General features: G+C 44.3%; 1 protein-coding gene across 1 annotated transcript; it reads left to right on the top strand.

Moving 5' to 3' along the window:
• The first annotated feature begins 22,221 nt into the window (after window positions 1-22,221).
• On the top strand, window positions 22,222-47,509 carry LOC100932365 (vitamin D3 hydroxylase-associated protein-like). Its single transcript, XM_012547488.2, has 15 exons — window positions 22,222-22,603; window positions 35,461-35,574; window positions 35,841-35,990; window positions 36,450-36,583; window positions 37,092-37,298; window positions 39,709-39,749; window positions 39,963-40,087; window positions 41,954-42,079; window positions 42,949-43,046; window positions 43,436-43,535; window positions 43,798-43,841; window positions 44,471-44,510; window positions 44,964-45,072; window positions 46,064-46,209; window positions 47,296-47,509. Exons 1-15 carry the CDS (start codon window positions 22,388-22,390, stop codon window positions 47,422-47,424), a joined length of 1,779 nt encoding a protein of 592 aa, XP_012402942.1. The 5' UTR covers window positions 22,222-22,387; the 3' UTR covers window positions 47,425-47,509.
• Window positions 47,510-71,585: the final 24,076 nt, after the last annotated feature.

Raw genomic sequence — 71,585 nt, 5'->3', positions numbered from 1 at the left:
GCTCAACTGGTTTTAAGATCCCCCAATCTTGCCAAGATCTTTTGGCTTTTGGAGAATAACTCGGTGTCCTCTTTGCTCCTTGGCACATTTTGGGCAGTGTGGGTGGAGCAGCTGCACACCCACATACAGGTCTTAGTGTATCTGTTTGTATCCAGGTACATCTGTTGGAGAAGGGCTGCAAGAAGGCTGCCGCCGTTGCCATGGGCTCAGCCCCAAGTGGTCTTGGTGGAAACAGCTGCAAGACCTTGCATCCTTGATGACTGCTCTGGTCCACCTGGATCTGGAGCTTTTTGTTGGGGAAGCCAAGGTGGGAAAGTATCAGCCGCAGATCACTGTAAAATTAAACAAAGCTCGGGCTGATCACTCTGAGTCTTGGCTACCTCAGCTCATTGATGCTGTGTTCTCATGACATTGGGGACCATTGATGACCAGGGCCTGCTGCCGTTTCTGTGACACACACCACGACCCGACCCGGGGCCTTGGTTGGACCTGGCCAGGTCTGCATAGCTTCAGTGTCAAGGTCTTGGTGGCTGCTCTGGTGCAGCACTCCCTTCCAGATTCCAGATCCTTGGTCATTGTATGCCATATTCTTAATTGCTGCTAATTCTGACAATGTAGCCCACCTGGAACTTCAAAGCATGCACTAGGCCAGGGTGAACTGTTATAAGTGAAGAGGCAGAGTTCTAAACTTCCCAAACCAGGAGGGCAAAGCTGTGATGGCCACTTGGCTTGTTGTGCTTTTAGCCCTATTTTAGAGTTCATTTGTGAGCTTTGCCCTTGGGGGAAGTCTCCTTGGAAAGACATATCTTTGGCCCTTCTCATTCTTTCCCTTTCCCAGCAGATCCTCTGGAGGGAGGCTGGTGGTTTCCTTACCCCGTCCTCTCCAGAGTGCCTGGTGTACAAATGCTGCACTGAAAAAATGCAAACTCCATTAGGGTTTGTCTTGTAGGTATTGCAGATGAGTTGTTAGTGAAATAAAATAAAGGTTATCCATCCAAAGAAATACATAATTTGTATATTCTTCATAAATAATAATAAATAATATATTATGTTTATTCATATAAATATATAGACAAATGCATATAAACGATAAATTTGTATAATCCACTTTCTTGGAAACAGATACTGTGGGTGATATAGAAGGGACTTCTGTTCAGGTGTATAGGGGACTTGCTGGTGAATTATGGATGCCCTTGGAGCTCTATGGTGGGAATGTCAGAGCTCAGAGAAATTTTTGAGGCCATTCTACTATCACATGAGGATCTCCTTCTAAGTCTTTTTCACTAAAGTTACCAACAGTATATCTCCCCCCTCCCTTCTCTCTCTCTCTCTCTCTCTCTCTTTCTCTCTTATTTGAACAGAAGATGAATGTTTATTAAGGTGGGAATGATTTAAAATCTATTATACGTACAATTGATTTGTAATAGCAAATATCAAAAGCAATAAAAGATTTTAATTAAAAATTAAAAATAGAAGAAAGCACAAATAAGTTAAATAACTTTAGCTTGACCTAGTTAGACATAATGGTAACACTGAAAAATTGGAAATGGGCAAAAGAAGGAACATTAGCACTGATTCAATATTTCTTAAGAAAGTTTTTCTGGTCTCATTTCTAAAATATATAAAGAACTGTGTCAAATCTATAAGAATACAAGTCATTCCCCAGTTGATAAATGGTCAAAGGATATGAATAGGCAATTTTCAGATAACGAAATTAAAGCCATCTATAGTCAAATGAAAAAATGTTCTACATCACTATTGATGAGAGAAATGCAAATGAATACAACTCCGAGATACCACCTCACAACCACTCAGATGTCTGAGATGATGGGAAAAGATAATAGTAAATGTTGGAGGGGATGTGGAAAAACTGGGACACTGATACATGGTGGATCTGTGAATGGATCCAACCATTCTGGAGAGCAATTTGGAACTATGCCCAGAGAGTTAACAAAGTGTGCATACCTTTTGATCCAGCATTGTTTCTACTAGGCTTATATCCCAAGGAAATCATAAAGGAGGGAAAAAGACCCACATGTACAAAAATATTTATAGCAGCTCTTTTTGTGGCAGCAAAGAATTGGAAAATGAGTAGATGCCCATCATGTGGGGAATGGCTGAACAAGTTGTGGTATATGAAAGTAATGGAATATTATTGTTCTATAAAAAATGATGAACAAACTGATTTTAGAAAGACCTGGAAAGAGTTACATGAACTGATGCTGAGTGAAACAAGCAGAACCAGGAATACACTGTATACAATAACAGCAAGAATGTGCGAAATGGCGAAGAATCAGCTATGAAAGACTTGATTCTTCTCAGTGGTTTAGTAATTCAAAGCAGTCTATTGACTTTGGACAGAAAAGCCATCTGTATCCAGAAAAAGAACTAAGGAGACTGAATGTAACTCAAGACATGATGTGTTCGCTTCTTTTTTTCTATTTTGTTTTTTAACCTCTCCCATGATTTTTCCCTTTTGTTCTGCTTTTTCTCTCCCAACATGATTCATAAAGCAATGTGCATTAAAATAAATAAAGAAAAGTTTTTCCAATATAATTCAATTTTTATTTTTTCTTAATTTGTAATACTTCAGTTTCCCTGAATTTGGGACTGAGAGAATTGGGGCCTTGAAAGCTCTGGTCATTCTCACATTCCAGAGTCATAAAGCTCCAGATGGCTTAACTCAAAGACTTGGGTAATACTCGGTATCTTTTTGGCCCAGACTTCCTGTCTCCTGCTTGACCACCTTCTTTTCTCCCAATCTGTCAGAATTAAAAAGTTATGGTCCTTCCTGAAATTTGCAATCACCAAGTGCTTCCCCACCCTTGCCTTTTTTCCCCTGATACCTGGAACCTTATAAAAGTCTCTAGAATTACTTGCTGGGTGCTGCATGCTTTGAGACAAGAGTCCCATTCAGCCAGCTGGGGGCCAGACATAGGTTCTGTTCGGTCACTAGTCCAAATTCTCCACTATTAAAATATTAAAAAACCTATTCTCTGTCTTGTCTCAGTTTCTCTGGCATTAAAAATTAGCATTACAATTTAATAATCTCCCCCCCCCCAATTTTGAGTTCTATATTGTCTTTGTCCTTTCCCCCATTGAGAAGATTAACAATTTGACAAAGGTTATACATGTATAGTCACCTAAAACATATTTCCATGTGAGTCATTCTGTGAAAGAAAACAGACCAAAACCAAAAAGCCAAATAAAGAACATAAAGAAAAAGTACCTTTGAACTGTATTCAGGCTTTATTAGTTTAAAGGCATTTTTCTCAATTCTCCCTGTGCGGTTCAGAAATGGTGAGGGGTCACCATTTCATAAAAATAGCTGGAGAGATCTCTAGAAGCAAAGCAAAGTTTATTATTAATTCTCCTGAGAAGAGTGTCTCATTCTTCCAGCAGACTATGGAAGGGAGGAAGCACCATCAAGGGCAGGGTCAACACTTTTAATCCCTAAAGCAAATATCCCCTCCCACCACTGACCCTCATCCTCATTGGCTGAGGATCTTACATTCTAAATGTGGGAACTACCCAAGAAATTGAACTTGACCAATAAGTACATAGTTGCCCATATTTGACTGAAATAGGGAGACACTGATGTCATAGGATGATAGCAGGAAGGGGGACTTAAGAATGCCCTTGACTCAATCTTCAAAGTCCTTTAAGCCTACTCAAACTCTGAAGTAGATGAAGCCTTACTCAATTTTCACAATTGTCTTGAAAGATCTCACCTTTCTTCCAATTTAAGTTGACCCACTTTCTATTAAGATCTGATTAAAAAAATCATCTTTAAAAAAATCATTGATAATTACATTACAATCATTGATAACCAACTTCCACCAAGCCATTTAGATTCTCCATGGCTCTTAGTCAGAGACCCTCCATGAGAATCTTGATTCCATGAAAAGGGCTACACCAAGAATTGGTTTTCCAAATGTGGTTCACCCTACTCTCCACCCAGATAAGCCTACATTAAAATGTAAATAATAGCCTCACAGGTGATACAAGGTAGTGAGTCCCTATTCCCTAAAGGTCACTTTCTTATGGCCAAATCCAATTATCTGTATTCCCCTGACCCCATGCTCATACTCATTTTTATCAGAAACACTGGTTACTATCAATCCCACCCTCCCTCTTCTTTCAAAGGCTCCAAGATCTCCCAGAGCACTGCCCTGGTCTGCATCTTCTACCATTTTGGGGGGCTTGTCCTCTTCTTCCAACATTCTCAAAGTTCTTCCAGTTCTGTCTTTGCCACCAGGTGGTTATAGGCTCTTGGGCAAGTATCTTCCCGGGTCTCACTTTTCCAATTTATTTCTTGTGTTTGTTGGTAAGATGACACAATTTCCCAAATGTGAAGTATCTGGCTTTCCTCCCATGGTGTTTGATTCAAAACACCTGCTAGGTCAGAATGCAAATTATAGCCCCATAGGTGTCTAGGCAAGTCCTGGGCTTTTCCCTCAGGAGATAATTTACAATTTAAAATAAGGATAGGGGAATTAGTGGGGCAGAGTAGGTGGGAAGAGATAAGGAGTAGAAATGGAACTAGATTTGGAGTTGTAGAAATTGGGAAACTCACTGGAAGGAATCTTAGAGGTCACCTAGTTTCAAGCCCTGTCTTCTGTTGTTACTCAAAAACCTTCAGTGAGGGGGGAAATCTAATATCTTCCCCCGCAAGACAGCCTGTTCATTACACCATCAAATTAGGAAAAGCTTAGATTCAACTCTCATCACTGACAGGTAAAATGTGACCACTTGTATTATCAGCTGGGTTTGATGAGATTAATTTGGAGGGCCAAAAAAAAAGATTCAAGTAACACATTCAGAATCATACAAGACTTGGCAGCACATATTAAAAATGAGAGGAGAGGTTAGAATACAACTCTTTAAAAGAAAAAAAAAAGAATAACTTACATTTTTTTTAAAATTTAATAGCCTTTTATTTACAGGTTATATGCATGGATAACTTTACAGCGTTAACAATTGCCAAACCTTTTGTTCCAATTTTTCACCTCTTACCCCCTCACCCCCTCACCTAGATGGCAGGATGACCAGTAGATGTTAAATACATTAAAATATAAATTAGATACGCAATAAGTCTACATGACCAAAACGTTATTTTGCTGTATAAAAAGAATCAGACTCTGAAATATTGTACAATTAGCTTGTGAAGGAAATCAAAAATGCAGGTGGGCATAAATATAGGGATTGGGAGTTCAATGTAATGGTTTTTAGTTATCTCCCAGAGTTCTTTCTCTGGGCATAGTTGGTTCAGTTCATTACTGCTCCATTGGAAATGATTTGGTTGATCTCATTGCTGAGGATGGCCAGGGCCATCAGAACTGGTCATCATATAGTATTGTTGTTGAAGTATATAATGATCTCCTGGTCCTGCTCATTTCACTCAGCATCAGTTCGTGTAAGTTGCTCCAGGCCTTTCTGAAATCATCCTGTTGGTCATTTCTTACGGAACAGTAATATTCCATAATATTCATATACCACAATTTATTCAGCCATTCTCCAACTGATGGACATCCATTCAGTTTCAGTTTTTAGCCACTACAAAAGGGCTGCCACAAACATTCAGTGCATATACAGGTCCCTTTCCCTTCTTTATAATCTCTTTGGGATATAAGCCCAGTAGTAACACTGCTGGATCAAAGGTATGCACAGTTTGATAACTTTGAGCATAGTTCCAAACTACTCTCCAAAATGGTTGGATTCAGTTCACAACTCCACCAACAATGCATCAATGTCCCAGTTTTCCCACTCCTCCAACAATCATCATTATTTTTCCTGTCATCTTAGCCAATCTGACAGGTGTGTATCAGTATCTTAGAGTTGTCTTAATTTGCATTTCTCTGATTAATAATGACTTGGAGCATCTTTTCATATGACTAGAAATAGTTTCAATTTCTTCATCTAAATTGTCTGTTCATATCCTTTGACCATTTTTCAATTGGAGAATGGCTTGATCTTTTATAAATTAGAGTTAATTCTCTATATATTTTGGAAATGAGGCCTTTATCAGAACCTTTGACTGTTTTTTTTTTTTTTATTTTTTTATTTAATAGCCTTTTATTTACAGGATATATACATAGGTAACTTTACAGCATTAACAATTGCCAAACCTCTTGTTCCAATTTTTCACCTCTTACCCCCACCCCTCCTAAATGTCAGGATGACCAGTAGATGTTAAAATATATTAAAATATAACTTAGATACACAATAAGTATACATGACCAAAACATTATTTTGCTGTACAAAAGAATCAGACTCTGAGTTATTGTACAATTAGCTTGTGAAGGAAATCAAAAATGCAGGTGTGCATAACTATAGGGATTGAATTCAATGTAATGGTTTTAGTCATCTCCCAGAGTTCTTTTCTGGGTATAAGCTAGTTCAGTTCATTACTGCTCCATTAGAAATGATTTGGTTGATCTCGTTGCTGAGGATGGCCTGGTCCATCAGAACTGGTCATCATCTAGTATTGTTGTAGAAGTATATAATGATCTCCTGGTCCTGCTCATTTCACTCAGCATCAGTTCGTGTAAGTCTCTCCAGGCCTTTCTGAAATCATCCTGTTGGTCATTTCTTACAGAACAGTAATATTCCATAATATTCATATACCACAATTTATTCAGCCATTCTCCAACTGATGGACATCCATTCAGTTTCCAGTTTCTAGCCACTACAAAAGGGCTGCCACAAACATTCGTGCACATACAGGTCCCTTTCCCTTCTTTATAATCTCTTTGGGATATAATCCCAGTAGTAACACTGCTGGATCAAAGGGTATGCACGTTTGATAACTTTTGAGCATAGATCAAACTACTCTCCAAAATGGTTGGATTCGTTCACAACTCCACCAACAATGAATCAATGTCCCAGTTTTCCCACATCCCCTCCAACAATCATCATTATTTTTTCCTGTCATCTTAGCCAATCTGACAGGTGTGTAGTGGTATCTTAGAGTTGTCTTAATTTGCATTTCTCTGATTAATAATGACTTGGAGCATCTTTTCATATGACTAGAAATAGTTTCAATTTCTTCATCTGAGAATTGTCTGTTCATATCCTTTGACCATTTTTCAATTGGAGAATGGCTTGATTTTTTATAAATTAGAGTTAATTCTCTATATATTTTGGAAATGAGGCCTTTATCAGAACCTTTGACTGTGAAAATATTTTCCCAGTTTATTGCTTCCCTTCTAATCTTGTCTGCATTAGTTTTGTTTGTACAAAAACTTTTCAGTTTGGTATAATCGAAATTTTCTATTTTGTGATCAGTAATGATCTCTAGTTCTGCTTTGGTCACAAAGGAATAACTTACATTTCAAGGCTGAATATAATACTATATGGAAAAAAGTGGATTATTAACGAAAAAAAGGCTTTTCAAATATTCACTATGAAAAGACCCAGAGGTGAGTAGGATTTTCCCCCTGAATTCAATAGTATCTTATTTTTTCAATTACATGTAAAGATTGCTTTCTTCTTCTCTTCCTCCTCCTACTCCTCTTCTTCTTCTTTTTCTTCTTCTTCCTCTTCCTCTTCTTCTTCCTCTTCTTCTTTCTCCTCCTCCTCCTCCTCCTCCTCCTCCTCCTTCTTCCTTTTTATTTACAAAACATATGCATGGGTAATTTTTCAACAATAACCCTTGCAAAACCTTCTGTTCCAAATTATCTCTTCTTTCCCCCACCCCTAGATGGCAGGTAGTCCAATACATATTAAATATGCTAAAATATATGTTAAATTCAACATATGCATAAATATTTATAGTTATCTTGCTACACAAGAAAAATCAGACCTAGAAAGAAAAAAACCTGAGAAGGAAAACAAAATTGCAAGCAAACAATAACAGAAAGAGTGAAAATGCTAGGTTGTGGTCCACACTCATCTCCCATAGTTCTCTCTCTGGGTGTAGATGACTCTCTTCATTACTGAACAATTGGAAGTGGTTTGAATCACCTCATTGTTGAAGAGAGCCACGTCTGTCAGAATTGATCTTCGTATAGTCTTATTGTTACCATCTATAAAGATCTCCTGGTTCTGCTCATTTCACTTAGCTAAAGATGGTTTTCAACATTAATTTTTGTAAGATCTTGAGTTCCAAATTTTTCCTTTCTCCCTTATTTATTTCCTCCCCAAGACATCAAGCAATCATATATATATATATATATATATATATATATATATATATATAATTATTTTAAACATGTCATTTTGTGAAAGAAAAATCAGAACAAAAGGGAAAAACCTGGAAAAAGCAAAAGCAAACAACAACAAAAAGTGAAAATACTTTTTTTTGTTTCACATTCAGTCTCCATAGTTTTCTCTCTGGATGCAGATGGAATTTTCTATCCCAAGTGTATTGGAATTGTCTTGAAGCAATGTATTCCTGAGAAGAGCCAAATTTATCAAAACTGATCATCATACAATCTTGTGTACACTCTTCTCCTGGTTCTGCTCATTTCACTCAGCATTAGTTCATGTAAATCTGTCCAGGCTTTTCTGAAATCAATCTGCTCATCATTTCTTATAGAACAATAACATCTCAGTACCTTCATATATCATAAGTTTTTCAGTCATTCCCCAATTGATGGGCATCTTGAGGAGAAGTTTTGATATACAGACACAAGAGTACAAAGAAATCTAGGAAACGTAAACTGATGTCACACTAACATTTTGAGTGTGGGAAAAGAAACATATAGAGCCTTAGTGTCATCAAAGGATATGAAAGGAGTCAAATAGAAAAAGTTTTCCTAGAGGATGAATCTGTTCTTTTGTGAGAACCCAAATAGGGGAAAGAGAATGCAGAAGAAAAGAAAAAAATGGAGAAAGGAAGAAAAACAGTCTTGCTATTTCCCATAATGGGAGTATATAAAAATACATAAATATGAGGGAAAGCATGGGATAGCAGTGGGCATCAGATGCTTACTCTTATATGAAATGGAGAAAGGAGTATTGAACACAATATAGGGTTTAATATGAAAAAACATAAAATTTAATAAGAAAATAATCAGGGATGAGGAAAGATTAAGAGAGAGGATAATCCAAGGGAAGGAATAACCACAAGCAAAACAGACTTTATAACCCTGAAGGGGAGGAACAAAAGGAGGGAAGAATTAGATTCTAAAAGGATACCTTAGATTGCCCTCTAGACAGTTGGAGGAATTGTGGCATCAGTTATGGCATATGGAGTGCTATTATGCCATAAGCAAGGTAGGTTGACCTACTTCCTAGAAGTCTTGATGTCCTTTCTGCCTTTCTTTCAAATCACTGTTAGATAAACTCCCAGCAACCTGTGTGATTACTCACAATTTGATTTTCCATAATGATGTCAGAAAATTTGGGGTAGTAAGAGTTGTCAAGACAAACAATCTTTGGCTAGAATGAGAGAGAAAGATAATGTGGAATGTTGGAAGGGATGTGGAAAAACAGGGACACTAATACATTGTTGGTGGAATTGTGAATACATCCAACCATTCTGGAGAGCAATCTGGAATGATGCCCAAAAAGTTATCAAACTGTGCATACCCTTTGATCCAGCAGTGTTACTACTGGGCTTATATCCCAAAGAGATCTTAAAGGAGGGAAAGGGACCTGTATGTGCACGAATGTTTGTGGCAGCCCTTTTTGTAGTAGCTAGAAACTGGAAACTGAATGGATGCCCATCAGTTGGAGAATGGCTGAATAAATTGTGGTATATGAATATTATGGAATATTACTGTTCTGTAAGAAATGACCAACAGGATGATTTCAGAAAGGCTTGGAGAGACTTACACAAACTGATGCTGAGTGAAATTAGCAGGACCAGGAGATCATTATATACTTCAACAACAATACTATATGATGACCAGTTCTGATGGACCAGGCCATCCTCAGCAACGAGAGCAACCAAATCAATTCTAATGGAGCAGTAATGAACTGAACCAGCTACGCCCAGAGAAAGAACTCTGGGAGATGACTAAAAACCATTACATTGAATTCCCAATCCCTATATTTATGCACACCTGCATTTTTGATTTCCTTCACAGGCTAATTATACAATATTTCAGAGTCCGATTCTTTCTGTACAGCAAAATAACAGTTTGGTCATGTAGACTTATTGTGTATCTAATTTATATTTTAATACATTTAACATCTACTGGTCATCCTGCCATCTGGGGGAGGGGGTGGGGGGAAAGAGGGGGAAAATTAGAACAAGAGGTTTGGCAATTGTCAATAGCCTGTAAATAAAAAGGCTATTAAATAAATTAAAAAAAAAAAAAAAGACAAACAATCTTGAAAGGTTTGAGAATTCTGTTCAAAGCAATGACCAACCATATACAGCCCCACAGAACCTAAGATAAAGTGTGTCTGTTATGTGTACAAAGGACATCATCTTGTAACTTTGTCTTATTTGACTATGCTTATATGTGAAAAGTATTTCCTTTTTCCTTCTTTCCTCTCTCTCTCCCTTCCTGTTTTCCTTCCTTCCTTTTTTTCTGTTGTCTTTCCTCCATTTCTTTCTTTCTTTCCTTCAGTTTTCAATGGTGATGTGAAGAAGTCAGGGAAGGTTCAAAATAGTGATGGCAAAAATAAGAAGACTTGGTCTTTTTGAATGTACAGGAGAATAGAAGGAAGTTTGAAAAGAGGCATAGAAGAGCAGAGCAGTTTTTAAAAGTAGCATGTATTATTTATTATAACATTTTTTCAAAGAAAAAAGTAAGAATTATGAAGTGATTTATAGTTTCATAAAGAATCCTCTTTTATGTTCTTCTATATGCATGGAAATGCTTTTTGGGAAGATTAATAGAATAAAAATTTTTTAAATTGAAAGGTACTGTATGGGAAATTTTCTCTTTCTTGTTTAGCTTTATTGTAGAACAAGAAATATGCTATAAGGCCCTGAATGGAAAGAGACCTTAAGCCATTCCCACCTGGATCAACATGTGACCTGTGAATATGGGCCTCTGTTTTTTCTGTGAAGTGTTGGAGGTAGCTAAGATCTTGTAGGTAAGTAGGTGACACATGTATGGTGTCAGGCCTGAAGACAGGAAGCCCTGAGTTTAAATCCATCTTCAACAATACACAAGTTAGCTGTGGAACTCTGGGTAAGTCACTTTATCCTGAAGAAATAGCAAAACACTCCCATATCTTCACCAAGAAAATCCCCAAAAGGGGTCATGAAGAATCAGATACAGGGAAAATTAATTGAACAATGACAATGATCTTGTGAGCTTCAAAAGGTTAGAATGACAAATCACTAGAGGGCTAAGAGATAGAGTCTTCGCTAGCTGAGATGCTGAGGAATGAAGTCCTATTTGACCCAATGTAGACATTAAGCAGCCAAGAGGAAGGCACAACAATAGTGTGCAAAAAGTAGTATGCTTTGGTCTGTATTCAGATGCTATCAGTTCCTTCTCTGGAGATGGTTGCCATTTTACAATATGAGTCCTTCAGAATTATCATTGTTTTGATAATACATACATACACACATTTGAGGAATAAGATCTTTATCAGAGATACTTGCTATAAGAAATTTCTCCTAGTTTTTTGCTTTCCTTCTAACACTGGTTGCATCAATTTTTGTTTGTACAAAAGTTTTTAATTTTATATAATCAAAATTATCCATTTTACATTTTGTAATGCTTTTTAATCTTATTTGGTCCTAAATTCTTTCCTTCTCCATAAATCTGACAGGTAAACTATTTCTTGCTCTCCTAATTTGCTTATGGTATCACCCTGTATGCCTAAATCATGTATCTATTTTTACCCTGTCTTGGTGTATAGGGTGAGATATTTGTGTGTGTATATTCTATACCTATTTTTTTCCATACTGTTTTTCAATTTTCCCTGGCATCTTTTTTTTTTTTTGTCATTTAATGGATTTTTGTTCGAAATTCTTGAATCTTTGGGTTCATCAAACACTAAATTACTATAGTTGTTTATTACAATGTATTGTGTACCTAATCTATTTCACTGACCCACCACTCTATTAGTCAATACCAGATTGCTTTGATGATTAACACTTTATAATACAGTTTGAGATCTGGTATGACAAAGCAACCATTTTGTTTTCCATTGATTTCCCTTGATATTCTTGACCTTTTGTTCTTCAAGATGAATTCTGTTATTTTTTTTCCCCAGCTCTATAAGATATTTTTGGTAGTTTGATTAATACGACACTGAATAAATGGATGAATTTTGGTAGGATTGTCATTTTTCTTATACTGGCTCAGCCTACCCATGAGCAATTGATATTTTTCCAATCGTTTAGATTTGACTATTCGTGTGAGAAGTGGTTTTATAATTAAGTTCATATAGTTGCCGAGTTTACCTACTTTGTGTTTTTTTTTCCTCATAAAACCATCTTCTAGTTTTATGTAGTAGTTTGGTGGTTTTATTTTCAATTGTATTAGTTTTTCCTTTGAGTTTCAGGATTTCCAATTTGGTGCTTAATCAGGAATTTTTAATTTATTCTTTTCCCAGTTTCTTTGGTTGCACACTGAAGTCATTGATCTGTCCTTTCTCTATTTTATTGATCTAAACATTTATAGATATACAATTTCCTCTAATTAAGTCTTTGTCCTATCCTAAAAATTTTGGTATGTTGCCTTATTGTTGTTATTCTCTTTAATGAAATTATTGATTGTTTCTATGATTTTTCTTTGATGCATTCATTCTTTAGGATTAAATTATTTAGTGTCCAATTAATTTTAAAACATCTTTCCACTGTCTTTTATTGGCTGTAATTTTTATTTCATTATGATTTGAAAGAAGGCACTTGATATTTCTGGTTTTCTGCATCTGGTTGTAATCTTGTTATGCCCTTCTATATGGTCAATTTTTTTTGGAGGTGCCATGTATGAATGAAGAAAAAGTATATTCCTTTCTATTCCCATTAAGTTTTCTCCTGGGTCTATCATATCTAACTTTTCTAAAATTCTATTCACCTCCTTAGTTTCTTTCTTATTTACTTGGTGGTTAGATTTATCTAAGGGAGGAAAGTTGAAACCCTGCACTTATATAATTTTATTGTCCATTTCTTCCTGTAACTCCTTTAACTTTTCCTTTAAAAATTTAAATGTTATATTATTTTGTGCATATATGTTCAGTATTGTTATTACTTCATCATTCATGGTGTCTTTTAGCAAGAGATGGTTTCCTTCCTTATGTTTTAATTGATCTATTTTTTCTTTTGCTTTATTTGAGAGCATGATTGCTGCTTGTATTTTTTTATTTTTTTAACTTTAGCTGAAACTGAATAGATTCTGCTGCAGCTCTTGCCCTTATTGTATGTGGGTATTTGTGTTTTAAATGTTTTTCTTGTAAATGACATATTGTGTGATTCTGGTTTTTAATCCATTCTATTTCCAGTTATGATATTTATAGTTATGATAACTAATTGTGTATTTTCTTCCATCCTAGTTCCCCCTCTTTAACTTTCTTTCTTTTTTATCTTTCATCCTGTCCCTCTTCACAAGTGTTTTACTCTCCAACCCACTTTTCCTTCTATCTGTCTCCCTGCCCCATCACTTTTCTTGTCCTCATCCCTTTTTATTTCCCTATGAGGTAAGATAGATTTCTATATTCAACTAATGGTGTGTGTTACTCTCTCTTTGAGCCAATTCTAGTGATATTGATATTCAAATGTTATCTTTCCCCCCACTTCTTCCCCTCCACTGTAATAATTCATTTTTGTCTCTTTTATATGAAATAATTTATCTCATTCAGTTCTCCCTTCTCTCTTTTCCCAGTGCAATCTTCTTTTTCAACCTTAATTTTATATTTTTAAAAAATATCATCCTATCATAGTTAATTCACACCCATACCCTCCTTTCAATTGCCCTAATAAACCTACTTTTTAGCTAGCTGTTTTTCAGTTTTCCTAGGAACTTGTCAGAGAGTCAGTTTACTGAATACTGGGTTACAGTTCATTTGCTTCTAAGTCTTGCTTACCTATTTTGCTCCATTGATCTGCTCTAATATTTTCAACCAGTATAGAGAAGTTTTGATGATTATTGTGTAAAAGTGGGATGATTTGATGTACTCAACCCTATCCCACTTAAGTTTCTCCAAATGAGGAGTCTGACATAGCCACAACCACTTGGCTACTATCCAAAGTCTAAGGTGTTTATGGGTAACCTGATTTGGTGGAATATCGTTTTATTACTCGCTGAATGAATGGGATATTCAAGGAGGACTATTACTTCTGGTATGGGGACCTGCTGAGCCCTTTTTAGGACTGCTAAATTATTTTTGGCGTCCATCTGATCCACCAACTTTGAGTCTCCAAGAAGTTGTAACACAGGCAACAGCCACATCCTAGTAAAAACCATTTAAACAGATGAGCTGATTGAGTATAACAGACAGATTTTGAACCCGTTGGTGATTTAGGGGGATGTCTACTCCAAGTGTGTGAAGACTTCCTTCCATTGGTAACAAGCAGATGTGAATAATTTGTTCTAATTGCCACAGAGGTGGGTGAAATGAGTGTCGTAAAGCGTTTAGAGCTCGGTCAGATATGGAAGAGAGCACCCCTGGCCATCGCCGGTCATCCTGACTTTTGTCCTGTATCTGAACTTTGATGAATCTGGAAGAAAAGTGAAGCTGATGCTCGTGTGCAACTCTGCCTCCCTTAAATCCAATTCAAAAGTCAAGACATCACCCTGTGATGTCACTGGTCCTCTTCAAAGAGGAAGGACAAACAACAAAATCCAGATATTTCCAGTAAAGGAATTTAGCCTCTGCCACAAAGAAGTCAGAGATTAATGAGAGAGCTATAAATAAACAGTTAGGTAGGGAAATTAACTTCTGCCTAAATGTTAGGGATTTTCTGAATTAGAGCCCAGAGTAATTATGACTGAATTCAAAACTTTTTATTCTTTATAAACTCCCTAAATGAAAGCTAAGAAAAGAGAACTACTTGGGACTTAGGGATGATTTTGTTACCTCCTAGGCTTAAAACAAGCTATTTATTCTAATATAATTTGTAATGCTAGGTTCTCTTCAAGCCTGCCTTTTGTCATTCTTTCTGTTTAAATTCTAGGTTTTTTGTTAATCCATATGAACTGTTTTTATTTTTTCTAGTATCAAGTGACTCTTTTGTCATTTGATTAGCACAATTATTTATTTTATCTTTTGTAACTAATTACCCAGTCCCTTTAAACTTTTTTTTTTAACATTTAACTGAAAAATAAATCCTAATAACTATCTTTATTTCATTTATAATTTGAAATTAATCTTGTTTATTTTGATTTTGGCAATTTGATTTTTCTTCTTCTCTCCTTCAAAATAGCCAATGTTTTATTGATTTTGCTAGTCTTAAAAATTGATTCTTTGTTCTAATGATTAAGCCCATGCTCTTTTTAAAAAAAAAAAATCTTTTTAGACATTTCTCTTCTAGGTTTCAAGATGTTTTCTTAGTGTGTAAACTTGTTTTGGAGTTGTTAATTTGCTGATTAAAAAAAAAAGTTTATTTAGGTCACTTACCTTTTATTTCTTCTATTTTGTTAATATATGTTGCCTCAGGTAACTCTTTGAATTATAAATGGATTGTGATATGAGTCAATAGAGGGAGTGCCAACATTGGAAGTTTCGACCCTGACAAAATTATAGGTTCCTTGGCGTTTTGATGTATACTTCTAGAGTTATAATTTTTCTTTTGAAAACTGCTTTTAGCCACATTTCATAAATTTGAGTATTTTGCATGTTATTATTTTCTTTAACAACTAATTATTATTTCAGTGACTTGTTTTTTGATCTTTAGATCAAAATTATTTAGAATGTTAATTTTCCACATAGGTCTGCATCATTTGCTTATATTTTCTTTATTAATTACTTTGATTCCAACCTAGCCCATAAGGAACATGTTTAATATTTCTTGCTTTTTACATGTTTTATATTTTTCCCCTGGAACATTATCAATTTTTGTAGACATCACATGATGCTGAGAAATACTTACATTATTTAGTAGTTCTATTCAGAAACTGACTATGTCTTTCAGGTTTAATTTTTCCAATGATCTTTAAGTTCTCTATTTTCTTGTTTATCTTTCCATTATACTAATACAGCTCTGTAATATTAATTATAATTGCTGGAATCACCTGAAACAAAGTACAGTTTATTCTAGTCTCTCATTTTTGTTTTATCTAAACTTTTATATTTCCAAATATTTCTTGAGTACAGCAAATTCCTAGATTTTATTTTCTCATTCATTTTTGTCTTTCTCTTTCATTTCATTGAGTAGTTTAGTCCATTTGTATTTATGGTTATAATTGTTTAAATTTGCAATTTGGAAACTGCCTGGAGAGGAGAACCCTGCAGCTGAGGGAGAGGAAGTGAAAAGATAATTTTTTCTTGTCTATTTACTTCTTTCATGTAGCTTCTCCTCCTTCTTAAGAGTCAGTGCTTAGCCCCTATGATTTGCTTTGCATGTATAAGGGAAGAGGGACGTGATTCAGTTCTTAACTACATTTAATTGATGTAATCATAGAATGTAGGCAAACATGAAGTTTAACGCTCTGTGATTACTTCCTGAGGTTCTAATACCTCTCTGAGTCAAGAAAGAAATAATGTGACTGGCTGAGCAAAGAAATTAACCCTCCCCGCTGGCTAAACTAGCTATAATTTCTCTTTCTAAACCAACCCCACTTCTACCCCCTCATGAGAACATCTCCTTAGTATATATAATGTTTCTCTACCACATACTCCTCTCCTCTCTGATAGATCTTGTTCTTTATAAATAGGAGATACTCATCAAGAGCATAGTCTCAGTGGTCTCTTCTGGTCAAGTCTCAGTGATAACTATCAAGTCAAATTGGCTTCTTTGCACTAGGACCTTTGAGTTTATCTTCCTTCTTATCTGCATATGATACATGCATATCTACTTAATTAACCCTAACCATTTACACTCAGTGCCTCCTGGTCACCTCCTCTCCTTTTCTTCTAGATCCAGTCCAGTTTAGTTTCCAATTTCTTCATTTAATTGATCTGCTCTCTTCAAAGTTGCCCATGAGGTCTTAATTTCTAGATCTAATGACACTTTCTCAGCTCTCACCCTTCTTGAAACCATCAGTCACTTTCTTGTCTTTTCTGGGTTTTTGTGATGCTGTCATTGTTTGTATTTTTTCTCTGTACATTTACTCTGCATATACTTGTGTGTGTCCTTGTTGTTTCCCCTGTTAGAATGTAAACTTCTTGTGAGTGGGGATTGTTTTATTTATTGCTTTTGTATCCCTAGTATCTGGTACATTTGTTGTTCATTTGCGTCTGGCTCTTCATGATCCCATTTGGAGTTTTCTTGGCAAGGACACTGGAGTGATTTTCCTTTTTCTTCTCTTTTCCATTTTACAGATGAGGAACTGAAGCAAACTGGATTAAGTGACTTGTCTAGTAAGTGTCTGAGGCCATATTTGAACTCACCAAGATGAGTCTTGCTGACGCCAGGGGGGATTCTATGCACCTGCACACTTAGCTTCCGGTCGTTCATCTTTGGGTCTCAAAGACGACCAGTGACATTATGGGTGTGATGACTTTGCGACTTGTGAGTGAATTGTATTTAAATGAAGCAGAGCTGTGCAAAGTCATCAGCCTCATTCTCTCCTCCAGATTCATATGGGTCAAGTGGCAAGACAAAAGTCAGGATGACCGAGGATGTAGATCCTTAAGAAATGGCTATTATGATAAATGTGGAAATTTGTTGAGAAGAATTGCCCATGTTTAACTTATATTGGATTACTTGCTCTCTACAGGAGGTGAGGAGGGGGAGGAAGGGAGAAAAATTTGGAACATAAGGTTTTGCCAGGGGAATGTTGAAAACTATCTTTGCGTCCAATTCTTTTTGTACAGCAAAATAACTGTATGGACATGTATACATATATTGTATTTAACTTATACTTTATCATATTTGACATGTATTGGTCAATCTGCCATCTGGGGGAGGGATGGGGGAAGGAAGGGAAAAGTTGGAACAAAAGTTTGGCAACTATCAATGCTGAAAAATTACCCATGCATATAACTTGTAAATAAAAAGCTATATATAAAAAAAAAAAAAACTATCTTTGCATGTATTTGGAAAAATAAAAAGCTATTATTCTTTAAAAAAAGGAAAAAGTTAAAATAAAAAGAAATGGTTTATTAATGGGAGGAGACAACCCTTCCTGATACCCTTTAGTATCTTTAGTACCTTTAGGGTACAAAAGAAATGGCAGAGAGATCACTTTTCAGGAAGTAGATTCTTTTTCCTTTAGACTGCCAGAGGTTATTTTTTTTACCACTGCTTCTTGCCTTAACTGAGCCTCCTTAAAACAAAATGTTGGACTTTTTGTTTTGTTTTGTTTTGCACGTGTCATAGACTTTTTGGGAAATCCAGCAAAGCTTATGGTTTCCTTCTCAGAAAAATGTTTTAAAATTCATGAAGTAAAATACATATTATATCATAAAGGAAAATGTACCTAACTAACTGTACCGAACACAAGCTCCCTGTTTGACAAATAACATTCTTTTCTGAATATTTGAATAATGAACAATTCATTTCCATTATGTCTTGCTTACGAGATGACCTGTTTTCTGCATCTATCCTGTCCAGACCTAATTTTTTAACATATTGTCACCCCTGTTCCAATGGCTTTTCGTGATCCTGCTCTCTCCCTGCTCTCCAGTTTTTCTGATGTCTCCTCTCAGTCTTCTTTGCTGCTTCTTCCCTTTCTACCTCTCCAGTCTTTCCACATATTACTCTCCCCCCTGCAAACCAGCCATACGTGTGACAGACCATCCCTCACTTTTGCCCTATCTGTCCTTTGTTCTTGGAATACTCTTCCTCCTCACATCTCACTCTTTTCCAGTTTTTTCCTTTCCCTAAGAAAATACTGCCTTTCTTGTCAGAATCATCTCATAATAACATAATAGAGACATGTGTAAGGAGCCAGTTGTGAGTATATATTTAAAAGGACACTCATTTGCCAAAATGACTCCTGCCAACCTGGTGGTGAGGCAAGGATTACTCTAAGCCTCGTGTTGACATAGGAACCTTTTACCTTCTTCACCCATGCCTTAACCAAGTAGTCTGTCAAGTGTCCCACAAGTCACTGCTTCTTGCTCTCGCCTGGGTTGGCTTTCCTTTGGGAGAGGGCCCACAAGATTTCAAAAGGCCCAGGAAATGGGATCAGTCCCCGTATTTGTCAACATTAGCACGACATGAACAATGACACAGTGTCCTGTTGCAGCAAAGATCCAGTTCTGTCCTAGCGTAGGCAGCATTTGGAAGACAAATTGGTGCGGTGAATTCTTTGTAGCAAATGATTTAAAGTTCAGCCCCACAATTCCAAGAGACTGAAGTGCTATTGCTGAGGTGGGGATATATTTGTCTTTCTTTCTATATTTGCTCAGCAAATATCCCTTTAAAAATTACTTGAAATAAACTGTGCATCCCTTTTGACCCAGCAGTGTTTCTACTGGGCTTATACCCCAAAGAGATCTTAAAGGAGGGAAAGGAACCCAAAGGTGCAAGAATGTTTGTGGCAGCCCTGCTTGTAGTGGCTAGAAACTAAAAAATGAATAGATGCCCATCAATTGGAGAATGGTTGGGTAAATTGTGGTATATGAATGTTATGGAATATTATTGTTCTGTAAGAAATGACCAGCAGGATAATTTCAGAAAGGCCTGGAGAGACTGAGAGGAACTGATGCTGAGGGAAACGAACAGAACCAGGAGATCAGTGTACACGGTAACAACAAAATTATATGATGATCAATTCTGATGGACGTGGATCTTTCCAACAGTGAAATGATTTAAAGCAGCTCCAATGTTCTTATGATGAAGAAAGCCATCTACACCCAGCGAGAGGACTGTGGGAACTGAGTGGATCACAACACAGCATTTTCACTCTTTTTGTTGTTATTTCCTTGCATTTTGTTTTCTTTCTCATTTTCCCCCTTTTTGATCTGATTTTTCTTGTGCAGCAAGATAATTGTATAAATATGTATACATATATTGGATTTAAACATATATTTTAACATATTTAATGTATATTGATTTACCTGCCATCTAGAGGAGGGAGTGAGGTGAAGGAAGGGAAAATGTGAAACATAAGATCTTGCAAGGGTCAATATTGAAAAGTTATCCCATGCATATGTTTTGAAAATAAAAAGCTTTAATAAAAATTACTTGATATTAATTGATTAAATAATATTGGAGTGGTTGAAAATACTGAGTTGATCAATAACATAAGAGATACTGTTGATCGATATTAGATAAAAGACATTAGAAGGAGGGCTTGAGTTGGTAGCAGTAAAATTAATAATAGTAATAATAGTTAACATTGATTTCTTGTTGTATTCAGTTGTTTAGCCATGTTCAGGCAAACCAGGCTCTTTTGTTCTCTACTCTCTCTGGAAGTTGTCCAAATTCGTGTTTATTGTTTCCATGACACTATCCATCTTATCCTCTACCATCCCCTTCTCCTTTTGCCTTCAATTTCCCCCAACATCAGGATCTTTTCCAATGAGTCCTGTCCACCTTAGGTAGTCAAAATATTTAAGCTTCAGTTTCAATATTTGTCCTTCCAATGAAAAATCTGAATTAATTTTTTCAGTATTGACTGATTTGATCTTCTTGTTGTCCAAGGGACTCAAAAGTGTTCTCCAGCATCACATTTCAAAAGGACTGATTCTCTAGCCCTTAACTTTCCTTATTGTCCAACTTCCACAGCCATAGATTCTACCGGAAAAATCACAGCTTTGACTCGGCAGATCTTTGTCAGCAAGACGATGTTTCTTTTTTTTAATGTGCTGCCCACATTTGCCAGGGCTTTCCTTCCAAGGAGCAAGCGTCTTTTAATTTCATGGCGATAGTCGCGCTCTGAGTGATCTTTGAACCCGAGAATATGAAATCTGACACTGTTCCCACTTCTTCTCCCTCTGTTTGATGGGAAGTGATGGGGACCATTGCCAAGATCTTAGTTTTTTTTTTTTTTTATGTTAAATTTCAGGCCAGCTTTTACATTCTCCTCTTTCACCCTCATGAAGAGGCTTCTTAATTTTCTACTTTCTGCCATCAGCGTGGTATCGTCTGCGTATCTGAGATTTTTCTTGGCCATCTTAACTCTGGCTCTTGTTACATCCAGTTGGGCATCCCATGGTTTCATCCCGTGGGATATACTCTGCATAGAAGTTAAATCAATAAGGTTGAACTCCTTTCTCACCCTTAAGCCAATTGTATTTTATGATTTTCATTTGATGCTCATAACCCTGGGAGGTTAAAGCCACTCTTCCCCACAATTCACAGATGAACAAACTGACGTGGACAGAGGCTAAGTCACTTGTTGAAGATCTCAGCAGCCAGTTAGTGTCTGAGACAAGACTTGAACTCAGAACTCAGGGCTCTTATCTATGGTACCGCCTACTAACCGCTACAGATACCCCCCCTCCCCTTCCTCTATGTGGGGACGGACTTAATTTGCCAGCGAGAATGGGAGATGACCAAAGTTTACATGAATTATAGATGTAAAATCCTGCCCCTAGTGGCTTCCCTCGGGCATTACCATCCCTGTGTTCTATCCCTTATGTACCCGGTCATTTATGTATTCTGTCCCCATGTAGGCTGGGAGCTCCTTGGGGACAGGGGCTGGGTTTGCCTTTGTTCGTACCCCACAGTACCTGGCCCAGTGCTTGTTGACTGACTGACTGACTGACTGACAATCCTTTGGTCCTCAATCTCAGAAGGGTGTTCCTGCCCCTAATCTCTGTATCGGGAACCTGTTCAGTTTTCCATCAATAAGATAGGAGGTGGAAGGACCCATGAGACAGTGACCACCAACTCAGGATAGTCTCCTTCCTACCATCACGCAGCCATCGGGGGTTGGGCTGGGGTCCTCCTGCTCCCTAAAACTCCACCTTCTCCCTGCTGCTGCTGGCTGCTCTCCCGTCTCACTGGGTCTGAACCCTGCCCTGCCTCGCTGCCCGTTGCTCCCTCACCCCTGCCACACTCCCTGCACAAAAGTGACCAGAAGACCACAGTGGGCACCTGGGGCTAGAAGTTACCTCGCTGCTCTCAGAGGAGAGGAGAGAAAGGAGGATGCTCAGTGGCTGCCAGAGGTGGGTCACCTGCGAGCCTCAGGCTAACCTACAGTGGGATCCACCCTTGGTGCGCAGCCCAGGCTGGGTGAGGCTGATTGTGTCACCTGCTGGTGAGACATAAATGGGATGCTCCCAACTCCTTTGGACCTCAGTCCCCAAAGGCCCCGGGACGGAAGTCTTGCTGTCCTCGCCATTGTTTTCCTCCCACAGTCCTGGAGCTCGGTCCCAGAGGGTCCAAATCATCAGAGCTTCGAGGTCACCATCTGGCTTGGGACCCAGGAAGCCCAGCCTAGCTGGCCACGAGCTCTCTCCTCTGACCGATTGCAGGATGTTCTGCCAGGAAGGAGTCTCTGAGGCCCTCCAGAAACTGAGCTGGCTCCTGTTGTCCTTCTTTTTGACCCTGCTGGTCCTTGTGATTGGCGTCCGTCTGATTCGGAAATGGGAGGCTGAAGCCCAGGCCCGGGCCAAGATCAGAGAGGCCCAGAAGAGGCGGGAGGAGTCCTTGAAGAAGATGGAGAAGGCAATAGAACGGCTAAAGCGACAGGTAACCCCCGCTGGCAGTTCTACTCACTCACACCCACACTGCCCTCCTGCCCTGCAACCAGCAGGGGCTCTAGAAGGCAGACTCTTCTTGGTGCAATTCTGTCATCCAAGCACAGGACCCTCCCACTCTCCAGAGGCAGCCTGGGCTGGATGGGGGAATCTTTGTACAAAGGGACCCTCTGAGGAGGACCCGGGCACTGACAGTTCAGCCAGAGCTCCCAAAGACCTTGTAGACTAGTTAGACTATGCCCTTCATTTGACAGAGGGGCCTGCAGCATCTACAGAGAGGAGGGACATAGGAAAATGACCAACTCCCATTTCTCTAGCATTTTATTTTATTTTATTTTATTTTATTTTTTATTTAATAGTCTTTTATTTACAGGTTATATGCATGGGTAACTTTACAGCATTAACAATTGCCAAACCTCTTGTTCCAATTTTTCACCTCTTACCCCCCACCCCCTTCCCTAGATGGCTTCTCTAGCATTTTAACCCCTGATAAAACATTTTCCTCATGATGGTCTCCCTAAAAAGATAGTACGAATCTTGTGCCTGTTTTTACAGAGGCAGAAACTGAGGCTGAGGTAGAAAAGAGATGGTCCAATGTTCCAGTCCCAGGTCTTGTGACTCCAGGCCCCAAAGTCTCTTTATCACACCTTCTCCTCTCTAGACCAAATACGTGCACAGTTTCTGTAAGAATTTAAGAGGTGATTATTGACATCCATTATCTTCATTGGATCTTTTTCCAAAATTTTATTTAGTATTTTATTTTCTCCAAGTTACACGTAAAAACAATTTTAGCGTTCCTTTTTTTCTTTCTTTCATATTTTGATTTCTAAATCCTCTCTCCCTCTCCTCCCATTCCCACTGAGCAGGCAAATAATTTGACATGTTATACATGTAGTCATGAAAAACACATTTCCCATAAGGCCTTTGGTAAAAGAAAATATAGACCAAAAACATCCAAGAAAGTGTCATAAAGAAAGTAAAGAAAAATTTTCTTTGCTCTGCATTCAGGCTCTACCAGTTCTTTCTCTGGAGATGGAGAGCACCTTTTATCATAAGCCCCACAGAATTGTCTGAGATCATTGCACTGCTGAGATTAGCCAAGTTACTCATCCCCTCCTTGATCCTTCACTAAGATTCCCCTTTTCCTGTTTTCCTGTGCCCTGTGTGGCAGAAGGGAGGAGGGAGGGGAAGCAGACCCAGCCCTTCCCTCAAGAGGCTCCAAAAACCAGAGGACTTCTGGAGTTCTGTAATGGTAAGAAAGAAGGAAGGAAGGAAAAAAAAGCTATCGAGCACCTACTATGTGCCAGGCACTGGACGAAGCATATTATAAATATAATATCATTTGATTCTTGCAACAACTCTGGTAGTGTTATTATTGTCATCCTTGTTTACAGGTGAGGAAACTGAGGCAGGCAGAGAATTGACTTGCTCAGCCTCACACAGTTGTGTCAGTTCTGATTTGAATTCAGATCTTCTTGGCCAGCTCTCTCCACAGTGGTGGGAGTGGGGAAAGAGGAAAGTGCTTTGGACCTCAGGGGGAGGTGAACAAGGACTTGGAAGGAGAGTTGTGTGTGAATGTTATGCCTGCAGCTGGACATGGAAAGATTCTGCCTGGCTGGGCAGAGAGTATGTAAGAGGAGGAGTCTGTGAACAAGCAATGTGAGGTGAAGCTGGAGGCAGATGAGGCAGTGGGAGCCAATGAAGATCTTAGAGCAGGGGAGGGTCATATGCAGAGCTTCAACTCCCCATACCTCAATCAATAGACAAGAAGGCTTGTAATCTTAGCTCCACCACTGCTCACCCCCTCAACCCCATCTCAAAGGAGGGAGAGAAACTCTAGGAAATACTCGGCTTGTATGGGGGAAGAGGAAGCATTAACCATAAGATGTCCTTAGGGTCCCAGGTTTTAATCCTGGATTTAGAGCTGGGAGGCACTTTGGAGGCCATGGGTTCAATGCCCTGATTTTATAGAGGAGTATAATGAAACCTGGGGAAGGAAGTGATCTGCCACGGCCACAGCAGTAGAAAGGGGCAAAGTCAGGTTTTGAACTCAAGTCTTCTTACTTCCCACCCAGGTCTCTTTCCACTGCACCTCCCCTGAGCTATCCTTTACTGAAGGCACATGGGCAAATTGAGCTGAACTGGGTTATTGGGATCTCATTCCCAGAGTTCCAGAATCTCAAAGCTAGAAGGAAACTAACGACCTCTGATCTGAGTGAGAATCCCTGCTAAGACATCCCTCAATAAGAACCATCTGGCCTTTGCTTCTCCTTGGAGACCTCCAAAGACGGGGAACTCACCCCTCCTCTCACTGTTGGGAAGTTTCTCCCGATGTCCAGCCTGAATTGGCTTTCTTCCCCCCACCCCATTATTGCTCCCTCCATAGGGAGCTGCTCCATAGGATCGATTATAGCGAGGCCATTGGGACAGCCCTTCAAACAAGTGGGCCCTGTGATCCCTGGTCCTTCTCAATCTGGCCTTCTTTTTCTGCTCTGCAGTCCTGGGGCTTCTGGCCCTTGTTGTTGGGGAGGCCCTCCCTAGGTCTAACTCAGATCCTTCCTGCTGTGGTGAAAGCCCACTGCATAAAAGAGAAAAAAACCCAACAGGGCCCCTGTGTCCAGCAGCACAGGCCTGTGATCATCATTTATAAGCAAGCTCCATGTCCCTGGTGTGGGGAGGAGGGGGGAGTCCCAGAGGGCTCAGGCCCAGACAGACCAGTGAGGAGTCCATGTCTGAGCCAGGCCCAGGGAGCCCCAGGCCAGGAAGGTCAGGCTATTTCCAGCCTCGTGCTGCTGCCCCAGCCGGTAGCGGCACCAGGATGCCAGTGATGGGGAGATTGATTGCAGCCGGGCCTTTCTGTCAGACTCTGACAGCCTGGGAGAAGAATGTGTATTAATATTAATTGGAGCTAATTAGTTGGATAAATCAATCCGCCCGGAGAGACTAGGCTGTTCCCACCAGAATTGGGGCAGGCCAGACAGGTCTAATGAGGTTGTTGTTGGAAGTATGTTTCTGTGTGTGTGTGTGTGTGTGTGTGTGTGATTGAACTCTACTGTGCAAGATTGTGTGTACCAAGTGAGTGTGTTTGATGGTGAACGGCTGCGTCTGGGGGTAGATGGGAAGGGGCATTGTGAGTATTCTTAGCAGAGAAGGTCAGCTCTGCACAGGGGATGGAGTCACAGTAGGGCTGGGGTGCGTGGGGAACCTGGCTGACATTTTGCCTTTGACCCCAAATGCTTGTGACCCTCAGTTGTCTCGTGTGAAAATACAAGATGATAATGGCCAAGACTTGGTAGGATGAAATGAGATTACAAAAATAATCATCAAGGTGCACAGTGAGAGGGATAGCATAGGTAGGTGGGTGTGACTGTGATGGAGTCTGGGGAGCCTGAAGTTTAATTCTCTTTCCCCCTCCAAGCCTTGGATTTCTCATCCACAAAGTGGGAAGAACAATCCTTACACAAACAACCTCCTGAGCCTATTAGGGTGAAAGCTCTTTATCTGACTAGGATCAGAGCTCCTAGTTCTGTCTCCCCCTCACCTTCCAATCCTGCTCCTGCAAAGCCCTGACAACCAGATTCCAAGCCAAAAGTTGAACAGGGTCCCCCAGGGCTTACCTCATTGAGCTTTTTGCTGGATCCCCAACCCGGGTGACTAGCTCTGTGCCAGAAGGAGAGAGGAGCAAGGCGAGGAGTGAGGAGTGTGTCTGGAAACAGAACTTCTTTCCAAGGAACAGTGAGAGCACAATGGTCATTGCACAGAAGAAGCCAAAGAGGTAAAGAGGGCCCTAACTGAGAGATGCAAGCCTTGGATCCCAGGATCACTCACGCAGAGGTTATATTCATGTAGAAGGAACAGAAGAAAGTTGCAGGGTCTGTGTGGTTGTGAACAATCACTTACCTTTCCTGGGCCTCAGTTTCTGCCTCTATTACAGGAAAGGGGTAAGATTGGTTAATTTCTGGGATCCATACCAACTCTATGTTTTGTGAATCTGGGGAGGGAGATGGGGATGAATGAAAATGAGGAGAAAAGGGTTTCTCTCTGCTAGTGTGTCCTGGGGTCAGCTTATCTCCTCAATTCTCTAGAGACCAGTATAGAAATTAAAGTTAAGCAGATCTTTAGAAATCATATATAATCATACATTATTTTTAGAGGTGGAAACAAATTCAGATTGAGGAAGGGCAAAGCCACAGATCCTTTGACTGCCATTCAAGTTCCCTTTCCTCCCATGCTATTATATCTCCTCCCTCCCTCCTTCTCTCTCTCTCTCTCTCTCTCTCTCTCTGTCTCTCTGTCTCTCTCTCTCTTCCCTACAGACTAAAGATGCACTAAACTTTGCTTAATCGTAAGTATTGGCAGATGATATCTGTGATTCAGTTATCAGGGAAAATGCTTTTTTTTTTTCCTGTTAGTTTTTTTTTTAAGACATTGCTTAACAATACAATACCCAGAGTTGTGATGTGAACCAAACATTCTGGAGAGCAATTTGGAACTATGCCCAAAGAACTATCCCACTGTGCGGATTCTTTGCTCTTGCAGTCTCACTATTGGGTTTATATTCCAAAAAAGTCATAAAAGAGGGAAAAGGACTCACAGGTGCAAAAACATTTGAAACAATTTTTTTTTTTGTAGTGGCAAGGAACTGGAAATTAAGTGGATGCCCCTCAGTTGGGGAAATGGCTGAATAAGTAATAATAGTGAAATGGAATATTATTGTTCTATAAGCAATGATGAAGAGGCTGACTTCAGAAAAATCTAGAAAAATTTACATGAAATGATGCTAAGTGAAAGGAGCAGAACCAGGAGAACATTATACACAGTAACAACAAGACTAGGTAATGATCAACTGTGATGGACTTAACTTTTCTCAACAATGCGGTGAATCAAGACAATTCCAATAGATTTGGGGTGGAAAATGTCATTCACATCCAGAGAGAGAACCATGGAGACTGAGTGTGGATCGAAGGATAGTATTAGTATTTGTTATTTGCTTATTTTTTCTTTCTTATGTTTTTTTGGTCTGATTTTTCTTGTACAACATGACAAATATGGAAATATTTACCTATATTTAACCTATATCAGATTGCTTGTTATCTTGGAGAGAGGGAAGATAAGAGAGGGGAAGAGAAAAAATTAGATCACAAAATCTTACAAAAATGAATGCTGCAAACTATCTTTACAGGTATTTGAAAAAATTAAATACTATTAAGAAGTTAAAAAAAAGATAATGCCCAGGACAGAGCAGGATAGCACCTTTTTAAAAAGCAAAATAAAACAACATGTTGGTATAGTAGTTTCTTCCCAGACAGCTGAAATTCACTCTTGTTAATACCCTCAGCAGAGGCAGCTAGGCAGCACAGTGGATAGAGCACTGTACCTGGAATCTGGAAGATATCTTCCTGAATTTGATTCTGACCTGAGACACTTACTAGCTGTGTGACTCTAGACAAGTCACAAATCCTCTCTTTGCCTCAGTTTCTTCATCTGTAAAATGAGCTGAAGAAGGAAGTGGTCAATATCTCCGGTATCTTTGCTAAGAAATCTTCAATTAGGGTCATGAAGAGTCAGACATGACTGAAAAACAACTCAACAAAAACAATACCCTCAGCAGCAGGAAGTAGTAAATGGAGAGGCAACCTTAGGAAGAGAAATACTTGGATTTTTAGTCCTACTTCTGACACGGTATCAATTAGATAGTGCAGTGGATATTGTGTTTCTTAATTTAGAATTTAAAAGACCTGGATTTGAAAACAGCCTTTCCACACTAGCTGTGTGACTCCAGACAATCTCTGTATGACTCAGTTGCCTCAGCTGTAAAAAGAGCTAATAATAGTGCCTATCCCAAAAGGTTGTTGTGAAGGTCAAATGGGATGATATGTTATGTACTTTACAAGCCCCAAAGCACCGTGGATGCAAGCTATTGTTGTTAGACTGGCTCCATAGTAACTACAACTCTCTGAAGAGAACAGCCTTCATTGGGCAAGGGAATTTCCCATTATAAGGAAATGCCAGATCTGGTCCAAGCAAAGCAGAAGAAAAAAAGATCCACCCACCTCATTGTAGATCTCATTGTTGAATTCTAGTTTATTCTAGAATGAAAGATTCACAACTCTATCGAACTCTAAGATCAGTCAATGAATGTTTCTTATTATGTGCCAGACACTGTGCTAAATGCTGGGGATACAAAGAATGCAAAAGATAGTCCCTCCCTCTGGGAACTCACAATCTAATAAAGGAGAAAAACAAGCAAGTAACTAAGTACAAGCAAATTATACAGAAGATAAATATAAAATAATTAAAAGAGGGAAGTTATGATGTAGGAAAAGGTATATGATATGTAAGGAGACTAGAAAAAGTGGAATTAGGGTATGAAGGGCTTTGTATGTCAAGGGATTTTATATTTAATCCTATGAGAGTTACCGACATTTACTAAGTAGGGAGGTGACATGTTCAGACCTGTGATTTAGGGAAATCATATTAGTAGCTGAATGGAGGTGGGACTGGAGTGGGGAGAGGCTTGAGGCTGGCAAGTCCACATAGAGCTATTTCAATAGTCCAGGTCTGAAGTGATGAGGGTACCAAGTGGGGAAGTGTCAGAGGGGAGGAGGGGGCATATTGGAGAGATGCTGCAGAGGTGAAACCGACAAGAGATGCTGCAGAGGTGAAACCGGCAAGAGATGCTGCAGAGGTGAAACCGGCAAGAGATGCTGCAGAGGTGAAACCGGCAAGAGATGCTGCAGAGGTGAAACCGGCAAGAGATGCTGCAGGGGTGGAATGGACAGACCTTGGCAATAGCTGAGAGATAGTGAAGAGTCCAGGATGCCTCCTAGGTTGAGAGCCTACGGAACTGGGACTGGGAGGAAGATTTTGTCCTTGACAATAATAGTACAGTTGAAGAAGGGAGGGTTTAGGAGGAAAGATAATGAGTTCAGTTTTGAATATGTTGAATTTAGCATGTCTACTGGACATCCAATTTAAGGATCCTGAAAGGGAGCAATATTAGAAGGAGGTTGGAGATATGAGATTAGAAGTCATCAGGGAGATTGGGGCAGGACACACATTTTGAGAAGTGTCATTGTAGTTGTTGTTGTGTCCTTCATTCTCAAAAAGGACTGTGATATCCGGCAGGTGATGGTATGACATGCAAATGAAGTGGATTTAAGTGAGGAAGAGCTGTGCAAAACTGGCATAGATATAGTAATTAAATCCATGTAAGCTGAAAAGAATGAATTCAGTTTTGAACATGTTGAGTTTAAGCTATCTTCAGGATATCCAATATATAAAAGGAGAAGGGAAGAGGGCACAGTGCAGAACCCTGTGGTACACTTATGCTAGAGGTCATGATCTGTATAAGGATCCAGAAAAGAAGGTCTAGTAAGAGAAGTAGGAGAAGAATTGGGAAAGAGAAGTAACCCAAAAAACTAGGGGGTGATCAACAATGTCAAAGATTGCAGAGTTGAGGAGAATGAAGATTGAGAAAAGGTCACTTGGATTTGGCAGCTAAGAGATCATTGATAGCTTTGGAGAGAGGAACTCTGATGGAATGACAAGAGCAGAAGCTAAAATGTAAGTAATTTAGAAGGGAATGAAGGAGAAAGTGGAGGCACCTCTTGTAGATGGCCTTTTAAGGAGTTTATTTGCAAAGATAGAGATACAGAAAGATAACTGGAATGGAAGGATCAAATGAGGAGTTTTTCCCTAGATGGAGAAGAAACAGGAAAGTTTGATGACAGAGAGAGAACCAGGAGATGGGAAGAGACTGAAAACAGGTGATAGAATGGGTATGCTTGGGGTACAATCTGCTGGAGGAGATGGGGTGGAACGGAACCATTTATGCTGATAGAAGGGCCAGCCTTGATAAGAAGTAAGGCACTTCTTTATGTGGGACCGAGGTGAAGGAAGAGAATGGCTGAAGACATTTAAATTATATAAAATGAGAAGAGGAAAAGAAGCTTGAAGCACATAATCTCCTTTTTTCTTTTCTTTTCTTTTTTTTTTTTTTATTTACGAAACATATGCTTCCAACATCCATTTCCCCTTGCAAAACCTTTTGTTCCAACTTTTTCCCTCCTTCCCCCCATATTCTCCCCTAGATGGCAGGTAGTCCAATACATGTTAAATATGTTAAAATACACAGTAATCTCTTTTTTTTGGTAAAATATGAGACAAAGTTCTCATCAAAAAGGGTGAGAGAAGGAGCCCTGGGAAGTTTGAGGAGGGATGAAAAGATTTGTAGTGACCTGATATGGGATGTATAGTCTAGCAGCAGTGAGGACCTTTGTTGTATAACATAAATTTATGGTGTACCCAGTCTGAGCACTTGACCTCTGTGTATTTTGGGAATAGAATAGTCTCCCTGTGGAATTATACATTTGTCCAATTAGGTTGTATCAGTCATTGACTTGTTTAAACCTTATAATCATTCCCATCTTCTTTTCCTCCCTCTTTGATTCACAAGTAATTTATTTGTTTGCTCCTTTATTAATCTGTAGCATCATATATTTAACATTAGAGATCACCAAGTCCAATCTCCTAATCTTAAAGATTAAAAAATTGAAGCCTAGAGGGATAGAGGAATAGGGTACTGGATCTGGAATCAAGAAAGGAGGGTTCAGATTCTGCCTCTGATACACACTAGCTACTTGTCCATAGCAACCAATTTTTCCTCTCTGAGCATGTTTCCCCATATATAAAATTAAGAAAATAATAGCTATGGAAAGAATGTAATTCACAGGCCACCCCATTGTAACATTTAATACTTTTGCAAACTTTTAAAGACTACATAAATGTTTGTCATTCTTGTTATCATGACTCAAGGGGTAGTAAGTATCAGAACTCAAATTTGAGCCTAGTACCTATAACTTCAAATTGGTGGTTTTTCCATTTATTCCCTCATTTATTGATTTACTCTCCTTCCTTCCTTTTATTCCTCCACCATTGTGCCTGTGCACAGATAGCCTTCAATTCTGAAATGTTCTTTCTCCACTCTTGGGAATTTCTAATTCCTTTTAATGCTCTGTTCAGATCCTTCTGTAATCCTCTTGATTGTTGCCATTTCTGTCCATCTCCTTAGCTGTGTATCTATTTTGCATTAACTTATATATGTATATATTATGTAGGTGAGTCTTCTAAGAAATGAACCACTAGAGGCTTCCTCAATGACGTATTAATAGAAAGCAGACAGGTTCTCATTAATAACCTCCCAGAAAACATCTTTACCATCATTCAATTAACAGAGACTTAGCGAACACAAGCCTTCACCATAGATCTTTTGGGCAAGGATTTAATTCCACAGAAGAAATGCAACCTTAAAGCCTCTCCTCCAAAAGGAATCTCCTGTCCGTCCATACATTAAAAAAAAAATAAATTCAAGATTCCTTGAAAGACATAATAACATTAGGGGCAGGTAGGTGGCGCAGTGGATGGAACACCAGCCCTGAAGTCAGGAAGACCCGAGTTCAAATTTGATCTCAGACACTTAACACTTGTATGACCCTGAGCAAGTCACTTAACCCCAATTGCCTCAGCTAAAAAAAAAGAAAAAAGAAAAGAAATAATAACAAAATGACATCATTTAACTACCCTCAGATCATAAACATTAGGTAAGGCATACAACAGAGAGATATCTGTTCACCAAAAGTGTTGGCCATTGTAATGGAGGGACATTAAGTCCCTATAGATTCTGAGGTTCTTGAGCTGTTCCTGTTTGGAGATAGTGACGTGTTGACTGTTTCAAGCTCCAGAACAAAGTAGAATCTCCTGGAAGATATGTTACCACCCAAGAGTTTGGCTTGACCATTCGCACAAGAAAAAATAAGTGGATGAAGAATATTTGTTATCCAAATTATGACATACAGCTAGATGTTACTTACAGATATCTATATAGATATATAGATATATATACACAGAGATACATATATAATGAACAAAATTTCATACACACATACATATACATATACATACACACAGGGCATCATAGCACCTATACTATTCTGCTTTCTCTGGTTGCCTTGTTCACTCGATCTCATTCTAACAGGTCGCGAATTCACTTTTAGGGTCCTAAGAGTAATCCTTTATGGGAGGAACCATATGTCTACATATACACCTGTTGCTTCTAACCAATGCTCCCCAAATGTGCTTCTCTTTTATACAAAAGAGTCATAATTACACTATTAACTTCTCACCCTGGAATTTTATTCCATCTCTAGATTTCTCACACTGGAAGTCCCTGTTGCCCCCATTGGTTAGTTGCTTACAGAACCTCCATTTTAAACAGTGTCCAAGACAGCCATGTCTTCACTCCTCTTCAGTCTCCACTCTTGACTCTCTGGACTTTTTATTCCATGTCACACAAGTTTCCTTATCCTAGAAGTTCAGTCCAGCCCTGCATTTCTCTCCCTGGAAATAATATCCTTTATTCTCCCCTTTCCTCTAACCTCTATTTTAAGGAAAATGCCCAAGTTGGCCATGTCTTAGTGTTTTTCTAGGTTCCACTCCTAAATTCCCAGGATTTTTCTACAATTCCTTGATTTGGATACCTCCCCTTTCCCCCCTATCTCCCCAATAGTCAGATTCCTTTTATGTATTGTTTTTCCCTATTAGAATGTAAACCCTTTGAGGGCAGGAACTATCTTCTTTCTGCTGAATTCAACTTCTCCTTCTGAGCCTTTTTGCTCTCGACTCAATAAAGTTGCTTTTCACCTGCTTTAACTCTCCTATTGAACAAAGCTGCTTTTATGCTACTCTTGGATCATCTGAAGCCATGTTGAATTGTTTTAATAAACCAGCAGCATTAAGCCTGGGATCTTCAGGATTACCTGGTTGTCTCTACTTGCTCAGGAATACCGAACTTGTTTTCTTGAATAATGGAATATGCAAAGCAGATGAATTTTTGCTTAAGGTTTTGAGGGTATTTCCCAACTTAAACAATAGGATGAAATTATGTAAGCAAGCCTCGGAGGGGTTTCTTCTCTCACATGCTATAGGTAAGTGCTTAGACGGCAAAGCAGCATCTCCCCTAGGTGGCTCTTCACCCACTGCAGAGAATTCTCTTTCTTTCCAGTTAACTGTTTCAAACAGAGATTTCCTCCAGTCAGATCATCTCCTCTCATGAATGGCTGATCTCAATTTCTAAGCGCTTCTGTTTTCTTTTTCTCTCTCTTCTGCTTTCTGAACTTCTGTAAGCAGTTTCCCTAATGGGCTTCTCAGATCTCTTTCCCGCCCTCAACTTTCTGGGTTATTGAGTCCTGATCTTCAGAATTTGATTCTCATCTGGCTGTTAATGTTTCAAATCAGGGCCTCCTATGTGTAGCGACTCATCTCTAACTTAGGTTAAGAGACCCTAAATCTATATTCCTGGCAGATAGGGTGCAGATGTTTATTCTACAATAGTTCCAAAGCATTTCTTTGACACACTTTCCCAGAAATAACGTGCAAAGTCCTGAAAACAGTCGTATTAAAATTAGCTTCTGGGAAACACTCTAGATAGCTCTACAATTAGTATTTAGTAATTTAGTATTTTTTTTGCTTTCATCCCAATCCTCCCAGAATTGTCTCTGTTTAGGGGTAGGTCTAGTCAGGGTTAGAAGTTAAATGCTAAGGTTTTCTTCATGTGTTTCCTGCCCCTTTCTTTATTAAAATATTTATTTAAGAAATAAGAAGTCTTAACTATCTATTTATTTGTCTATGAAAGAGAGACTCTGGTCTCACTTAAATCATAGCAAGAAGAGTTTCACTGATCCCTCAGAGTTCTAAGGATACCCCTAAGGGGTTAGGAAGGACTTTTCTAGCTTAAGCTTCCATTTTGGTGTGTCCTTACCATTGTTAATCATCAGTGATTAATATCCCAATTCTATTTAACCTTGGAATTAACTCTATTAACACTCCCATTACCTTCAACCAATTAACATCAATTAACTTTTCAAAATGGATATTTACTTTAAGGATATAGCAAGAACAGAAGTCACAAATATTTTCCTCCAACACCTTGGGGCACACTCTCTCCAATACTATATCAGATCCTAAGGAGAGGAGTCTCAGACAACAATGTCCTTACATAGTACATCCTTCCAAATCTATCCTGGTCAATGGATGAAGGAATCTGCATCTCTGCGATGTGGGCAGAGTTTTCCTTCTCGACCATCTGGCTTCTGGCAGATCCAGACATGAACTTCCAGGATTCTTCCCATGACTTTCTCTCATGACCTTTCGACATAGGACATAACCATAGCCAATCACCTTTGCCTTAAAGCAGGAAAAAATAGTCAAAATGGAAACCACAGAAATATGTCCTCATGGGTTATGTTGACCTGAAAGGAGGGGAAAAATAAAGGCTTGAGGCTTCTCATCCCACCAAGGGCTTAGTCCTTGCTTTCTCACTTGAACAAAACCAGCAGAATGAGGATTGAAGAACCTCTCACCTTGATTTTGGTAAGTGCCTTTGAATGCACCTTAGCTCTGACATAGTCGGCCATCTGAGTCTTTATCACATGCTTAGGAGACCAGAAACCAGTTCAGAACGTCTTCATACATTCCAAAATGCAGGTGGGGACCGCATCGGCCAAGCCGGTGAATAGAATCATTGGCCAGTCGATCCCCTGTTACACTTTTTATCCACAGATTTTTATCCACATGCTCATTGAATTGAATTAAGTTGAACTGATCTCTACCCAATATCTGCCCACATGATGGAACTCAAATGATGCTTCTTTTTCCCTGTTCTCTGTCTCTCTGTCTCTGTCTCTGTCTCTGTCTCTCTCTCTCTCCGTCTCTGTCTCTCTTTGTCTTTGTCTCTCTCTGTCTCTCTCTCTGTCTTTCTCATTCTCTCTCTCTCTCATTCTCTCTCTGCAGGCACCTAAAGTGGACTCAGACTCTGTCCTCTCCTTGTCCCTCAAAGAGTTGGCCCACCACTTACGCCAGGGCTCCCTGAGCCCCGAGAGTGTCCTCTGTGTTTACATGGAAAAGGTGAGGGGTCTTCACGTCTGTGAGTGAACTACTAGCCCATCTTGGCAATCCCGCCCTCCCACCGGATAACCAGATAGTCAGATCCCAAACGTATGGGACAGTGTCCACAGCCTCAGATTACATCTTGGGCTGCTGCTGGGGAGTGGGGAGTTACCTCTGTGTCTTGGGCGAGGCCTCCTGAGTCAAAGCTGGGCCCAGCTTTTTGAGGGAAGGCTGGCTCTTGCTCTCCCCCCACTTGACAGCTGCCTCTCCTCCCCTGAACTCAGGCTCTGGCCGTGCATTACGAGCTGAATTGCCTGACAGACTATTTGGAAGATTGTGAAGCTCAATTGGAGGAGCTGAAAAAACAGCCCAAAGACAAATGGGGAGCACTCTATGGGGTCCCCGTGAGCATCAAAGACCCCTATGACTACAAGGTGAGTGCCTGCAGTCAGGAGGAGTATGCTCATAGAGGAGGGAGAGTGGAGGAGAGGGCGTGACGGTCAGTGTGAAACGTCACAGGGAGGTGCTTCCTAAGGGTTTGGGGAAAGAATGGGTCAGAATGGGTGTGAGAGATGTGATTCCCTCAGAGCAGAAGTATGGGGAGGGTGAGAGAGTGTGTGTGAGTGTGTAAGTGTAGGGTGTGTGTGTGTGTGTGTGTGTGAGCTTGAGCATATGTGAGAGTGTGAGCATGTGTATGTGAGGGGAGGGGGCTGTCCTTTGAGACCCTCTGGAGGAAAAGGACTGAGAGCTTGAGGTGTATGTTGTCACAAACACCTCACGTCCTTTGCAAGGGTCCCAGAGTGTATGGGGGGGGGTGAGAAGCCCCTGGATCTGCGGTGGGGATCCAGCGGGCAGCTGGATCTTTGCTGTTTCTTCTCCTCCCTCCTCGGCAGGGCCATGATTCCACCTGCGGCATGGCCTATTACCTGGAGAAGCCCGCCGAGGAGGACGCCGCCATAGTGAAGGTTCTGAAGAGCCACGGAGCCATACCCTTTGTCAAGACCAACATCTCCCAGACCATGCTCAGGTCTGGGACAGGAGGGGAGCAGCCACTGGGGGTGGGGCAGGAGGAGAAGGGGCAGTAGCTGGCCCGGAGGCAGGAGGCCCGCTCCTGACCCTGACAATGGGCCAAAGGGAACAGATAAACGCCACAGTTTCCAAAGTCATTGTTGGCTGTGATAGTCTATCCTAGCGTTCCTTTATGTTCTATTGGCTTAGGTTCTAAGCTCAATTCTGTTTTAATGTTCTCTTTTTTCCATGGGATGTTTCCTCCCTTTCCCTCCTCTTCTTCCCCCTCTCCCAGTCTAGGACCATGTAATAGGTTCTTTTTACTTAATGCACTTTTCTGTTGTGGCTCCTCCTTCGAAGAAGCTAAGTTGGTTCCCTTTATGTAGCCCAGCCTTCATCCTTGGAAGAGACGGGGAATCCCAGCCCATAGAGCCTCAAAGGCCAGAACACTTCTGATTGGGGAATGACTCCAGGTGTGAGGAGACAGCAGATCTGACTCACTTCGGGCTCTCTGCTTTCCTCCGCAGCTTTGATTGCAGCAACCCCATCTTTGGTCAGACCCTGCACCCCCAAAACCGCAAGAAAACCCCAGGAGGCTCCAGTGGGGGAGAGGGGGCCCTGTTGGCTTCTGGAGGCTCCATCATTGGCTTTGGCACGGACACAGGCGGAAGCATCCGGATTCCCTCCGCCTTCTGCGGCGTCTATGGCATTAAGCTCACTAGCTTCCGTGTCAGGTACAACTCCTTGCGGGATATGAGTTTTCCTTCTTCCCCTGAAAGCAGCCCTGGGTCCTGTTGGGGACATTGTGGAGCGAGAGAAAGAGGATACAATTAAAAATCAAGAGACGCGTTCATCGAATTCTCCAAATCCCGAATCTGAGAGTTTCGGAGTGGCAAAGGGCCAACATCTAGTCCAACCTTAGCCGGGAAAAAGAATCCCCTTTAGTTAAGAAGCCTTTCAGTTGTCGCATGAAGACAGACTTCCAGTAGGATCCCACCAAGCCTCTGCATAGCTCATTTTACTTAGTTATGCTTAGATCGTTAGGAGGTTTTCTCCGACTTTCAGTCTCTTTGTATATATATCCCTCCCTTCCCCAACCTCACTGCTTCTAGCCCTTCCTACTGGGACCAAACAAAACAAATCTTTCTTCTTCTCTATGACTGTTCTTTAGCTCCATCCATTTAACCAGTCTGGATGAACCTAGTCTAGTCTATACTTCTCTATTTTCTTATAAGAATACCATGAATTTAAGCTAAGCCTATATAAGCCATATCCCCTATATCCCTTTGATCAACAAGGAAAATCAAGCCAGTAAGAAAGGAAACAGGGTTAATTTGGCTTGGACTATTCTTGCTGAAGTCATGATGACTTTTGGGGATCGCGGCTTCCCTTTCTAAGTGTTCTACAACTAGCCCTTTAGTTATTTAGTCCATATTTTTTTTTTTTTTTTTTTACCATGAATTCAAGCCAAAATTCACCAATGTCACAGCCTGCAGACTCCTTTCCCTGCCTTTTTCTAATATTGGAACACCATTGGCTCTTCTTCAGTCTTATGATGCCTTTCTTTGAGGTTGCAAAAATCACTCAGACAACGATTCTCTCAGTCTCCCCACTTCACTGGGAAAAGGTCATCTGAACTCATCTCTGGCAAGCAAGCGCTCTCTTCCAATCAGTCAATCAGCCAATGCTTATCCAACTCCTCCTAAGTGCCAGAAAGAGAAATGACAATTTTTAGTATAAAATTCTTTGAATTAAGTTTGTAAGGAGTCTTTGTTAGGCACCTTCTGTTCCTAGCCAGGAGCCTATTATTCCTACATTTTAAGTTATGATTCAGAAATCCAAATTCCATTTTCGAGTACCATCTTCTTCAGCTGTTCACTCCCCAAGGTCATCTCTCTTCTTCACTCTTCATCTTCAAAGAAAGCAGTGGTGGAAACAATTCCTGTACCCCTAGGATTTTCCATTTCTTTGCCAACATTTTATAAACTTTAATAATGCTTTTTGTATTCCTCCTGGAAGTGTCTTTGTGTCCACATAAATCATTAAACGCAGGTAATTGACATCAGTTCTGATGAGTCTTTAAGATTCTCTACCATACCCAGAATATGTTTCCTAGAAAAGCAACAACAGACCTCTATGTCATTACTATCAGGATAGCAAATAGCTTCGGAGAAAGGACATGTCAATTATCTCTACTTGTTTCTTTTTCTGATCTTTATTCAATTGCTTATCATTTGATGGTACCCGTAGAACTTTCCTTCTTCTCTTCCTCCTCCTCTCCTCCTCCTCCTTCTTTTTTCTTTCTTTCTTTTTTCTTGTCCTCCACTACCTCTCCTCTTCTTCTTCCTCCTTCTCCTCCTCCTCCTCCTTCTCTTCTTATTCTTCTCCTCCTTCTCCTCCTACTGCTTCTTTCCTCTTTCTTCTTCCTCCTCCTCCGCTTTCTCCTCCTCCGCTTTCTTCTGCTATTGCTGTTGCTGCTACTCCCTCCCAAATCAGTTCACTCAGGAAGTCTTCAAGAGGGGGACAATTGGTTACATGTCAGAGATCACAGAACCACCAATCATCAGAGATAAAAGAGATCTTAGTGGCATTTAGTTCTGAGCCTGAACAAGAACCTTTTCTTCGTCATCTTTGACAAGTGGCTAGCCAGCCTCTACTTGGACACCTCCACAGAGGAGGAATTCACTACCTTCTTTTGGATGAGTCCACTGACTGCATCCTTATGTTTCTTGTTCTCCTGGAGGACAAAAGATTGTGCTGGTGCAGAGTCCAAACATCTTTCTCTGTCCCCCCTCCCACTTCCCTGATCACCGCTCCTGGTTATGGCCTCCTGGGACCAAGGTGGACAAAGCTCCTCTCTCTTACACAGGACAGCTCTTCAAATACTTTATCCCTAGCGCCCCATTTCAGCTTCTCTTCTTCAGATTTATTTGTTCCTCCCACCCTTTCTATATTTGGGGAATTCACTCCATTTTGAAGGCAGGTTGGTTGCATTCATTGCTTTATTCAACCATCCCTAGAACGCAAAGATATTGGGATGGATTCCAGTGGGGAAGGGGCAGCTGTTTGTCCAGGGGAAAGAAACTGGTGTGTAAGTTATTGTTCCACGTTCCTACTTCTAACCTTAAGTGTTCTAATTTATAGTTACAATGGTGTCAACTCATCTATAAAGGGGAAGAAGTCAGGTAAGCCTGTCCAAACTGTGTTCTCCCTGTCTCTTCACCACCCAAACTACCTTTGTCCACCTCCCACCCCGACCTCTGGATTCTAGTTCTGGCCTCCTGGGAAGTCCTCTGGCTGTTTGAACTAATTTCCCCTGCTCTACGTAGTTATTTCTCTCCCAGCGGGAGTAGGGAGCCTTGCTATTCTCTTTCCCCATCTCTCTCCCCCAACCTTAGTGGTCACCATGGCTGGCCCCATGGGTCGAGATGTTGACAGCCTGGTCTTGCTCCTGCGATTGCTGCTGTCTGAACATATGTTCCAGCTGGACCCCACAGTGCCCCCCATGCCCTTCAAGGAGGAGGTGAGCAGGAGTGAAATGGTGGAAAAGGACGAGGTTATGAAGGATGACACTGGGCTGGGGCAGAAGTCTAGGATTCAATTCCCAGCTCTACTGCTGATCCGTTCTGTTACTCAGGCAGTGATTGAATCTCCCTGGGTCCAATTTTCCTAGTGGTCTAATGTATACAGTTCCACAAGACCCACTTCATTCTTCCTTGTCCAGCCTGCTTGATAGAATTTGGGTGAGGAAAGAAGCTGTTTAGGACTAGCTCTTTGAAAAAGTCTCTATACCTCTTAGCATCATCAGGGTCCACCTATTTTTCTTTCTTTCTTTCCTTCTTTCTTTCCTTGCTTCCTTCTTTGCTTCTTTCCTTCCCTTCCTCCATCCTTCCTTTCTTCTTTTCTTCTTTCTTTCTTTCCTTCCTTCATTCCGTTTTTCTTTCCCTTTTTCCTTCCTTCCTTCCCTCCTTCCTTCCTTCCTTTCCTTCCTTCCTTCCTTCTTTGCTTCCTTCCTTCATTCCTTCCTTCCTTCCTTCCTTCTTTCCTTTTTCCCTTCCTTTCTTTCTTTTCTCCCTTCCTCCCTTCACTAATACCTTCTAAATTTCCTCTCCCAGGTTGGGTGGGGCATCTCAGAGGCATCTAGTCTGACCTAAACCATCTTTAGCTGGGAGTTATCCATCCTTTGCCTGAAGACCTATTATGTATAGAGCCTTGAGAGAGGCAGGTGTGGGGAGATGCCGAGTTTAAATAAGATGAGTCCCTTCCCTCAGGGAGCCCTCTATCTAGGGAATAATTAGGACAAATACATAAAGGTTATAGCCCAGATTACACCAAGAAGAGGCAAAGTTAAGGGTGAGATAGGAGGGAGCTATGGAAGACTTGCTGGAGAAGGGGCCTTCAGGTTGGGCCTTATAGGCTACTGAAGAATTCAAGAGCTCAAAAGGGGTGGCTTTGGGAACAATCTGAGCAAAGGCTAGGAGGTGGGAAAGTCCAGGATCTATTTGAAAGACAGAGTTGTGCTGCTTGGCTGAGGTGTAAACTGTATGGAGGGAAGGGAGATGTGACCAGACTGGAAAGGAATGATCATAGAAGGCCTTGAATGCCGACTACAGGAGGCTGGACTCTACTCAATAAGCATTAGGGAGAGATTAGAGATTTCTGAGCAGAGGAGGAGCATGGCCAGATCTTTGTGTACAAAAGATAATTTGGGGAGAAGCCAGCTGCTTTAAAAGTTTTACGAGCAGTATGAGAAGATGCTCATTGTGGGGGAGTCCCTGTTATCTGGGTCTAATTGCTCAGGCCCATGAAGAACCTGGATATAACTACTCTTGATCTTGGCCCTGCCTACGCTGGGCTCCTGGGGCCATGCCCGGATTAACAGTCTTGTAGACCCAAACCGGGGCCTTGTCCCAAACAGAGACTTCGGGTTTGGGCTATTCTTGGCTGTGTGTCCCTTTACCTCTGCAGGCCTCCACTTTATCCTCTGCAAAATGGTGGTGGGAGGGGATGTCTATGACCTCTTCCAACCCAAACAGTTTATGTTCCACATTCTACAGCCATCTCTGGATCAATCGCCTGCCCTCATCTCTAACCACCCAGATCGATCCATCACCTGTCATCACATTTGCTGTCTCTCCTCATCTGTCCTTCCTTATCCATCACCATTGATTGCTCTGTCATCTCTCATTAATTACTCAGCCTATCAATACCTGTCTGTCTATCATCCTGAGAAGGCCTGTAGGATCAATGAAGCTATGGGGGAGTCCCTGAGAAAAAACCTGGGGAGACAGGCAGGAGAGACTGTGAAGGAGAGACTTGAGGAGGAAATCAGGGGAGCCTTGGGGTGGGAGAGGAACGTGGGAGCCTCCAGCTTTCCTCCTTCTCCCAGGTGTACTCCAGCACCCAGCCCCTCCGAATTGGCTACGTGGAGACAGACGGCTATTCTCAGCCATCCCCTAGCATGCTCCGGGCCATCCAAGAGGTCTCAAAGAAGCTCCAAGCAGCTGGACACCAGGTAACTGGCACCGTGTTGGGGAAAGAGGCAGGATGGTACTGTGGGGGGTGAACGAGTCAGGACAGACCAGAAACTACCAGCTATGTGGTGGACACTTCGTTTCTAAGAACCTCGTTTCCTCATCTGTGAAGTGGGGATGATAAGTCTTGTCTTTTGCTTCTGAGCTGTTGTGAGGCTGAACAAGGAAGCACTTTACAAACCTGAAAGCAAAGTAGAAGTGGAAAGAATGGGATAATTCCTAAATGGGGTTGGGTGTCTCTGACAGAAAATGATGCTCCTCCAGTGACTCAGGTGCCAAGAAAGCCGTGTCTGCTCTGGGAGGCTCCTAGGATGGGCAGCTCTCATCTAGGGCTCCCTCCCAGCCAGTCCAGCTGGCCCGCAGCCCTCCACAGGCCTCTGTCTCAGTTCCTTCTATCTGCTCCAAGCAGATCCCAAGTCCCCTTCCATGAGGAGGGCTACAGGGGGCCTAGAGGAAAGAATAATGTGGCTCCTCCCCTCAGGGAACCCTCAGCTCCCCAGCTCCATCACTCATAGAGATAATTGAAGGAGATGGGACAGTGAACAATCCAGCTTTAGATCCCAAGTGGGTGCAGGATCCTGGGGTGAGAGGGAGGAGATTACGAGCAGGAAGGAGAGTGGGAATGACTGGCAGGGTGCTGCAGGTGGACCTGGGAGGTAGCAGGTATTGGAACGGGGCTGGACCAGCCAGTTTGACCCGAGTGTTGTATTTGGGGCAGAAGAGGCCATAGAGGAAGACTAGGTTGGGGAGCTTGGGTACTGCCATGCAAGCCTGAGGCCCTGGGGAAAGATGTGTTGGAACTTCTGGCCTCCATGCCCAAATTGTCCTCCTTCTCTCTCTCTCCAACTAGATCATTCCCTTCTCTATCCCTCGAGTTGACTATATGATGTCAAAGTTACTTGTGTCAGGGATCTTCGCCGATGGTGGTGAAACACTTCTGGAAAAACTGTGAGTTGAATTTCAAAAATGAGGATGTGATGGTGTGAGAATCCAGGGAAGCCCAGGTTCTGGGCCAGAAGCCAAAGGGGAGCTTGGAAAGTCTAAGTGGGGACGGGGGTGCCGGGAAAGCACAGAAATTCACTGTGTGATCTTAGTCAGGTGGTGGGCCCCACCCTCTACCCTACAGGAGATGCCGTGGTCTCCACCTCAAAGTGCATCCTCCCTGATGATCCTCTGGAGTGGGAAGACCTTCCTGGGGCTTAACTGCCAGCCCTCTTACTTCCTCAGATGCCCTTCCAGGCTGTGAAGGGATTTGACTGGGATTGGGAGTGGGAGGATGGGCAAGGAGAGGACCAGCACCAGAGAAATCTTGATGATCCTCTCTTTCCGTTGATCAGATATGGGGACATCATCGACCCCTCCATGTCATCTATTGTCTCCCTTCTCCGGCTCCCGGATTTCGTGAAGTGTTTTCTCTCCAAGACCTTAAGGCCTATGGTAAGCCTTGAGAATGGGGGCCTTAGGGATGGATGGGGTTCAGCATGGGGATGGGGGCTGAGGTTCAGGGAGGGAGATTGAAGCTCAGAATGGGAGTGGGCTCAGTGAGGAGGTGAAGGCTCATGGAAGGGATGGCAGCTTAGCAAGGGGGTGGGGGCTCACAGAAGGAGAGATGGAGATTCAATGAGGGGACGGGACCTCAGAGAGGGCAGTAAGGTCTCAAAGTACAGGTTGATTTTAGATCGATTCTTCTCCTCCACAGGACCCCCGGGCGGCAGAGAATTTGAATGCTTTACAAGGGGTGAAGTGAGTGTCCAGCCCTCCCTACCCTCCACCAAGTATTCCCTGGGGTCCTGGGGAGAGAGGATACCCATTGGGGAGAGTGCTGGAGTTAGGACTAGGATTCCGATAAGGATGTGGATTGGGGTGAATCCTGAGATTTGATTGGGATTAGAATAGAAGATTCAAAATGGCTTGTAGTTAGGATTCATTTATTAACAAAGGGGCTCTTTATAAAGCCTTGGACAAAGCATGGGAGCATACAGAGCGGGGAGAAGGGTAGCCTTAGAATGTGCGTTCCCATTCTAGAAGAGGGATGTGATGCTGTGCAGAATTCCCTGATCACACTATCCCGGGTGGGAACTCAATTCTCTTTAAGGCTGCCATACACAGATAGCACCTGAAGGGACTCTGGTGGACGCCTTGGGGGAAGGGAAGGCACCCGAGGCTGGCCCGGATATTTCAGAGGGGACAGATAAAAAGGGAAATCTAGATCATTCTGAAGAGTAAAGGGGCCTTTGGGGACTCTGGATTTGAGAGGGGCCCTGCAAGACCTCCTTGAAGGACCAGGGAACCTTTATTCTGGGTTGGTAGGGCAGGGGGAAGGTGTAGGAGGCACCATGTGATCTCAGACCCTGGCTCTTACTCTTTCCCAGGACACCCAAGAATCTCTGGAAGCAACATGTGAATGTGGAGGTAGTTGAATTGGGGCCGACCCCAGGGAGGCTTCAAGGGTTAGGAGAAGGAGGGGGACCTCAATCCCATCTGCACCCCCTTCCCACAAACATACTCATCTCTGACTCATAGGGGAGTCATGTTCCCAGCCCCTGGTGTGAGGGAATATTCAGCCATGCCCTTGGGAATGCTCTGGTACATGAAGGGAGGGAGCCTGGAAGTCCCAGTGAGGGGGCAGTCTTAGGGCCTCCATCTCACTTTTACACAGGACCTGGAGACCCAGTCTTGGCTGAGCCCCTACCACCAGGCTAAGGATTTTCCATGCCAGAGGCATGGATTCTTCATCCTCTGAGAGACCCCCCCTCCCTCCCAGTTATGCTGACCCAAGAGCTCCGGGCTGGGAAGTTCCTTCTAGGGTCTGACTCGAATCAGCGAGCCTCATTCCCCTGAGCTGCTGTCTTTCCATATCCCCAGGACTATCAGAAGGAGGTTATGGCCAACTGGAGAGCTCACAATCTGGATGTGCTGCTGTACCCGGCTCTCTGCCCTGCTTTTGACATAGGTTCACCCAGCAAAGCAGGAGGTGGGAAGGCTGAGAATTTGATGAGCCCACTTGCATTATGAGGGGTGATGGAGGCAATATTAATCTGAACCGTTGGTCAAGACTCTTGGACTTTTGTGTCTTATCCCATTGGATAATCCCTAACCTCAAAGACCCACAGCCACCTCAGGACTAGGCTGAACCCCATCTGTGGCTGTGGCCAAACCCCAAACCCAACCTTATTCCCAACTCTGCCTTCAACCAAACCCAGTCCTAACTCTAACCCCAATCCTAAACTGCCCTTCCTCGTGTGAATTAGAAGACATTGAGGGAAGTTGCAAAGAGAAAAATTGAGCTCCATAAAGAGCTATCTACCCATGAGAACTGTCAAAAGTAGCCTTGGAAAGCAGCATGTTACCCCTTCCCAGAGGACTCCAAGTAAAGGTTGGGATCCTGTGGGGAATAAGTGGGAGATTCTTATTCTCCTGGGGATTGGGCTGGCTAGGTTTTAAGTCTCTGACTATATTCTCTTGTCTCTTGACACATTCGCCATCTTTGCTCATTCTCATCAAAGAAACATTTAAAACCCTAAACCAATGGGTGCTCCTCCTCCCCTCACCCTGAATATACAACCGAAAGACAGGAAACTTGGAGGAACAGAGGTGGGAGCAGCACTCTCCTTAGGCTGGTGCTTCTCATTGCTCTCCCAAATGATCTTCCTCTCACTGTTCTTTGCAACACAGACCATGGGAAGACCGACTCATTTCTTCCAAGTCAAATCTTTACTGAGCAAAATCTACTCCAGAACATCTAGAGCCCTGTCCAGTCCAAGACAAAGTCCTAGAGAAATGACTTTGAGACAATTTTGGGGGGGATTATTTGGGCCAGGACTCCATCTTCTATTGAGGGGAGAACTTGGCCCTCTGAGGCAGAGGTCAAAGCTTGGAGGGAGATCCTGGGTGGGTTGGCAGTTGGCAGAGTAGAGAAAGGCCTTTGAGATCCTCCCTGATTCTCTCCTCTCTTGGCGATCCAGGTCCTACTTCCTACACGTCTCTGTTCAATGTCTTGAACTTCCCAGTGGGTGTTGTACCGGTGGGCAAAGTGACACAAGAGGATGAAGAAGAGTTGGCTTCGTACCGTGGTTATTATGGAGACACTATAGACAAAAACTTCAAGAAGGTTAGCTGCCCTTCTGACTCCTTGCCGTCTGGTCAGCTCACACCTTTCCCACCTCTCTCTAGCTGGCTGGACCATCCCTAGGAGGTCAGTATCCAAGGTCCATTCTACTCAGTGTCCAGATGCAGGTGTGAGTAAACGGACACCATGATCCAGAATTATCTAACTCTCATTTCTACAACTATATGTGATTTACACCAACTCTGTGAAGTAGGTGTCTACCTGTCTAGGTATTACCAGCCCCATTTTAGAGATCAGTAAAGTGAGGCACAGAATCACAATGACTTTCCAAGATCATTCACCTAGTTCCTGAGCCAAGACTCACTCTATCACCCTCTTAGCAGATGACAGACCTTGTATTATACTATAAAAGTCAGTTTTTGGACAAAGGGAAGAGTACGAATTTGAGAAGGGGAGAAGGAGAACAATTATTACCTCACTTAATTACTTTAATTATAATAATTACCTCATTTAAGCCTTTAAAAACTCTGGGAAATGGATGCTGTTATTATCATGATCCCCATTTTATCGGTTGAGGCAAACAGATTTAAGTGACTTAGTCAGGATCACACAGCTAGTAAATGTCTGATACTAAATTTGAACTATGATTGAAGACGGAAGGGCAAATTCTTAGAGATAATAATAATGAGAGCTAGCCAGACCTTCTCATGTTATTTTACTTGGTCTTTACAACAACCTTGTGAAGGTGATGCTGTTCTTATCCCCATTACTGAAGAGGAAACTAGGCTTAGTTTGTGAAGTAATAGCTAATGATAAGACGAATAGTTAACATTTATATAGTGTCCGGCATTGGGCAAAACAAGTATCCAAGGTAGGAGGTCTTCCTGACCCCAGATCGAGTGACCTCCCTAGCCATCTAACCGTGCACAAATTTGGTGCTGAAACTTGTCTTTGGTTAGACAAAAGGAAGAAGAATCTAGAGGACTAATTCATCGAATCAGCTCCTTGAATGTGAAAAAGTTGACCTGAGAGACCTCTGAAGGCCCTTCTAGGGCTGAGAGGCTGCGAGGGCTGCTGAGGGGGCTGGAAGCGCAGCCCGGGGACTTGAGTTGAATTTCTCTTCCACAGGCGATTAAAGGGTCAGTATCCCTTCCCATTGCTGTGCAATGCGTGGCTCTGCCTTGGCGAGAAGAGATATGTTTGCGCTTTATGAAAGAAGTGGAAACCGTGGTCGATGAGAAGGAAAAAAGCGAGTGAATCTGCCCCTTCTTGGACACCCTCTGCCAAGGCCCATGGGAGCTCAGTGGGGTAAGGGGATTGACCAATAAAAGCTTCCTGACCAGCTGCCTAAATACCTCGTTCTGTCGGAAGGGCTTGGTCCCCATCAGCTCTTGCTGGTGCAGGCGTCGGAGAAGATGATAGTTTACCCCTCATCCTCACTTGCCCGGATGCCAGCCTCCTTAGCTCATTCATTGACCAAATAGGTGGTAAGCCGGGCTCTTGGTGCTGGGAGAGACAATGTCATAGAGCGGATAGCCCGACCTCCTGAAGCTTAAGCCTAGCAAAGAGATGAGTAACATCATAGGGTGATGAGATAGGATTTTCCAAAATAAGTTTAAAATATTGAGCATTCCCCGAAAGGGCAAAGGAGATGATTTTTATCCAAAAGACAGGGCAGCATCAGGAGAAACTTCCTGGAAGCTGATTTGAGGAGATGAGTAGGAAATTAACCCATGAAGAAGGGGATGAAGACACAGGACGGGACATAGAAAACAAAATATCAGAGCTGAGAAGGACCTTGGAGCATAGAACTGAATGTTGGAGCTAAAGGGGGCCTTAGTACACTAATAAATGGTAAGAAGATAGAATATTGATTAAGATAGATAATTATTGTTGAGCCATTTCGGGTTCTCTGTGACTCCATTTCTTGGCAGAAATGCTGGAGTGGTTTTGCCATTTCTTTCTCGAGCTCATTTTACGATGAGGAAACTGAAGCAAACAGGGCAAAGCGACTTACTTAGGGTCCTACAGCTAGTGAGTGTCTGAGACTGTATTTGAACTCAGGAAGATGAGTCTTTCTGACTTCAGTTCCAGTACTCTGTCCACTGTGCCATCTAGCTCTCTCTAAAATAGAACTATTATCTTATATATTAATAACTATTCATTAATAAGTAATATTACTTATTAATATTAGTTAATAGTAAGTTATTATTAATAACTATTAACTACTTACTAAGTTCCTGGTACTATACTTACTAAGTGTTGGGAAGCCAAAAACAAACAGAAACCCAGGAGCATCACTAGGTTAGAAGTAACCATGGCTTGGAGTACCTTCAGGCCCCAGCTTCCTATTTTATATTTAGCCAGCAGGTGGCTATAAGCTACTTGCACACATCCTGTGGTCTCTATGGATAAGAGAGATCCAATGTCCTTTTATTTCTTAAATCCACGGCACCATTCCTTACTGAGGCTTTGTTGATTTTTGTATCTATCCAATCAAAAGTACTTCTGAGCCCCCACCCACTGTGTTAGCCCTACCTCATCCTGAACTTTGCTATTCCAATTAGCTCTTCTCCGTTGACTTTATTATAACAGGAGGGCCCCCTCCTTGCCCCTCACTCTAGCAGACATACATTTGGGAAGGTTACATCCAGCAGCATAGAACCAAAGTCAATATGCAGTTCTTAATAATGAATGAAAAGCCAGATATTGTGCTGGATGCTGAGAATGCTTTATAAAAGCCACACGGTCTCTGCTTTCAAGGAGACAACTTGTAATAACAAAGAGCAATATCTACTGCAGGAGGAGCTGTCCTGGGTGCTAGGAGCCTTCCCAGACATAGGACTGATTTGGACCCAACCGTGGCAGTTTTTGAGCTCTCCCTTAGGCAGTAAAAAAATTCAACCTCAGTTTCCCTGGGATATTCAACATACATTTCCCATAGTTCTGGTAAGAGGCCGGAGGTGATTTTGCAGTCTCAGCTCACTCTTGGCAGGGGAGTGGAAGGAGGGATCCAGGAAGAAGTGGAACTGAAGAGTTGATGGTTTGCCTGGTCACTGACGGGGGGGGGGGGGGGGGGGGGGAGGTAACATCATCCGATCTCACCTCAGAGGATGCCCAATGGAATCAGTAATCAGCCTGGACCTTCTCCTCTCTCTGCCTCTAATTTCTCTCGGCTGTCCTGACATCTTATCACTCACCTTCTTGTCCCCAAAGTCTCCTCACTGGTCCTCTTAGCAAAGGCAAGGAGTTCAATAGGCTACATACAGGTGAAACCCAGATTCTGCCTTCTCCATTAACAGAATTTTACACAGATAAGAAACAGAGAGTCAGAGAAGGGCAGACACGCTCCCAAGCTCACAACTAGTAAGAAACAGAGCCCATCTCCCTCGCCTGAGCCCTCGAACCCCTCCCCAGTTTCAGACTAGCATCTTTCCTCACCAATGCTCGGGAGGGAGCTGTCGGTTCCGGGGGCAGAGCAGCAATGACTGCCGAACCTCTCTGAGATCCTGCACTGGCCCTTCAGCTACACATCCTTTCTCCTTCCTGCCTATTTTCCCTTAACCTTGCTTCCATCAGCCCTGCAGAGGCAAGACCTGGTTTGGGCCACCAAGGGGCAGCATTGAGTTGCAGATCTGCCTCTGAATAGTTTCAGTGAAATGGGGGATGACCTACCCTCCCTTCCCAGTTGTGCTAGGATTAGGATGCCATTCCCCTCCCAAGAAAGCCCAATACTGGTGATTCATATGGAGTGAGGACTTAAGAGATAGACTAGGCTCTAAGACTGAGGATATCAGTAGGGGGTTTGGTGAGGGAATTCCAGGATCTAGGATTTAGAGCTGGAAGGAACATTGAAAGCCATTCTGTGTCTTCCCTACTGCTCCCCTCCCCATTATTTTCCAGAAGACAATGATAGAGATTGTGACTTGCCCAGCATTATACTGCTAGCATTTGCCAGAGTAATTTGACACAGGCCCAGATTCCCTCTATCAGCTTCAATGTGGTCAAGAAGGAATGGGAGTGAGATACAAGAGCTTTAGTGATTGGAATTTAGTGAAAGGCTGAGGGGCTTAGTGAGACTATGGGGAATTAAGATAGGGATGGGGATGGGGATTCAGAGGGTGGATGAGGGCTCAGGGAGAAGATTTTGGGAGATGAACAATAGATGGGGCTCAGGAGGAGATAAAAACTCATTGATGATGTGGGGATCAGTGAAGGGATTGGGGGTTCAGTAAGGGAACTGAGAACTTATTGCATAGGAACTCAATAAGAGGATAAGGACTTCATAAGGAATTGGAGGCTTAGGGAGAGAAAGAGTTCCAGGAGGGAATAGAGTTCAGTGAGAGTGAGGGCAGATAAGAAACTTGTTCCCCTTTTCACAGAACTTTTTCTTTTCCTGGATCCACTACAATTTCACCTTTTTGAAGGCCTAATTACTTTCACAGGTATTTCTCCCAATCCTGTTTGAGAAATCTTCTTTGAAAGATAAATTAATCCCCTGCAAAGGCCTGTCCAGGAAGTAGACCTGGGTTTTAAGTATGGCCAAATATTTCCATATTTTATGGGTTGCAAGTTTTCTTTCATACACACACACACACACACACACACACACACACGGACGCGTACTATCTTTCTCCAGTTATATTCAAAACAATTTTTTACATTTGTTTTTAAGATTTTTGAACTCTTACTCCACAATTAATTAATTAAAAATTAATTAAGAAATCTCGTCTCACAGAACTTTTTAAGACCTGGAAAGTGGAGTCTCCTTGCCCTTCACTCCCCTCCCCATTTATATGAGAGAAAACATTTTGAAACTGGGATTGTCTGCTCACCTCTCTCCCTGGAGGTGTGATTTCTGGTGGCCTGTGAGGATTGTCTTTGAAATGAAAACACACAAGAGGATCTGTTGAAGGAATTAGCTCTTCCGGAGGAGAAAAGGGTCAGGGAGACCCATGATCTCTCTCTGGTCTATTCCCTCCAGAGTAGGGAGAGGATGAAGAGGTGAGGTCATCCAGAGTGACAACAGTCAGGACTCCTCCACTGCCCTGGATCCTCCTGACCCCTGAACAAGTCTTTCATTCTCTCTCACCTCCATAAAAGGGAGACAATGATCTCTGCACTTGACACAAGGGAAGGCTATTGGGAGGTGAGGTGGGGAGCACTTTGGAAACCTCAAGATGATTTTTAAAAAGGAAGATTATTTATTCATATTGAGAATAGTAATGATAATAAACTGGCTGATTGAGGTAAGGGATGTCACTCAAGGCCGGATTCTCCAGAGAAGGCAGACAGACTCCTCATCCCCAAGAGCTTTCTAAGTTCTCCCCCGTTTCCCGTTCACTGGGACCCAGCCTGTAAGTGATTAAAGGGCTTCTTCTAGTCCACAAAGGGGGAAAGGGACTGAGCCCCGGGTCACTGACACACAGGGATGTAGGGAAAACGTCCCAGGGTGAGAGTAGGGGACCCTGAAGGCAGGTGGAAGTGCCAAGGCGGCCTTTGAAGCCCAGCAGCCGGCAGAGCTGCGCCAGAATCGGGGGATTCCAAACTGAGCCTCAGGAAAAGGCTGCCCACCCTCTCTACAGGCCAGGCCTGCGCTGCAGATAAAGGGAAGGGCAGATCGGGCTCCTGACCCTCCATCCTAGAGGCCCGAGTCTTCAGCTCGAACTTGGAAGTCAGAGCATGTTTGCCGGTCGGCAACGGCCCAACCCGCACGTCCCGGGTTTGACAGAGGTCTGTCTACACACTGCAGGAACAGTGCAAGCGGCCTTCCAAGCTAGCCTGTCACCAGCTACCGTGGTTCCCCTTCCCCCCCTCCCCCGGTCCCTGGGCTCTCTCCCGGGAGGATGTGGAACAGGAGCGACCCTGAGACACTTCGGCCCGCCCTAGACTGCCCGCCTCAGTTTCAGAGATGGGAGGCCGTTTCAAGGGGTCCTCTCGTTCGAGCCCAGGGCAGAAGGAAGCCCGGGATCTGGGGGGTGGGGGGGTGAGCAAAGACCCAGGGAGCGGTCCGAGGCTTGGGAAGTGGTCACGCTCAGCTCGGCCGTGGAAGGGCGGAAGGGCAGGGACCATGCAGGTGCCAGGGGAGGCGGTGCCAGGTCGGGGAGTGGGATGGAGCGGAGCAGAGGAACAGGCTTTCTGTGCGTTGAGAGGAGAATTACGGGGCCACATCGGGACAAGTCACGGGGGTCCTTGGAGGGGAAAAGGTGCTGGACGTTGGAACACACCGGCACAGAGCTAGGACTTGGGGAGGCGGCCGCCGGCGCAGAGAAGGACAGCGGCCCAAGAACCTCAGTACAGACCTCGCGGAGTGTCCTTGGCTGGGGGCCGCCCTAAGTCTGGCCTGCCCCACTCCTCTTTCTCCCAACTCCAGCACCGCAAGTCTCCCCCTCCCCGTGTCTCAGTCTCCCGCCTCCCCGCCTCCCTGCCCGCGGCCTCGGCAGCGGCGCGATCTCATTCCCAAAGCCCTAATGCGGCCCATCCATCATGGGCGTCGCCCACCTTCTCCCCCCCCCCCCCCCCCCCCCCCCCCCCCCCCCCCCCGTACAGCCGCGCATGCACCCCCTGAGCCCCTCCCCCTCTTCCTTCACCCTCCCCCCCCTCGCCCGCATTAAAGCCGCATATGCAACCTATGAATTATCAACTGAAAGGAGTCAATTACCGGCTCGGCCCCGCGCGTCTGGGCGCTATCGCCCCGAGCAAGGGAGCGAGCGGGACTGCGGGGCTGCAGCGGCCTCCTGTCTTTGTGGGGGAGCCGGGGCCCCAGCAGCAGCCACGTCAGCCTGGGCGGGATGGGGCCGCGAAGGGACCGAGGCAGGGGCGGCCCGGCAGCGGTCCGCTCCCCCTCGGGCTCCGGCGGGCTTCCCGCTTCTATTTCGGCCCCTGTCCGTCAGTCCGGCTGCGTGTCTGTCAGTACGTCTTTCGCGGGTTCTACGTCTCTGTCTGCTTTGCCGCCTCTCCCGGTTCACTCCCTCGGGTTCTCTGGGGCCCTTTGTACTGCGGTCTCCGGGACTCGCTTTCTCCTTTTACCTGGGGGTCTCTAGCTCTGTCCTCCCTCCCGCCCCACCCCGCACAAAACGCACCACACACACCCGGGCAGCCCCGCAAATGCACACGCTCCCACGGCCGCACGCGCGCGCTCGCACCTCCTCTGGGCGAGCAGACAGGATTCCGAGCGGGCCCCGGAGTCAGCGGCTCTCGGGCCCCTCGCCCGGCCTGTGCCCTCTCCCACAGACTCCCTCCCGACCCGGTCCCCTCCCCCGCAACGACTCCCCCTCCCCTCCCTCCCTCTCTCCCCATCTTCTTCTCTCCTTTCCCCTCCCGGGGGCAGCGAGGGGCGCTTAGGGAAATGAGGCGGCGGTAATAGGTTTACTGATGAAGTTGACCGCGGCGCCCCGGGGGAGGACGCCGGAGAGCGCTCCCTCCCGCAGCCTCGCCGGCCCCTCCCCAAGCTCCAAGCTCTGGGAAGGGGGGGGGCGAACGACGAGGGAAGAGCTCGGCCTTATACACTAGTGACTGGACTGATGGGTGGGGGGCGGGGGAGGAGGGATGATTCACCTTAGATAGAGGCAGAAGACTCCATCACCTTTACCCCGTACTGGGAGATGGAAAGCGATGGAGGGAGGAGTGTGTGTGTGTGTGTGTGTGTGTGTGTGTGTGTGTGTGTGTACAATGGGGAGACATGGAAGGAGATGGAAGGAATTGGGAAGAGTTAGAGGATATGGGAGAGAAGGAAATGGGGAGAGATGAAGGGACACAGAGGGAGAAGTAGATGGAGAGATATGAAAGGAGTTAGAAGAGAGATTGGAGAAATGGAAGGAAAAGGAAAGATTGAGGGAACAGGGGAGAGGTGGAGGGAGAAAGGAGAGACTGTGAGAGAGACTCCCCTTCCTCTTGACAGATGAGGGTGGGAGGCATTTGAGCTCCCAAGCCCTTCCAAAGGCAACTGGGGAGGGGGGAGACTCTTCCCCCGCTGGCTGAGAACCTGTCGGGCAGGTTTCCAAATGAAAGATTGAAGTAGGTTGGAGAATTCTTCCTTTGACTGAAAAGACTCTGGGCCTCCCTTAGAGCTTAGAGGCCCTGAAAATGGTCTTAAGGCCTGGGGGATGCTGGGTCCCAGGACCCCCAACCCAGATTCTGAGTCTGTGGGTGACGTTGATTGTAACCCATCCATCAAGCCCGGGTCTCAGATCCTGAGTCTCTCTCTATGGCTCTTTGTGACCCTGAGATCCTGTGAGTCAGAATGTGTGTCTGGGATTCTGGATCTTACAGGGCAGCTCTTGACTTCAGAATTATTTGAGGTAACTGTTGAAGTCTCTTTGGCACTATTCCGATCTGGTCTCTGAGGTTTCCCCTTCAGCTAAAGTGATTCTTTTTGCCTCAAAGGAAAACCTTGGTATCAGCAGACAGAGTGGCCACTGTGCCCTGGAGGATAGTGACTTGGGAGAGGGGGAAGAGTGCCTGGTCTGAACTCAGAAGCCCAGAGGCCCCAAGCTATCTAAAGACTCCTTCCTGCCGGCAGGACTTTGCACAGATCTCTTCCCTTTTTTGATTGACACCTTCTGTGATCCGGAAGATGAGACGTCTTTTTAACTCCCACCACAAGATCCTAATGGGATCCTTTCAAAAGCCGTTCTAAGGCCCAAGGACAGGGGGAGGGGGAAGAGAGGATATTGACTTCTGAGGTGCTTTGAGGTTTCCAAGAACTTTTACAGATCCAGGAGGGCCATGGGAGTTACAGAGTTTAGTGCTTCAGATTTTAGATCCGAACTAGCATATTCTGGACTTTGCAGCTCTTCCCTGGAGAGAGTTGGGTGCATGGTTAACTGGATCCCTGATCTGAAAGGGATCCAATCTTTCATAGCCTTGGGGAGAAGGGAGGAGGGGGGGAGGAAGGGAAAGTGTTAAGTAATTTAACAGGTATTTAAACTGTTCCTGATTCAATTGTTGCCCGCATTCAGCACCCAGCCCCTCCACGTCTTAAGGAAGAGATTTCACCAGTAGCTGCTCTCTGCTGATGGTACAGTTACAAGTGATAGTTCTGTGCTAATCGGCCCCCTGCTTCCATTTCCAGAACTCCAAGATATTTCAATGTCTCCCTCTAAATAAAGCCCAAGAAATCAGACTTTTCCCAGGAAAAAATAAATAAGATCTTAGATTTGGAAGAAAAAGACCTGAGGGGCAAGGAGTGCAGCCGGTGCCTACCCAAGAATACCTACGACAACGTCCCAGGAGGTGACTGGGAAGGGGAACCAGCCCATCCAGAAGCAGCCTGGTCCATTTGGGGTTCTAAATACACCCAACCCGGTTTTGCAAGAGTTAACATTAAAGAATCGTCCACGCATATGTTTTGAAAAATAAAAAGCCTTAATAAAATATATAAATAGATAACCCAACAGTACTTCCTTGTACTTCTCCTTACCCCATTACCTTTAGTTCTTACCTCTGGGGTCAAACAGAGAAGACTTACACTCTCTGGCACTTGACAGACTCCAAAACAGACACAGCTTTCATGACTCCTGACATCTCTTCTCCAGATTCAATATCTCTTCAAGCATCTCACTACTATCCTGGCTGCCGATCCTGGGCATTCAGAACCGAGCCCAATTCTCTGGTGGCGGGCTGACTAAGGTCACATTGTCTGTCTCCATCTTATACCCGATCCCTCTCTCAGTGAAGCCCCAAATCACCTAATTTTCCTAGTTGCCACAATACGCTAATGGTTTGTTCTGATCGTGAACTCCTCTAGGGCTGCAAGGTCTTTTTTTTTTTTTTTTTTTTTCTTGGATGAATTACTATCTAGCTGTGTCCCCCTCATCTTCTACTAGTCAACTCATATTTTTGAACGCAAGTGCCATCAGACTCAAATGCAGTCATGCCTTTAAGTTCCTTTGTCAAGCAGCAGGCAGGTGGTACTGTAGGGAAAACTCTAGATGCACATCACATGCTGCGGATTTGAATTTTGACTCTGCTTCTTATTACCCAGGTGACTTAAGCTGAAGGATTGACTTCCTGTAGAAAATTAGGGGGGGAGGCATGATCCCTGACATTAAATGGAGCATCACCTCTTCATTACCCTTTCTGTTCTCTTTGGAGATCCTTGCTTTGCTACAGGGCCCAGATATGGGCCCACAAGGAAGAAGCCATTCAGAAGGCCCCACTCTCCCAGGGCTGGCTGTGAATCTCCCTCCCCAAACCTCTATTATGGTCTTTCCTTTCTTGGGTAACTCTTGGGCTCCAGCCTTCTAACTTGAACTGCATTTCCTGAAGGCAGGGGCTGTGTGTGTACCCTGCTGGCCTCCTTGCTTTAGGTCACAGACTCCCAGAGACTCCCAAAAGGACATGACCTTCTTACCTTCTTTCTTCAGATCCTAAGTTAGCACAATGGAAAGAGCTCTGGATTTGGAGGCAGTTCTGGGGTCTACTATAGCCCCATCATTTAACTGGCTGTGTGATCTTGAATGAATGCCTTAGTTTCTTCATCTGCAAAATGGGAACAATGATACTCTCCTTCAAGCCCTGGGGTTTAAATCTAAGTTCTACTACTTGCTAACTTGGGCATGCCCAAGTCTATAAAATGTGTGTGTGTGTGTGTGTGTGTGTGTGTGTGTAAAATTGAATGAAATATACATGGCAACAACAAAATTATATGATGATCAATTCTGAGGGACGTGGCTCTTTTCAACAACGAGATGTTTCAGGCCAGTTCCGGTGATCTTGTGATGCTGAGAACCATCTACATGCAGAGAGAAGACTGTGGGAACTGACAATAGATTACAACATAGAATTTTCACTCTTTTTGTTGTGGTTTGCTTGAATTTTATTTTCTTTCTCATTTTTAAACTTTTTGATCTGATTTTCTTGTGCAGCAAGATAATTGTATAAATATGTATGCCTATAATGGATTTAGCATATATATATGCTAAATATATATATATTTACCTATATACATATAATTTTTTTTTTTACCACAGTTAACATCTATTGGATTACATGCCATCTAGGGGAGGGGGTGGGAGGAAGAAGGCGAAATTAGAACACAAGGTTTTTCAAGAGTCAATGCTGAAAAAATCATCCTTGCATATGTTTTGAAAATAAAACACTTCAATAAAATTTTCTTCTATTCAAAAAAAGAAACAAAGCAAATCATTGATAGGATAGTTTTTAGTTTTGATTTATCTTTGATTCTCAAAAGAAACTGAAAAATAAAATGATAATGTAAGGACATAAAAAATAAAATTGGATGAGATGATCTTACTGCCTTCAAGACCTAAATATTGTGATATTAAGAAAAGTGACAGAAGGATTATGTTCTTTTTTACAGATGAGGAAACCAAGGCAAAAAGGGGTAAATGGCTTGAATCAGGATTCAAACTGAGGCTATCCTTGAGGCCAGATTCCAAAACTCTTCTCCTCAAAACTGTCTCTGAACTTGCCTTTTATTGCTGTTTGAGTCAAGCTTTTGAGGATGTGGGGATACGGGGGAGTCTCCCAGACACTCACACAGACTCTTGGAACTGTGCCTTTGGGTACCAAACCCTGCTTTTAGGAATTGCTGGGCAGGAGCTCCCCCATAGACCCATCCATCCCTCTGACTTGGACCAGAGAAGGAGGGGGTGGTGGGAGCCGGGAGAAGGGGGAGAGTAAGGGAAGGGGGGGAGGCTAGGCCTTGGGTTGGGGGGCATGGGGCAGATCCCTGAGGCCTTGTTCAAGACCATGTCAGGCAGTCTGCCTGATTCCCATTAGCAGGGCCTGGCTGGCCTTCCTTCCCATTATCAGGCAGCCAGAGGGGGTGTTGGGACGGGGTGGGCGGGCAGACGAGGGGGAGGGCACCGCCATGTGAAAATGTTGGTGGTTCCACCGGTCACTTCTACCATTAGCGTCCTGGTAGATACGCCGTGATTTATCAGTGACTTCATTTCCCCCGTCTGGTGTAAATATATTTATACCCCCGGAGTGGCCGATAAATTTCCCTTATGAATCCTGTTATCTCCCCCATTAACCATTTGTCACCTTTTATGCCGCTGAGGCAGGAGGTGTGATGGGGGGGGGGGAGTCTGAGACAGACCCTGGCTGGCAGCCACCCCAAGTCCCAAAGAGCTCTGCTCCATGGGCCAGCTGAACTCTTCACCCCTGCCCAACCCCATACAAAAAAGCCCCAGGGATATTCAGGGCCGGCCAGCCGCAGCTCCCAGAACGTGGGCTGGACCAGATCTCAAAGGGCACCCGGGCTGGCCCTTTCCCAGCCCAATTAGGAATCCTCTCGGTGATATTCTTAACCGACTGTTATCCATCTTCTGCTTCTGAGCTAACAGGGAGCTCAGCACCTTCCACTGGCGACCATTTCCGTGTGAGGGAGTTGGTCTTTCATAGACCTTATCAAAATGAAGGGGCGGATAAATAAACTAACTGGAAATTTGCGATTTCCCCATTTGTGCAAGTCTTCAGTTAAAAACTGAATAAATACTTGGAAAGGATCATAGAATTACAGAATCTCCGAGTCGGAAGGCCCCCAGAGCTTGTCACTAACCAATATCATTGCAGTTATGTCCTTACATTAGAGATGAAAAATAGTTAACAAGCTTCTTCTTGAATTCCCTCCAACGATGAGGAGCTCATTACATCTCCAGGCAGCCCATTCTACTTTGAACAGCTCTAATTGTTAGGAAATCTCCTTAAACTAAATGTAAATTAGCCCCTTTTCAATGTCCCCTCATGGTCCTGCTAGAACCAACCTGAACCAGGCTGATAACCCGAGTCTAATGGCATCCCTGCAAATACTTAATAATCATGACTTCACATTTTTAGAGGGACCTAAAGTGGCCAAAGACTTCCTTCGCAACCCCTGCTGAAGTTGGTAGGAAAAGGATGATTATAACCATTATAAAAATGAAGTCTCAGAGAGGGTAATTAACTTGCAGGTGGTCACGCAGATTGTGGATGCTGTGGCCAGGATTAGGTAGCCTGAGCCTATCTTCACCCCCATCTATCTCTTCTAGATAAATATTCCCTTTTCCTTCAACTGACCCCTTTATTGAATGATCCTAAGGTCCTTCATCAACCTCTGGAAAATCCAGTTTATCATTGAGAAGCAGAGGGAATCGGGAATTCTGAGTTCAAAACTACTTCGGTTCATTAGAGGTAGAACCATGGGAAAAATCCTTATCTATAAAGTAAGGATTGTCTTTGATGGCATCTAAAGGTTTCTTTCAGGTCTATATCTATGACCCTATGACTCCCCTCCCTGGAACTGAGCACAAGACTCCAGTTGGAGTCTGACCATAGCAGGAACCTCTCTGTTCTTGAAAACCCTCTCCCCCCTGAATAATGCAGCCCAAGAGTCCATCAGCTCTGGAAGGGGGGCCGCCCCATGACTCTGATGACTTATATCAAGCTTTTGGCACATTAAGACCCCCTCCCAAATCTTATGTGTCATCTCTGTCATGTGCACTTGCTAAGTAGGTGTGTCTTATGCATCTGGCTACCTTGGAATGGGGCTGTACCTAACATGGGCACATTTTTTTGTAAAATGTATTGGTCTCTCTCAACCTTGTCACCGTGTATATATATGTTAACCCCAACTAGAGTGTAAGTCTTTTGAAAGCAGGCACTTTCCCACTTCTGACCTGGATTTTCAGTACCTAGAACAGCACCTGGCATATGATAGGAGCTTCATAAAAGCCTAAGGATTGATTAAGAAATCAATTTTATTTTTATCTATTAGAAGCTTCCCCAAGTCTCCAAGTGCTTTCTTTTCCAATGCAGCTCTGTTCTCGTTTTTTGTTTGTTTGTTTGTTTGTTTGTTTTAGACCTTTCTCAATTCATATTAAATCTCATCGTAAGAGTTGATCCTTGTCCTCTGAGCATAATCTACTTGGGTGTACAGGGTGGGGAGAAAGGGGTCTTTGCCAAATCCAGTTGTGGGGAAAATACAGAATTCTCCCAAGCAAAACTGAGATACAGGGGTCAGGATGCCAAAACAAGAGAACTCAGGGCCAGGGCCAGCATCCTCAGGCAGGAGGAGCTGGAGTTGGGAGGGTCAATCCAGGAAGTCTTCTTGGAAGAGGGGAATAATACTAAGATTGAGAATGAGCAGGAAAGGAAAAGCATGGGAATGAGGAATATCCAGCGATGGGGCAAGCTTGGGAAGGTCAAAGTCCTGAGGTGTGTATTGGGATTTACCCGACTTGTTCCTTTGTAGATGGGGAACCTCAGGAGCAGAGCGGTCCAGGTTTTCTGGAAAGTCACACAGCATGTGAACAGCAGACCTGAATGAGAGTGATAGCTCTCCCCTGCTTCTTCTCCCTGCCCAAATCCCTTCCTCCACATGTTCTGTTGATGATGGGGAATGATAATAACAAGTCACAATCCTGTAAGCTTTAAGGTTTACAAAGAGCTTTTCTCCCAGCGCTGCTAGGCTCTATCCTAGAAGCTGAGGGGAAAAAAAGCCAAAAACAAAGACTCTCTCCTCTGATTGGGGGGGGTGGGGGGAGAGATCACATGTAAAAATTAGGTACAGAGGATAAAGTGATCGGTGAGGAGAAGGAGTTAGTAGCCAGGAGTGTGAGGAAAGGGCTGGAGAAGGTGACATTTAAGCTGAGACTGGGAGAATGTCAGGGAAGCTCAGAGAAGAAATAGGGAGGGATGGTGTTCCAAGCATGAGACACTGCCAGTGCAAAAACACGGGGATGGGAGATGGATCATGCTGTTTCAGGAATTACAGGCCTGAATTGCTGGATCGGAGACTGGAGAGCCTGAGGGCGAACAAAGCATGAGAAGACTGGAAAGATGGGAAGAGGTCAGGATGTGAAGAATTTTAAATGTCCCCCAGTGGACTCTATTTAATTCTGGGGGAAATAATGAATAGGAAGGGGTGCAGGGGGTGACATGCTCAGACTTACTCTCTAGCAAGATCAATCTGAACACTAACTGAAGGGTGGACCCAAAGGGGAGAGTCTTAAGGCAGGCAGATCCACCAGCCGTCTAGTACAATAGTCCAGGCTTGAGGTGATGGGGCCTGAACCAGAAGAGAGAAGGGGTTGGATGTGAGGGATGCTGGGAAGCCAGAAAGAACCAGATGGGGCAGTAGATTAGATATAGAGCAAGGGTGAGAGGATGACACCTCGGTTGGCAGCCTGGAAGCCTAGGAGAATGTTGGTGCCCTGGACAGTAACTGGGAAATGGGAAAGGTTTTGGGGGAGACTATTGAGTGTCCCAGGTGGCTGCTCATAAGCCTGGCTCCATGATGCCCCATTCAGAGAAGCAGGACTACTACTGTTCTTGAGGGCTTCCTTCCTTGCTGAGGAATTGTAGCTAGTCCCCATTTTCTGAGGTCAAAATGATGGGAGGCTACTTGGGACAAGTAGGGGGGACTGAATGAGTGCAGGAACTAAAGGTCATGTCCTATCCATGGCATACATTAGCTGGGTGATCCTGGATAAGGGATTCCCCCTTCCTCCCCCTCTTCCCTCCACCCCAACCGTGAGCCTTAATTTCCTCCTCCATTAAGTTCAGTAATAATCCTTTCCTTATCAACTTCACAGGATTGTTGTGTTTGATATATCTGAGAATCTTAGATTCATAGAGAAACCTCAGAGGTCATGCTGTCCCACTGCCTCAGTTTTTAGATGAGGAAAAGCGTCTTGGAGAATTTAAATGACGTGATAGTAAAGTCTTGGGATGATAGAGAAGTTCTTATGTCAGAGCTCCCTCCAACCCTTGAAGCCCCCAATAAGTCTCTCCCGTGGGGGATAATGTTTCACCCTGGCAGAGCTGGGAAATCAGTTGATCATTTATTAAATGCTTTCTATGTGTCAAGCACTAAGCCAAATAGGTGCTAGGGATGCGAAGAAGACATGAGAGTCCCTTCCTAGCTTGGTGACCTTAAGCAAATCCATTCCACGCTCTCAGCCTCAGTTTTCTCCTCTGTGAAATGGGTGATAAGAATGCATTACCCAGAGAAGTCACAAGATGGAGCAGTGAATAGAACACAGGACCAACTCAGATTCAGACCAATTTCTCAGATACTATCTGTGTGACTCTGGCCAGGTCATTTCACTTCTTTTGCCCTCAGTTTCCCCATTTGTAAAATGGGGATAATAATAACATTCATCTCATAGGATTATTATGAGACTCAAATGAGATAATATGTGTAAAGTATCTTACAAACTTTACAATGATATGTAAATATTAGTCCTTATCACCTATGGTGTCAAGGGACAAAGTTCTCAGAGTTGGGAGAGCTATGGACACAGGTCCCTCAAGGCGCAGGAAAGACAGAAGAAAGCAGTCAGGCCTTCCTGCCTTTGGGGGCCTGAATAGAGGCTGCCTTTGGGACCTAAAAGAAAGATGAGCCCAGAATCCTAAACTGCCTGGGTGATCCTGGAGAGTGAGAGGTGGGGCATTATCTGCCTACATAGTGGGAAATTACCTGTTCTAAAGATAATAGATAATAGGAAGCTGAAGCTTCCTAGCCCAGCCCAGCTCTATCTAGCTCCTGGGGCTTCCTATAGAGAAGGAAGGGTGAGAGATGACCCAGGCAGGGCTGAAGATAGGACCAATAAGGCTGAGAAGTTAGCCAGTCAGTGCCGTTATTGTAAAGTTTCCCCCCAACCCAATCTGAGGGGATGCTCAGGGTGCCAGGGCAGGGACTGAAGGCCCAGAGATATGGCTGCCATAAAGCTGATGCCATCTGAGGCTGCAGGAAGATAGTTCCAAGGTACATCCTTGAAGAAGGAAGAGGTCACCCCTCTGTCATCTTCCTTGGCCATGTCTTTTTTATTGTAGTAAGTTTATTTTTAATATGAATCATGTCGGGAGAGAAAAATCAGAACAAAAGGGGGAAATCATGGGAGAGATTTAAAAAAACAGAAAAAAAAGAAATGAATGTAGCATGTGATGATTTACATTCAGTCTCCTTAGTTTTTTTTCTGGATGCTGATGGCATTTTCTGTCCAAAGTCTATTGGGATTGCTGTGGATCACTGATCCACTGAGAAGAACCAAGTCTTTCATAGTTGATCATGGCACATTCTTACTGTTATTGTACATAATATATTCCTGGTTCTGCTTGTTTCCCTCAGCATCAGTTCATCTAAATCTTTCCAGGCCTTCTTATAACCAGCTGGTTCATTATTTTTTATAGAACAATAATATTCCATTACCTTCATGTACCACAGTTTATTCAGCCATTCTCCAATGGGCAGACATCCACTCGTTTTCCAATTCTTTACCACTACAAAGAGTTGCAAATATTTTTGCCCATGTGGTTCCTTTCCCCTCCTTTATGGTTTCTTTGGGATTCTTTGGGAACTGGCCTAAATTAGATCATTGTTGAAAAGAGAACTGATCATCATATAGTCTTCTTGCTGCCGTGTATAGTGATCTCCTGGTTCTGCTCATTTCACTCAGCGTCAGTTCATGTCAGTCTCTCCAGGTCTCTCTGGAATTATCCTCCTGGTCGTTTCTTACAGAACAATAATATTCCATAACATTCATATACCACAATTTATTCAGCCGTTCTCCCATTGATGGGCAGCCCCTCAGTTTCCAGTTTCTGGCCACTACAAAGAGGGCTGCCACAAACATCCATGCACATGTGGGTCCCTTTCCCTCCTTAAAGATCTCTTTGGGATATAAGCCCAGTAGTAGCACTGCTGGATCAAAGCATATGCACAGTTTGATAGCCTTTTGGACATATTCCAAATTGCTCTCCAGAATGGCTGGATCACTTCACAGTTCCACCAACAATGCATCAGTGTCCCAGTTTTCCCTCACCCCTTCCAATATTCGTCATTATCTTTTCCTCTCATTTTAGCCAACCTGAGAGGTATATATCATTTTGCATTTCACCAAAAATGATTTAGAGCTCCTTTTCATACTCTCATTCTCCTTTTACCATCCCATTTTAGAGACTAGAAAAGTGAGGCCCAAGATCATTTGGCCAGAGCCAGGATTAGAACTCAGTCTTGCTCAGAATTGGAGCTGTACGATTCAGGTCACTGGCCTCCCTCAGCTGTGAGGAGAGGAGTCCAGGCTAAGGGGCGGGAAATCTGAATAACCCTTTTCTCTTTTCTGGGCTTCTGCCCTTCCTCCTGTTAGATGAGGAATTGGCTGGGATATTTCCAAAGATGGCCTCCCCATATATGAGGTTTTTCGAATGTAGGAATTGTCCGGGCTCTCCAAGGGCATTGGCTCCCCCTCCCCAGACACGGGAAGAATTGGGAGCTGCCTCTGCACGCACACAAATATGGAGACTCCTTACCCTGGAAAGAGAAAGCTGGGCAGACAGAGCCATGGTCAGTCCAAGAAACGGGGAGCTATTCTCTTTATATTTATCCCAACCTCACCCCCACCAAGGTGGACTGCGGCAGAACTTCCCCTTCCTGTTCCTTTCAGGATCAATCTGTGACCCCCCCCTCCTACCCCCCTCCCACTCAGGGCCCGGCTTCCACCCTGCTTGGTCATCCCCCTGTGAAAAGCTCCCTCTGCATCTTTCCGGATTTTTTTGTCCGTCTCTCATGGGGAGAAGCTCTCTCCCCCATGCCCTTTCCTTCTCTACAAGGTTGGTCTCCTTGGGCAGGAGGAGCGTGTGTGTGTGTGTGTGTGTGTGTGTGTGTGTGTGTGATGCTTGCCTGGCCAGCTTCTCCCCCCCATCCCCCTCAGTCATTCTCAATGTCATAAATTTCCACGTCTCTCTCCTCCACTCGGCTATATTACCTGCGCCTCCGTCACTGCCGGCCCGGCTCCCTCCCTCGATCCCAGATGGGCAAGGCCATCTCTGAGCTCCTGAAAATGAGAGAGACAGATGGGGGTGGGGCAAGGGGAGATGGAAAGACAGCGGAGGGCCCTGTTCTGCTTTCATCTTCCACCATTTCCCCCTTTTTCTCCTCCTCCCTCTCCTTTTCCTCTCTGCCTTTTCCATTTTATTCTTCTCTTTTGCTCCCTCCTTTCCCTCCCTTCCCTTGCTCCTCACCACCCTCCTCTCTTATAATCCTCTTTTTCTTTCTCTTCCTCTCTTCACCCCCCTCTTATCTTTCAAGAGTCAAGTTCGCTTCCTCCAAGGAGCCTTCTTGAGCAACGTCACCGTGCTTCCATCTTGGACACAGGACTGAGAGTCAGGGGTTCATTGTGTGATCTTGGGAAAGTCCTTCTCCTGTCTATTGGCCGGGGTCTCCGCGAATGGGAAATTGGTGTCAGAAAGGGGGGTCAGAGTGGATGACCAGCTTTGATTCAGTGGGTTCTTTTTTATGAGTTCAGTTCCTTCTCTCTATGGAAAGGTGACAAATGTTTCCATCCCTCCCACCTCACTTTGGTCTTCCCTAAGACCCAGAAGCCCCGGGAGGGGAGCTCAGCACAGAGAGGCAGAGAAAGGGCTCAGGTGTCCATCCCTCACACTGAGTCTTTTTCCCAAGGACCACCTGAGGGGGGAGCCTGGACAAGACTTTCAGAACTAAGAATCAATCACTCATCAGTCTTTAGGAAGAACAATCAGAGCCATAGATTGTCTTTGGATGAGCTTTCCATCACTGGAGGTCTTCAAGCAAAAGTCGAATGGCCACTTATTGGGTGTGTGGAAGAAAGGATTCTAGTTCACTCTGGCATTTTGTGATTTTTAAGTCCAGCGATCTGAAGGAAAGAAGTAATTCGTATATTCAAAGCTGGAAGGGGCCCTAGTGATCTTCTGGTCTGTTTTTCATTTTCCATTTGAGGAAACTGAGGCAGACAGAAGATAAGTGACTTGTCTAAGGTCATACCAGTAAATTCTGGAATGCAGAGGCAGTCAAGCTACAATGGATAGAACTTGAATCTGACCCCAGACACTCATCAGCTGCATGACTCTGGACAAGTCATTTAATCACTGTCTGCCTCAGTTTCCTCAAATGTGAAGTGAGGAATGGCCCCTACCTCCTCGGATCGTTGTGAGAATAAAATGGGAGCACAGTGTCTGGCACAGAGCAAATGTTTAATAAATGCTGTTTTCTCCCTTCCCTGGGAATCTCTGATGCCGGTCCCAGCCCTCACTGCTTCCCGGTGCCTCCTGCTGCTAGACATGGGAAGGTAGGGAAGGGTTTCTACCCAAGTTAGGGCTCTGGGCTCCCTGGTCAGGTGAGGGGGGGGGTGGAGTTCAAGGCAATTCGAACAATACTATCTGGTTGACTGGGGGAGAATCCCAGGAGGCAGAGACAGGTGCAGGCTCAGGACGCATCCCTTTAAAGGGATTTCTTGCATCAGAGAATTCTGGGTGTGGGACTCTCAGAGATATTTGTCTCCAAACCCATTTCGCAGAAGCAAGGAAGGGGAAGGGATACAGCTGGTCACCAGGTTTCTGATACCAGACCCAAACTGTCCATTACCCACCACTCACTTTCAAGCCGGAACAGGACGTGGAGTGGACGTAGGGTGGGGGAGAGGTTGGCAGGGTCCTCAAAGGCTTTGTGACCTCTGAGAGCAAAGGAATGGCCCAAGGCAGGATAGGAAAAGGGCCAGAGAAAAGGGGAATCCTCCGAGGGACTTGGGAAGCTGGGTTCAAGTGTACTCCAGAGGCCATTGGCCCAAAGAGGGACTGGCCTTGTACTGCTGGGTCCTAGGGAGCCAGAACCGGGAGCTATGGCTGGCTGTGGGGGGGAGGATGAGAGAGCTATAGAGAGGTCAAGTGAAATTCTACTGAAGGAAAAACTGCCAAACCATTGGAGCAATCTGGTGGTGGGAGAGGCTGCCTGAGAGAGAGAGAGATAAAGAAGGGGTCCCCCCACCCCCAGACACTTGTGGCGGTGCCATAGGCTAGACTGGTTTAGCCATGGCCTAGAGGAAAGGCCTTCCGGGGCTTTAGCCAGTTCTGGGATTCTTTAATAATGGAAATCAGTTCCTGACCTCCAGCCCGGCAACAAGAATAGTTAACATTTATATAAGGTTTGCAAAGCACTTTATGTGTGTTATCTCATTCGATCCACATAACAGCCCTGGGAGGCAGGCGCTAAAACGGCCCCAGCTAGGAAGTGTCTGAGGCAGGACGGGAGCCGCTTTCTCCGAACTGCCTGGAGTGGGGGAGGGGTGGAATCCGTCTCTCCCCCCCCTCCCCCCCCCCCCAGACTTCAGCTTCCCTAAAGGCAGGTCATTATCTCCCCTTAACTGAGTACCCTGTCAGCATAATGTCCTCCCGTTCCAGGAGCCTACTTGAAGCGTCTCGGAGGAGCAGGTGTCTCCCCTCAGGTCCCTTAACTGAGTCAATAATAGTCAATAAACATTTATTAAGTGCCTACTGTGTGCCCCGCAGTGTGCTAAGGGCTAGAGGAGCTTAGGGGACGATTGGAGGAGCTGGGGCCCAGGACTGATGGGCTGATTCCTCATCTCTAACAGGCCCAGATGGCCCGATGATGGCTCGCAGTCCCACAGAGAAACAAATACACTTAGGCACAAAGCGCGCAGCCTGCACCGAGGCTCTCCCGCTCTCAGGTAGGGGTACGCACACCTCTCAGCGGCGAGCCAGACTCCCTCGCCCAGTGCTTGGGTCACCGGGAGAGCCCGTGTGAGTGTGTGTGAGTGTGTGGGGGGGCTGTAAGTGTGGCAGGACGCTGCTACCTGGAGATGAACAGGAGTAGAGCTGAGCTGGGGGGAGGAGGGGAGAGACAGAGGAGAGCGGAGGAAGAAAGGGGAGTCGGGAGGCCCTGGCGGGTGCGGGGAGGCTCTGGCGGGTGCCGGGTATACAGAGAGCGTGTGTGTGTGTCCTGAGAGCGGCGGGGCTCTGTGGCCGGGCAGGGACAGAGCAGAGCTGAGCTGGGGAGGGGGAGGAAGGAGGGAGGCTGCGCCGGGTGCGGGGCGCACACGGAGGTGCGCGTGTGTGTGTCTCAGGAACAGGGCGGGGGGGAAGGGGGGGCGGGCTCGGGCAGATAGCTGTGAGGTACGTTTCAATCTCGCCGGTTCGGGGAAGCCATTTCCAATCTGCTCTCTATCATTTTCAATATCATTAATCCCAGCCACTCCATTTTCCATGCTTGCTAGGCCAGGCCCCCGAGTGCGCGGCGGCGTCGAAAGTGACACATATTCATCACGGCCCGGGCGGGCGGGCGGGCGGCGCTGGTACAATATTAGTGTAGGCCCCCGCCCCCCCTCCCGACCGGCCCCCGCCTCCTTCTCCCCCCACCCGGCGGCCGCGCAGCCTGAGATGGCCCGAATCCATCACCTGGAGACTGTCACCCTCCCCAGCCCGCCCATTTATTTGGGCACTTAGGAGGTAATTGAGCCCCATTAGCCGGGCGGCCGGGCGGGCGGGGGCCGCTCGGCTTTGAGGGGAGCGGCCCAGGGGCCTGGGGCTGCGGGGGCTATGGGGGGGGACTCCTGCTGCCTCCTCCTCTCTCCTCCTGCGTTCCCCTCCCTGACAGTGACTCCGAGCGCCTTGACAGTGAGCGCTGGGGGCGGCGACTAGGCTCCCCTACCCCGGGAAGGGGTATCTCCCCAGCTTTGGACCTGGATCCCGGGAAGAGGGGTGCCCCGCCCCCGGACACCCAGTGGGGATGATGAATTGTAAGGGCCAGGACCTGGGTCTGCACCAAACTGAAGGAAAAGGGACCCAGGTTGAGGGGCAGCGGGAAGTCTTCGGGGATGAGGCGGTTGGAAGCGAGACCGCCCACCTGGGAAGCTGCCCATTTGCGGAAGGCCAGAAGGCCCGGCTGCCCCAGAGCCCTTGGGCCAGATCTTCTAGAACGGGGGGGGGGGGGGGGTCTCAAAGCCCTGGGGACGGAGGGTGGCACCTGGTACGAGTTGGGAGCTTCCCAATGTCCCCACTGACCTCCGAGGAAGCTCCCTAGAGGGAAGGGGCTTCTCCGAGCTGGGGAGAAATAGGGCGGGAGGCCAAGAATGAGCAACCTGGTCCTCCTTCCTTTTCTTCTGAGCAACCAGGGCCTAGGGCTCCGAGCCGCGCCAGGCCGAGCCCAGCGGGACCGCCGGGACTGAGGGTCAGCACTCAGGGAGGCGGGGGTGGGGTGGGGGGGAGGACCCGGGAGCGGGAGGACCGGCCGCGAGTGCGGGAGGCCACACGCTCAGCCCTCGCCCAGAGCGGGGGCTCCCAGGCCCGCGAACACCCATTAACCCCGTCAGCAGATAAATTGGCCACCTTGTCAAACTCCCATTTAAAATGCAAACGAGATTTGACAGAGTCAACTGAGACGCGAGCCGCGGGAGGCGCTAATCCTGGGAAGCTAATTACGCCCCGGTGAGACCCCGAGGCCCTGCCTGCCCCGGGGCCGAAGGGGGCCGTGCCGAGCTCCCGGCAGCCCGGCCCGGCCTGCCACTCGCCAGACCCGCAGCCAGGTTCCCTTTGCCTCCCCGGCCCAGCCGTGCTCTCGGCGCCGTCCCCTCCCTCCCATCACGCTTAGGAGCTTCAGGGCTGGAGGGCCAGAGTTGAGCGGTATCCCCACCCGGCCTGAGTGCAAAAGCATATTTCCGGCCTTTTTGATTATTGCCAATCCTCCTCCTCCTTTTCATTCTTCTCCTCTTCTTCCTCCTTTCTCCTTCTCCTCTTCCCTCTCTTCCTCTTCTTTCTTCTCTTCCTTTTCTTCCTCCTCTTCATCTCCCCTTTCTCTTCTCTTCCTCATCTTCCTCCTTTTCCTCCTCCTCCTCTTCTCTCTCACCTCCTTCTCATCCTCTTTTCTTCTAGGATGGCCCCCCACCTCCTTCACCTCCTCTCCCAGACTTGTTCTCCTTGTTATCCACCTGACATCAATGACCCAGTCAGGTAACCAATTATTGACTTATGAACTTAGCTACTTCCCTCTCTGGTTCTGGCACCAATGCGGGGCTCTAGGAGATCCTTTTGAGAGGAGAGAGAGAGAGAGAGAGAGAGAGAGAGAGAGAGAGAGAGAGAGAGAGAGAGACAAAAACAGACAGACACAGGAGAGATGGCAAGAGAAAGAAAGCTGGATTTGGAGCTGGAAGATCTGGTTTCAAGTCTCATTCTTAGATTTATTAGCTATGAGCCTTTATAAGAGGAGGCAACCACATTCACTCTCTCCCTCATCCCTTGTGAGAAAAGTGCTTTGTAAACCTTTAAGTTGAAATGTGAGTTGTGATCAATCATTTTTATCTCTGTTCCCGCCTCCTCTCCCCTCTGCCCTCCCTACTGTTTGGAGGATTAAAGGAGGGTGTGGATGGAAAGCTCCTTGGGAGAGGGATAAATTCCATCAAATCCAAGTATAATTGTCTTTAATTAGTTCTAAAATTCAGATTCTGTGATGGGGAGTGAGGGGGAGGAGACCACCTCTTTACATAATGCAAGTGGTCCCTGAGGGATTCTGGGTTAGTTCTGGGCATCTCCTCCCTACCCCCACTCATGCTTCTCCCTCTCCCAAACCTGGAATTTTCCCAAACTTTCCTGGGAGCTGTGTTTGCTTGAGGTTGATCCTTTTACAGTTGAGAATAACTGAAGCGCCCACAAGAAAAACAAAGCTGCTTGAGGTTGACTTACCCTTCTACCTTCCAACTCAGGAGGGATGAGTCTCGAGATGGTGAGGTCGCAGGGTAAGAACGAAAGCTCACTGAGTCCATTCCCTTTAATTTTACAGGAGAGTAAGTCAAGGCCCAGAGAGGAAAAGGGATGTAGCTAAAATCACACAGGTAAGTAAATAATAGACTTGAGATTTGAATGCAACTTCTGATTCCAAATCTAGCAACCTATCCAACCCCTAATTGTACAAATGGGGAAACTGAGTCCCTGTGTTCTTTGATCTGTGATGATGTGGCCTGAGTCTGCCCACCCCCTACTTCTAGAAAGTACTAAAGTTTAGTATAAAGAGCCCTGAGTTTGGAGTCAGGAGAGCTGGGTTCAAGTCCTGTTAACCCTCTCTCTAATGCTATGAAATGACGATTTTGACATTTACTGAAATATCACAAGAGAAACTCTTTATAAATAGTTCCTAGAGAAAGGCATGCTGGGATCAGTACAATCACTGTCCCTAGCCCTGTCCAATGTGAGCCCCTGGAAGTCCAATGTGGGAAAGCTGGCCCCTTAACCCAGGCGGCGCTCTGAAAACTCGTGGTATTTAAGGGCTCCCAGCGGCTGGAGAATTATCCTGGTCAAGGGCGGCCATCGCTCCTGCTGAGAGGGAAGCACTTTTAGAGTTAATAGCTTGGAGCTGGATCTTGGCATCTGCCACCTGGTCCCCAGAATGGGTGGGGAAATCTTGTCTCTGGTTTATGGAGTGCTCTATGCATCTAGAGGGCTTGTGAATGTGGAGGAGGAGAAGGAGGAGAAGAAGGAGGAGGAGGAGGAGGAGGAGGAGGAGGAGGAGGAGGAGGAGGAAGAATGGAGAATGTCAGAGCTGAGAAGGTCCTCAGAACAGAGAGTCAGAAAAAGAAGGTAATAGAAGTCACACATGCTTGTTGACTGATTGACCTTAGGAGATGGAACAGAGAATGTGAGAGTTC

This window comes from Sarcophilus harrisii, chromosome 4, assembly GCF_902635505.1.
Source record: "Sarcophilus harrisii chromosome 4, mSarHar1.11, whole genome shotgun sequence".
Taxonomy (NCBI): Eukaryota; Metazoa; Chordata; class Mammalia; order Dasyuromorphia; family Dasyuridae; genus Sarcophilus; species Sarcophilus harrisii.
The sequence above is the reverse complement of the archived record's forward strand: the minus strand, read 5'-3'. Positions and strand labels throughout refer to the sequence as shown.

Bases quoted from the DNA above. Each gene is read 5' to 3' on its own strand.
- LOC100932365 (XM_012547488.2), top strand. From the start codon at position 22,388: ATGTTCTGCCAGGAAGGAGTCTCTGAGGCCCTCCAGAAACTGAGCTGG. The intron at 36,584-37,091 runs GTCTGGGACAGG...TTTCCTCCGCAG, and splicing joins ATCTCCCAGACCATGCTCAG to CTTTGATTGCAGCAACCCCA. The intron at 37,299-39,708 runs GTACAACTCCTT...TCTAATTTATAG, and splicing joins CTCACTAGCTTCCGTGTCAG to TTACAATGGTGTCAACTCAT.